This window comes from Nicotiana tabacum, chromosome 7 (genome assembly GCF_000715075.1).
Source record: "Nicotiana tabacum cultivar K326 chromosome 7, ASM71507v2, whole genome shotgun sequence".
NCBI classification, from domain to species: Eukaryota; Viridiplantae; Streptophyta; class Magnoliopsida; order Solanales; family Solanaceae; genus Nicotiana; species Nicotiana tabacum.
The window spans coordinates 150,949,157-151,021,245 of NC_134086.1; the positions used below are offsets into that span (position 1 = coordinate 150,949,157).

At 36.5% G+C, this 72,089-nt stretch overlaps 2 protein-coding genes across 5 annotated transcripts; one reads left to right on the forward strand and one right to left on the reverse strand.

Moving 5' to 3' along the window:
* Positions 1 to 23,478: 23,478 nt before the first annotated feature.
* On the reverse strand, positions 23,479 to 31,368 carry LOC107822250 (U-box domain-containing protein 33). Of its 4 annotated transcripts, none has more exons than XM_016648772.2 (9): positions 30,694 to 31,368; positions 29,402 to 29,523; positions 28,901 to 29,022; positions 27,764 to 27,868; positions 27,105 to 27,510; positions 26,784 to 26,948; positions 26,001 to 26,531; positions 24,444 to 25,205; positions 23,479 to 23,885 (listed from the first exon to the last, which is right to left on the reverse strand). In XM_016648772.2, exons 1-9 carry the CDS (start codon positions 30,953 to 30,955, stop codon positions 23,703 to 23,705), a joined length of 2,658 nt encoding a protein of 885 aa, XP_016504258.2. In that variant the 5' UTR covers positions 30,956 to 31,368; the 3' UTR covers positions 23,479 to 23,702. The 4 variants fall into 4 exon arrangements, with proteins under 4 accessions (XP_016504258.2, XP_016504259.2, XP_075073965.1 ...); XM_016648773.2 differs by having other exon boundaries at positions 26,784 to 26,945; positions 30,694 to 31,367; XM_075217864.1 differs by having other exon boundaries at positions 26,784 to 26,945; positions 29,402 to 29,546; positions 30,694 to 31,321.
* Positions 31,369 to 34,062: 2,694 nt separating this feature from the next.
* Positions 34,063 to 35,002, forward strand: LOC142162358 (uncharacterized). The gene is made up of 2 exons (XM_075218705.1): positions 34,063 to 34,546; positions 34,770 to 35,002. Exons 1-2 carry the CDS (start codon positions 34,063 to 34,065, stop codon positions 35,000 to 35,002), a joined length of 717 nt encoding a protein of 238 aa, XP_075074806.1.
* The last annotated feature ends 37,087 nt before the right edge of the window (positions 35,003 to 72,089 follow it).

Consider the following 72,089-nt stretch of genomic DNA (forward strand, 5'->3'; position numbering starts at 1 on the left):
GTGCCTACGTATCATTTTGGAATCAAGTCGAACGTAGTTCAGGGAACTTTGTTTTTGATTTTCTTTTGTTTTTCTGTTTTGTTTTGTTTTGTTTTCTCTTTCTTTTTCCTTTCCCTTTTTCTCTCTTTTTCATTTTTTCATTTCATTTTCTTTGCGTTTCTTCCCCCCTTTTTTGCATCTTTCTTTTCTTCTCCTTTTCATTTCTTTTTCTTTTTGCCCCTTTTCTTCCTTTTCTTTGTATTATTTTTTCTCTTTTTCTTCTCTTTTCATCATTTTTTTTTCATTTTTCATCACTTTTTTCAATAACACTTTCAAGTTCCAAAGAGGGTAATCAAAGAAAAGTAACCAGCTCAAAGGGTTTGCAGGGGATTGATAGTGTATGGGTAGCGAGAATAAAAGTATTCTTCATCCCAACCGGAGAACATTATTGTTATATAGAGGATCCAACATAGTACCTTTTGACTGCACCTGCGTTGAGGGTTGTTTCAGGATTATTTCCTTTGATGTTTCCCAGGTACGACGCTCTTTTTGGCAGTACCCTTGTTACCATGTATGGATCTTTTCAATCTGGAACCAATTTTCCTTTAGCAGTTCCAACTCTTTGCTTTATTTCCTAAAACTTATCTTCATTGCAATCTAATTCTTGATTCATTATTTCGAAGTCTGACAACGTTTTAGGATCTGGGCAAGAAGTCTGCAAGCATGTCATGTTATTCAAATCTGCATTTAATAGAACTAAAAAGAGAATAAGAAAATGACAAGATTAAGAAAGGATACATTCATGGACAATGAAATACTAATTTCATTTGATTTTTGATTTTTGATTTTTGATTTTTTGATTTTTTTTCAAAATTTGAAGATAGAAGGGTTTACATTGGAAAGTAAGACATTAAAGTAAAACATCCGGATCACACCCTAAGATAATTCGGACGCAGAAAGGATAGCAAGACTGGCTACCGAAACTCCAGTCTAATTGGGAACTTTCAGGCTTGGCGACCATTTTTCAGCTTTTCTTCTGTTTCGGCAATGGATGCAATGTCCTTTAGTACCAGATCAAATTCCTCAGCTTCACAAATCATTCCGACTATTGGCCCGATGTTGTGGGCAGGCAACAGATTATTCATCACATCAGGAGCTTTCTCATCCCAAAAAACGATTCTTTCAACTTCAATCAAATCTTCAACTGCCCTTTTGAGGGTCCAACAGCCCTTTGTATTGTGTCATACTGCTCCAGAGTGGTATTCACATATAGCATCAGCTCGGTGCGAGGGAGACTCGGGGTTCGGCCGGTTCGGGGCCACTGGCTGCAATAGATCTAGCCTGATTAACTTTTGGAACAAGCTTGAATACGATTGACCAATAGGGGTGAACTGATTCTTTCTAAAAGGCTCTCTTGGGCGAGGATTGTATTGGGGAACATCTGGTTGGAGATTATATGAAGCTTGGTAAGGATGGGCATTTATGGAAGGTAGAGCTCGGTTTTATGTATAATGTTGTGGCAATGTGTAAGATTGCCCGCTCATCACCGCATAGGGAGGCGATGCCACGGCATAGGCAGCATCTTGAAGGGGATAATAGTGTGGTGGAACGATATGAGGCACATATGATTGGCTGAATGCCTTGCGGGCCCCCCTCGAGCTTGAAACCATCATGGCTCCCTATTCACTCCCATTTATGTTCATCAAACCCTCTGAACCATTATGAGCAGCCTGTGATGTGGCCTTAAAAGCAGCATGACTCAAGATTCGACCTGTTTTTAAACCATTTTTAACCATCTCCCCAATTTTGATAGCCTTAGCAAATGGCTTTTCCATAGCAGACATCATGTTCTGGAAGTAGTCCGCCTCTTGGGCCTGTAGAAAGACCGTGACCATTTTAATTTCGTCCATTGGAGGCTTTACCTGGCAGCTTGCTCACGCCATTTGATAGCATATTCGCGAAAGCTTTCCGCAGTTTTCTTTTTCAAATTGGACAAAGAGTTTCTGTCAGGAGAGATGTCCACAATATATTGAAACTGGCGGACAAAATCTCGAGCCATATCATCCCAGACATGCCAATGAGTAATTTCTTGATCCGTATACCACTCAGAAGCGATTCCGGTAAATCTTTCCCCAAAATAGGCCATTAGCAGCTCCTCTTTTCCACCAGCACCCCTCAACTAGTTACAATATCGTTTCAGATGAGCGACCGGGTCTCCATGTCCGTCATACTTTTCAAATTTTGGCATCTTGAAGCCAATTGACAAGTGGACATGGGGAAACATACAGAGGTCAGAGTATGAGACACTCTTCTGGCCACTCAGACCTTGCATGTTTTTCAGGCTTTGTTCCAGGCTCTTCATCTTCCGAGTCATTTCCTCTTGCTCGAGATTTTTAACAACCTTTTCTTACTCCATTGAGAGATCATATTGCGGAGGTTGAGTGGAAGAATATGGGGTCACATATGCTATTTCTGACTGAAGTTGTGGACCCTGAAATGTGAACATTGGAGGGGGTGCCCTTGAAGCCGGTACCTGGGGGCGAACCACAGAAGGCATGTTAGGATCATTGGAAGATATTGGAGGATGCCCGCGTGGGATAAGCGGGTTGGGCACAGGGGCATTGGTAACCTCACCTGACCTGAGAATTAACTCAGGGAACCCAGGGATTGCACTTGGCGGTTCCCTACCATTAGACCAGGCGTCCCACATTTTCAATATGCGGAGACGCAACATCTTATTCTCTTCAGTAGCTGCTGATTCTAGCTGCAGAATAGCCGATGCTGGGCTATCCTCAGGACCGATGATTGGTAGATTGCTTGCGGAGACCATCTGTGCCTTTGGATTTTGTGAAGGAGGGGAAGCTAGACTACCAACAAAACCAACCATCAAAACCTGGCTAGTTTGCACATCCAACAACCTTGTTAGTTTTGAAACATTTAACATATAGGAAATCGCACGTTGTGATGCAATGCACCTAACAGTTAAACGCTTCTACTGTAACGGTTGCATGTTTCATCCCGATCTTAACTAGCCCTTTTCACTCTGTACCTCTTTTCTTCATTTTTGTCTCTCTTTAATCACTCTTGATTTTTCTTTCATCTCGCCGCTCTTTTATTTTTGCTCTTTTTTTTTGTCATTCTTTTATTTTTTGTCACTCTCTTTTCTTCTTCTTTTTTTTGTACTCTTTTCTTTATTTTTCACTCAATTTTATTTCAGTTTATTTTATCACTCAACTAATTTTATGGCTATGATTGAATCCGATAGGGATTGCCTACGTATCATGACCCCGCATGAATCAGATCTTGCGTAGTTCGGTAAGATTGAGAATAGAGTAAATAAACTAACTCTTTTTTTGTTTACTTTTATAAAACTCAGACCATGAAAGCTTTAAGAAAAAGAAAAACATATTTTTTTGAATTTTTTGTTTAGTTGTTTTTTTTTGAATTTTCGAAAGAAATGTTTTTAAAAGAAGAAAGGAAAGATATTTTCTTTTGGATTTTTTATTTTGATTTTATTTTTATTTTTGAAAGAAAGACTTCTAAAAATTCCTTTGCTTTTTATTTGAACTTTGGGAATTTTAAAAGTAACAGAAAATATTTTTGTTTGAATTTTCATTTGTTTTCTCTTTTTTTTAAAGAAGAAAGAAAATATTTTTGGATTTTAGATGTTGCCTCTTAATTTCGAAAGAGAGACTTTTAAGAAAATATTTTGAATTTCTGAGTTTTTTTATTTATTTACAAAAAGTACTTCTAAAGAAAAGAAAAATATTTTTGGACTTCAATTTTCAATTTTTTTTTTGACATTTACGAATGAAATACTTTTAAAGAAGGAAAAGAATATATTTTTTTAGATTTTTTTTTTTGGAAAAATACTTCAAAACAAAAAAAAAACTCGTATGAAATACTCCAGAAAGAAGGAAACTACTTTTTTTTGAGTTTTAAAAAACTTCCCTTTTTTTTGAATTTTCTAAGGAAAGATTTCTAAAGGAAAATATATTTGGATTTTTGAAAATTGGGGTCGGAACCGATGAGGTTTGCCTACGTATCTCACATCCGGTGAGAATCAGACCCGCGTAATTCGGTCAGTTTTGATGGAACAAGTGAATCATGGCGCTTGAAAGTTTTGACTTATTTTGAAATGACTTTTCTTTTTTAGAATTTCGGTAGAGTTTCAGAATTTTCTAAATACCTACTTCTCCCCTTCTTCTTTTTTTGATTATTTTTTTTGATTTTCTTTCCCTATTCTAGAAGTCGGTCAACATGCAAGCCAAAACAAACAGATGCTCAAGTAGCACGTAAGATGCATCAGGATAGTCTTTTAATTTGGGTACACCTGTCCTAGATGGATCCAACCCCTGTGTTGAGTCCCCAAAGTCAGATGCACGTGATGCAAACAAACGTTACTACTAGGGATCCGACATGAGGCTATGTTATACTAGGTTTAAAAACCTGGGTGTATTGTTCTAGACCTGGCTTACCCGAGCGGACAGCTCGAGCCGGGTGTCACGACCCCAACTCCGGTCATGATGGCGCCCAACACACTGCTAGGCAAGCCCGACCATTCAACAACATTATCCCAAATTCTTATTCAGATTATAGATAAATATCACAGAGAATTTACTAAGTCATTTCATTCAAGTGTATAATTAATAATAAAATATGCGGAAGTTCAATTAAACTACCACACCATAGCCCAACATAATCCGGTGTCACGAATATGAGCCTTTAATACATAATATCCACCTATTACAAGTCTGTCTAGGAAAAATACGGAATAAAAGATAGAGATACAGGGGAGAGATCAAGGCTACAATCGCCATGCAGCTACCTCAATACTCCCGGATACTGCATGCTCAGTTAAACAATTCCTCACTTAGCCTATGGTGTACCTGGATCTGCACGCAAGGTGCAGGGAGTAATGTGAGTACTCCGACGCAGTGAGTAATAAACATAAATAAAGGCTGAGAATAAGAAATCATGAAAAAATTACAAAGTAAACTATAACTGGCAGTTTAGAACAACAAATAGTGAAGCAACAAGTCAATTAAGTCAGAGTACCAAATACTGAGACAGGTATAACAGATAAAAAAACAAATGAATGAGTGCAATGCAATGCATATGATGGTACACTCTAGTACCCACTGCGGCGTGCAGCCCGAGCCATCCATTATTTATCGTCGACGGCGCTTACTAGGGGTGTGTGCAGACTCCGGAGGGGCTCCTACAGCCCAAGCGCAATATCAAGCCATCTCGTGGCATCAAATTTAGGCCCTCGGCCTCATATCAATCTCAGTATAATCACCAGGCTCTCGGCCTCAATATCAATATAACACTGCTGCGGCGCGCAACCCGATCCATGCTCATTCCAGAAATCATCATAAGCCCCTTGGGCATTTGTAAAACAGTAGTTCTCAGTCCGAAATATCATTTAGAAATATCATTTAAGTTTTCAAATCTTAGAAAGATGGCTGAGTTTGCAAAACAATATTTAAAACCTTGGACTGAGGTCAAATGATATGCAAAATATGCGAAAGCAGTGATATCAATCCCTGAAGGATTCAAATAATTGGCAAGAAGCCCAAATGTAACAAATAAATCTAAGTAAGTATGATTCTTAATTTAGTTCAAGTAGAAAACACGGTACAAACATCTCTCGGGACGGACCAAGTCACAATCCCCAATGGTGCTCTACCCCACGTCCGTTATCCGGCGTGCAAGTCACCTCAATATAGCGTTACGATGTGAAATTCCGGAGTTTTCAAACCCTCAGGACATCATTTACATCAATTACTCACCTCGAACCGGCTAATTCTCTAGCTCGCGATGCCTTTGCCCCTTATTGACCTCTGAATGCCTCGAATCTAGCCATAACGATTCGATTCAGTTAATAAAAATTATAGGAATTAATTCCATATGGAATTCTATATTTTCCATCAAAAATCCGAAATTACACTCAAAATTTGCCCGTGGGGCCCACGTCTCGGAATCCGGCGAAACTCATAAAAATCCGACAACCATTTCGATACGAGTTCAACCATACCAAAATTATCAAATTCCGACAACAACTCGACCTCCAAATCTTAATTTTTCATTTTTGAAAAGTTTTGCAAAAACTCCAATTTCTTCCATTTAAATCTGAATTAAACGATGAATATAACCATGTATTTATGAAATATAATCACTTTCGAATATAGAACACTTACCCAAGTCGAAGTCCTGAAAAACCCCTTTGGAATCGCCTAAATCCGAGACTCAAAACTCAAAAATGAGTAAAAATGACTAACTCTCGTGTTTAAGAATCTGTTCCAGGCAAGTTGCATTTGCCAATTGAGACTTATAAATCGCATTTGACACATGCGATTTATCCTCTGTCCCAGAAAAATAGCATTACCAGCCTTCGGTAAATCAATCATAACTTTCTGTACAAATATCCAAATAATGAACAGTTTAATTTTCTAGAAACTAGACACCAAGGGCTACAACTTTAATGTGCTGCTCATCACCCAGCTCCTTATAGTTGGCGAGATATAAGCTCCCAAATTTAGCCCCGTGAAACAAAAAATTCTAGAGATTTCAAAACAGCTTTACCAACCCTTATTAAATCGATCATAACTTTCTGTATAAATGTCGGAATAATTAATGGTTTAGCTTTATGGAAACTACATGTTTTGTAAATTTATAGATACCTTATGTATTTTGAGATATAAGCTTCCGAAATAGGCTCCACGATTGCACAGTTACTGTCCAAGACAACTTTTGCAGCAGAAAATTCCAGCAATCCTTTTATCTGATTTCCATTCCGTTAACCTTCTGAAATCCACCCGAGGCCCTCGGGACCTTAACCAATTATACCAACATGTCCCAAAATACAATACGAACTTAACCATGCGATCAAATCGCCAAAATAACGTCATATACCACGAATTAAGCTTTAAAATCCAAGAATTCCTTCAAATTTCATAAAACATCAAATTTTCCATTTTGAGTCCGAAACACGTCAAACGACGTCCATTTTCAACCAAACTTTACAGAAAGTGATTAAACCATATATAAGACCTGTACTGGGCGCCGGAACCAAAATACGGGCCCGATACCATCACTTTCTAATCAAATTTCATTTCTATTTTCCTTAAATATTTTCAGAAAGTAATTTTACTCAAAAATTTATTTCTCGGGACTGGGACCTCGGAATTTGATGATTCTTGTTCCTATGAGTCAAAAATAATAATACGAATATAGCCCTTCAGTCGAAACTCAATTCAGAGCTCATTTGCTCAGTTCAATACCCATTTCGCTCGTTAAACAATTAACTAATGTTTCGCGTCAAAAACCCAATCGCGACTTGATGAAATTAGACCAAACTTTCCAGATCACTCCTATAATTCATTATCAAAATTTCAGAAGTAATCAAATTTCAATCTCTAGAACTAAAAATGGACCTTTGGATCATTACATGCTCATAATCAAAACGCCAAAATCTTCCAAAAACTCTTCCAAAACATATCCGAGCCTCATGGGACCCCGACCAAACATGCCAACATAACTCATAACATCATTCAAACCTGTTCCAATCATCAAAACACCTCAAACAATATCAAATTACCCAAAACTCATCGAATTCAAGCCTAAGTTTCCAAAAACTTCCGAAATACACTTTCGATCAAAACCCCGACCAAATGATGTCCGAATAACCTGAAATTTTGCACACACATCAGAAATGATATAACGAAGCTACTGAAATTCTCAGAATTCCATTTTGACTCTCGGATCAAAATCTTATCTATTAACCGGAATTCGCCAAAATACTCACTTCGCCAATTCAAGCCCAATATTACACCGGACCTCCAAAACCACTTTCGATCACACTCCTAAGTCACAAATCACCTCCCGGAGCTAATCAAACTGTTGGAATTCACATCCGTGCCCTCTAACTCATAAGTCAACGTCCGGTTGACTTTTCCAACTTAAGCCTTCTCAAAAGAGACTAAGTATCTCATTTCTTATCAAAACCACTCCAAACTAACTCGGTCACATAAGATACAGATAATAAAGAATAAAGAAGCTGAGAATGGGGAAAACGGAGCGGTAACCCATGAGACGACAGGTCGGGTCATCACATCCTCCCTAACTTAAACAAACGTTCGTCCTCGAATGTGCCTAGAGTTGTCCCAAAAGCCAAACAATCGCTTAGTAACCTCGCCAAGCATATACTCGGGGGTGATCCCACATCACCCTATCTCATATAGGTCCGACAACACATTGTAACTGAAATTTTGCAATCCAATCTAGCCCATAATCCATAGGACCACGTTTCCACTTTTGAAATCTTTCATATGATCAGAATCCCACATTTATACTGTGAATAAGCTCGAACAAGCTGTAATAACCCACACCTGCAACCTCAGGTGCTATTACATGATAGACCACATAACTCAAATGCTTGTAGTGATAAGTCCTAATCACAGCAGCTGCACACAACACCCGAATGCTGATAGAAAAACTCTTATCAACAAAAGTCTTATCTCACACTTTCATATGCTGCCAATGATAACTAAATCACGCGGTAAACCATAACCATTTCCCATATCAACCAAGCGAAATTTGATGTCTAGTACCACAAGCGAATAATCATGCCCATGGAGAAGTACATAATACAATGCCATACCAGTAAACCTCACTATTGCACCATCCGGTTACCCCAGAAAGGGAAAATACCTCAAAGAAGAGAGCCACTTTGCAAGTTCCACAAGTACTACCCCAACGATATGCTATGAGCTCGTCAATCACAGTGGAACCAAGATACATGAATATAATAATAATAACCGGCTCTCCTATAGCTCACATTGACATTAACTTCACGAGCAACTTAGTTGCTAATAACATAATCCACCTGGCACGGTCACAGACCTCCAATCCAAGCATATCATATAGAAGTAATCCAACAAGTACACATGTATATGCTAAGTGAAACAAGATTCTCATGCTCCTGGACTGGCATAAATAACACTCTATATCATAGGCATGAGCAAACTGCATTGTCATAGCTCAAATCAGCAAGTTAACACAGAATTAGTAATTACCAAGTTTGTTCTGGAATTTAGCATCTTGGAAATCTCAAGTATAGTCCAGAGTTACGAATACGAGAAATATTATACCTTTAAGCTCAATATCCCACTCTAGGAATATCATAGCCTACGTATCTTCCGAGCATGAATATTGGCTCGGTGTTTGCACACAGGTTCAAACCTCACATATATCTGCGCTCACAGCGTATAGTTATCACCATCAATTATCTCGACTAGTGCATCCAATGAGTTAGATAAAATACTCTCCTCAACATGCCACAATCCCAAAATAGTATATTTTTTAGAATTCCCCGTCTCCAAATTCATAGATCACATAAATCACTGTAACTGATCACAACCTCAACACCCAATTGACTGACACATCCCTCAAGTACGATCATCCCAAGATAATTATTTTCAAAAATCTTTCTAAATACATAACAAGATCGAAATATTGGTAGTCGATCAACCAAGTGAGCGTTGAAACGCCAATAGACATCTGTTAATCAGAATGTAATGTGCACCCTTCTCAGGCCTTACCGAGCAGTTATAACATTCAATCTAAATATCTGAAACTGACTACTCTATCCAGAATTCATGACCTTTTCTTCAAGAATGAACGGCCACCTCGTACATGAAAATATTAAACATGCACAGCATACCACGTCTATTATGCCATCATTTTGCAAACACAAGAATATCATTAGAATTTCCGGGCTATAGGAAAATTACATTCCGGTAGTTAGAAATCTTTTATTTGTTCCCATTTAGGAGGGGTTCATAATATACAATATGTTTCGCGCACCGGTAGAGGATATCCGGCTCGAACCATGGTAAAAACCATCAAGAAAACTTTCAAATCTGTTCGCACATAACCAAGCTATCAATACGAGGCAAAGGGTACTTGTTCTTCACTATTACTTTATTCAATTGGCTGTAATCAATGCACATTCTCATTGTGCCATCGTCCTTCTTCACAAATAAGACTGGTGCACCCCAAGGTGACACACTAGGCCGAATGAACCCCCTTTTTTTCTAGGAGTTCCTGAAGCTGCTCTTTCAATTCCTTCAGCTCTGCTTGTGCCATATGGTACGGTGGAATAGAAATGGGCTGAGTGCCCGACACCCAGTCGATACCGAAATCAATATCCATGCCCGCCAGGTCTGCGGGAATTACATCATGAAAAATCCCTCACAACTATGACAGAATCAATACTAGGGGTCTCAGCTCCAACATCTCGCACAAAAACTAGATATGACAGACAACCTTTACCAACCATACGCTGGGCTTTCAGGAAAGAAATTACTCTGCTAGGAACATAATCAGTCATACCACGCCACTCGATCCGCGGTACACCCGGCATAACCAAAGTAACTGTCTTAGCATGACAGTCTAGAATAACATGACACAGAGATAACCAATCCATGCCCAATATAACATCAAAATCCACCATGCTCAATAGCAATAGATCAACTCGGGTCTACAAACCCTCAATAATCACAACACATGACCGGTACACACTATCCATAGCAACAGTATCGCCCACCGGGGTAGATACATGAACAAAAAAAGAAAGAAACTCCAGGGGCGTACCCAAATAATGAGCAAAATATGAGGACACATAAGAATAGGTGGAACCGGGATCGAATAATACAAAGGCATCTCTGTGGCAGACTGGAACAATTCCTATAATGACATCATCTGAAGCAATAACATTTGTCCTTCCTGGAATAGCATAAAAACAGGCCCGGCCACCGCCTGATCGACCTTAAATCTCCGTAAGCCATAACTGACTCACCAACACGCCTCAAACTTGAACCAATATAGCACATAATTGTGCAATCAACTTAATTAATAGCAAACTCCCCAACTTGGCTCAAAGCCATAGATCAAAACGCACTCAATAATTCACAACGCATATACTTTATTGCTGCCGTAATACCATAGTGATATTAAACTCACTCCTTCATAAGCTTGTGGAAACACGAATCATCTGGAATTTTAACTCTTCTGCAATTCTTGCATTCACTCACACAACTGTTAAGCCCACTCTTTAAGTGGCCCAATTTAGATTTCAATGCATACTCTTCACTTGTAAATGAGATCTTCTAATAGACAACATAAAGATCACACCACCTTAGAACACTCCTCAGGAGATAACCCATTTGCTTCACCTCCAATTAACATTTTTGTATACCTTCCACGGTCATACACATTACACAATCACTTAATCTTCCTGAGTCTAAGCTCATACCGTAACATGAAATTTACTTCACTCCAAAAAAGAGACATGAAAAGATATTCCACGCGCCCATAACTCGGGGCTACACATCTAATCACAATGAAAATCAAACACTTAATAGTTCATCTATCATCCTGCTGCCCTTCCTCGTCACTTCCAAGTCATATAGATACATCTCGCAGTACTAACATACTCCTTACGTAGCTATCCAACCATCATTCCTACTAATAGGGACAATACCAGACATATAAGTTCAAAACACTTGCTCACACAATTAGCACCTCGGTGCTCAAGCCATAGGCAAAGATCCGTCTTCAAGTCCCTCGAACTAGCCCAACATCAACTCACAGAGGTCACATCTCTCCATTCGATCAGGGAATCACAAGCCATCAAGGCACATCTAATACTGAGAGCTCATGCACGCATACGAACGCGTGGAAGGAATTTCAAAAGTTTCTTTTCAAGATGAATCAAGGACGCACGATAAGAATTCAAGAATGTGAAGTTTTCCTAAAGGTTCTGCAGCCTCTCGAGGATAAATACAGACGTCTCCGTACCGATCCGCGAGACTCTACTAAACCGGCTCATGACTCGCGAGACCAAGTAACCTAGGCTCTGATACCAACTTGTCATGACCCCAACCCCGATTATGATGGCGCCCAACACACTGCTAGGCAAGCCCGACCATTCAACAACATTATCCCAAATTATTATTCAGATTATAGATAAATATCACAGAGAATTTACTAAGTCATTTCATTCAAGTGTATAATTTATAATAAAATCTGCGGAAGTTCAATTAAAATACCACACCATAGCCCAACAGAATCCGGTGTCACGAATATGAGCCTCTAATACAAAATATCCACCTATTACAAGTCTGTCGAGAAAACATACGGAATAAAAGATAGAGATAGAGGGGAGAGATCAAGGCTGCGAATGCCATGCAGCTACCTCAATACTCCTGGATACTGCCTGCTCAACTAAACAATTCCTCACTTAGCCTATGGTGTACCTGGATCTGCACGCAAGGTGCAACGACGCAGTGAGTAATAAACATAAATAAAGGCTGAGAATAAGAAATCATGAAAAAATTACAAAGTAAACTATAACTGGCAGTTTAGAACAACAAATAGTGAAGCAATAAGTCAATTAAGTCAGAGTACCAAATACTGAGACAAGTATAACAGATAAAAAAACAAATGCATGAGTGCAATGCAATGCATATGATGGTACACTCTAGTACCCACTGCGGCGTGCAGCCCGAGCCATCCATTATTTATCGTCGACGGCGCTCACTGGGGGTGTGTGCAGACTCCGGAGGGGCTCCTACAGCCCAAACCCAATATCAAGCCATCTCGTGACATCAAATCTAGGCCCTCGGCCTCATATCAATCTCAGTATAATCACCCAGGCTCTCGACCTCAATATCAATATAACATTGTTACGGCGCGCAGCCCGATCCATGCTCAGTCCAGAAATCATCATAAGCCCCTTGGGCATTTGTAAAACAGTAGTTCTCAGCCCGAAATATCATTTAGAAATACCATTTAAGTTTTCACATCTTAGAAAGATGGCTGAGTTTGCAAAACAGTATTTAAAACCTTGGACTAAGGTCAAATGATATGCAAAATATGTGAAAGCAGTGATATCAATCCCTGAAGGATTCAAATAATTGGCAAGAAGCCCAAATGTAACAATTAAATCTAAGTAAGGATGATTCTCAATTTAGTTCAAGTAGAAAACACGGTACAAACATATCTCGGGACGGACCAAGTGACAATCCCCAATGGTGCTCTACCCCACGCCCGTTATCCGGCGTGCAAGTCACCTCAATATGGCGTTACGATGTGAAATTCCGGGGTTTCAAACCCTCAGGATATCATTTACATCAATTACTCACCTCGAACCGACTAATTCTCTAGCTCGCGATGCCTTTGCCCCTTATTGACCTCTGAATGCCTCGAATCTAGCCATAACGATTCGATTCAGTTAATAAAAATTATAGGAATTAATTCCATACGGAATTCTATATTTTCCATCAAAAATCCGAAATTACACTCAAAATTCGCCCGTGGGGCCCACGTCTCGGAATCCGGCGAAACTCATAAAAATCCGACAACCCATTCCGATACGAGTTCAACCATACCAAAATTATCAAATTCCGACAACAACTCGACCTCCAAATCTTAATTTTTTATTTTTGAAAAGTTTTGCAAAAGCTCCAATTTCTTCCATTTAAATCCGAATTAAACGATGAATATAACCATGTATTTATGAAATATAATCACTTTCGAATATAAAATACTTACCCAAGTCGAAGTCGTGAAAAACTCCTTTGGAATCGCCTATATCCGAGACTCAAAACTCAAAAATGAGTAAAAATGGCTAACTCTCGTGTTTAAGAATCTGTTCCAGGCAAGTTGCGTTTGCCAATTGAGACTTATAAATCACATTTGACACATGCGATTTATCCTGTCCCAGAAAAACAGCATTATCATCCTTCGGTAAATCAACCATAACTTTCTGTACAAATATCCAAATAATGAACAGTTTAATTTTCTAGAAACTAGACACCAAGGGCTACAACTTTCATGTGTTTCTCATCACCCAGTTCCTTATAGATGGCGAGATATAAGCTCCCAAATTTAGCCCCGTGAAACAGAAATTTCTGGAGATTTCAAAACAACATTACCAACCCTTATTCAATCGATCATAACTTTCTGTATAAACGACGGAATAATTAATGGTTTAGCTTTCTGGAAACTAGGATGCAGGGGATACAACTTTCATGTTCTGTAAATTTACAGATTCCTTATGTATTTTGAGATATAAGCTTCCTAAATAGACTCCACGATTGCACAGTTACTGTCCAAGACAGCTTCTGCAACAGAAAATTCCAGCAATCCTTTTATCTGATTTCCATTCCGTTAACCTTCCGAAATCCACTCGAGGCCCTCGGGACCTTAACCAATTATACCAACATGTCCCAAAATACAATAAGAACTTAACCGTGCGATCAAATCGCCAAAATAATGTCATATACCACGAATTAAGCTTTAAAATCCAAGAATTCCTTCAAATTTCATAAAACATCAAATTTTTCATTTTGAGTCCGAAATACGTCAAACGTCGTCCATTTTCAACCAAACTTTACAAAAAGTGATTAAACCATATATAAGACCTGTACTGGGCGTCGGAAACAAAATACGGGCTACCATCACTTTCTAATCAAATTTCATTTCCATTTTCCTTAAATATTTTCAGAAAGCAATTTTACTCAAAAATTCATTTCTCGGGCCTGGGACCTTGGAATTCGATGATTCTTATTCCTGTGAGTCACAAATAATAATACGAATATAGATCTTCAGTCGAAACTCAATTCGGAGCTCATTTACTCAGTTCAATACCCATTTCGCTCGTTAAACAATTAACTAATGTTTCGCGTCAAAAACTCAATCGCGACTCAATGAAATTAGACTAAAATTTTCAGATCACTCCTATAATTCATTATCAAAATTCTGGAAGTCTCAAAATCAAATTTCAATCTCTAGAACTAAAAATCGATCTTTGGATCATTACATGCTCATAATCAAAACGCCAAAATCTTCCAAAAACTCTTCCAAAACATATCCGAGCCTCATGTGACCCCGACCAAATATGGCAACATAACTCATAACATCATTCAAACCTGTTCCAATCATCAAAACACCTCAAACAACATCAGATTACCCAAAACTCATCGAATTCAAGCCTAAGTTTCCAAAAATTTCCGAAATACACTTTCGATCAAAAACCCGACCAAATGATGTCCGAATAACCTAAAATTTTGCACACACATCATAAATGACTAACGAAGCTAGAACAACTCTCGGAATTCCATTCTGACCCTCGGATCAGAATCTCACATATTAGCTGGAATTCGCCAAAATACTGACTTCGCCAATTCAAGCCTAATTCTACACCGGACCTCCAAAACCACTTTCGATCACACTCCTAAGTCACAAATCACCTTATGGAGCTAACCGAACTGTCAGAATTCACATCCGAGCCCTCTAACTTATAAGTCAACGTCCGATTGACTTTTCCAACTTAAGCCTTCTTAAAAGAGACTAAGTGTCTCATTTCTTATCAAAACCACTCCAAACTAACTCGATCACATTAGATACGGATAATAAAGAATAAAGAAGCTGAGAATGGGAAAAACGTAGCGGTAACCCATGAGACGACAGGTCTGGTCGTCACACCGGGAGGGGGCAACATACCGGGAATACAGAAACTTCACCGGCTTTGCAACTTGTCCGAACCTCGTTCTAAAATTGGGATATGACTCTAATAGAAAAGAAGTCACACGAAGTGCACACTTCCCAGATGATTTAGAAGACTCAGAGAGAAGAGGGTCTCGTAACAATTTATATACAATTCAAACAATATCAAAGCGGTAAAAAGCAGCATTTAGCACATTAGGCTCAACCATGTAAAAATCAGATAATAAATAAAGCCAAGTATAACAGTTATTCTAAGCTCGAATTCTGAACCCCGAACCAGAAGTTCTGGGTTCTTTTCCCCAACAGAGTCGTCAGAGCTGTCACACCTCCTTTTTACACACCACGAGAGGGATATAAGGGAGTTTTTCCAAGTAAAGTGATATTATTCGAAATGAGATTATTTATTTAATTTCTTTAGAGTCGCCACTTGGAATATTTTAATTGGTGTCCCAAGTCACCGGTTTATTTTAAATCCCAAATTGAGGAAATTTTGACTTTCCTTTTGAAGTATGCGAACCATAAATTCTAAGTAAGGAATTCTGTTAACCCGGGAGAAGATGATAGGCATTCCGGGGTTCCAGGGTTCTAGCACGGTCGCTTAAACTATTACAATTGGCCTATTATCTGATTTATTACATGTTTTAGCCTATGGTGCATTTTTAACTTATTGACCGCTTTTAACTATTTGAAATGCTTTTAGGAAGATTCAACGTCATTTAAAAAATATTTTGAACCACGCCACATGAAATGCAACCGCGGTTCGCGACACGTTCTATTTAACCTTGTTAAGAAATGAAATTGGGTCACATGAAATGCACACCCGAATTTATTAAAGGAAAATCAATTTAAATGGAGCACCTAAAGCAACTACGAAATTTCAAATTAATAACAAGGTTTGCGAGGGCCACGAAAAATTCAATTGATGACACACCTCAATTTTTAAAGAGTTAGTAATAATTACATGAGGGCCATGAGTTACTTAATAAAAATGACACACCTCAAATTGTCTATAAAAGCTAGCTAACTTTGTGAGGGCCATGGGCTTAGGGGTTTTATTTGTCATGACACGCCTCAAATTATTCCAAAGGATTGCACTCAACTTAAAGTAAACTACGGATGTTCATAATTTGATTTCTCTAAGAAATGTCCCCTTCCGACCACTTTCCAATTACACTAAAACTGGGCATCCTTTTAGCATAATTCTGCTATTTTGTTGGCTATACCACTTGCCAAATGACCAAAACTTAATAACTCAACCAAACATCAAATTCCAGATAATCAAACTTAAACGATTCAAATAACCAAAGCCTTCAACAAATAAATATTTAAATCCAAAAAAAAAAACTAAAGTATTAAGCAGCTAAAGATCTGGACTGTAGCAAATACAAAAAAAGTTGAGAAAAATTGGAATTGGCAAATTATACTTATCTATTTGCTAAATGAAGAATCATCAGTGATGTTCAAATTTAATTTCAATACCCATCTCTCATAACTAGAACAATGAGTCAAATACTTTATGTGATAATCATGCTAATTAATTGTGACCCATAACTAAACACAACAAACTAAAACACTGAAAAAAGTCTATTCATCATCCACAAATACATATGTCAACTGAATTCAATACTCAATTTATAGTCCATGTATGCCTTGTTGCTTCAGAAAATACGTATCAAAGGAATTGTTTCAATAAGGAATCCTTTAATCAATTTTCCAATAACCCACCAACAGAAACGGTCACAAAGAAATATTCATTCAAGTCATGACATTTTACACTAAACCAAGATCTGGAAAAATATATAAGAGAACATACCTAAACAACAAATCAACAAAAAATCTGAACGGAAGAGGAAACTTCAGCAAATAGCAGTCCCCAAATCGGAGGAAGAAAAATTCAACCCAGGCGAATCAATCCGAAATTAGCAGCCAAACAAACACTGCTTCGATTTTAAATTATTCGAATCCAAACTACGAAGCAAGTATCAACTATTAAGTTTCGGTCTATCGATTGAAGTTTGATTTTTGCTATTAAAAATTCAAAATTAGTGCATCATTCGGAATTCTGGTACACTCATTCCATCTCTTTCTCTTATTTGGTGTACACTTATTGTATTATTAGAATTATTAATTTAATTTCTTAATTTAATTTACATAATGAATTTACTTAGAGCGTCCAAAAAAGCGTGCACTAGTAGAGGTGGTAGTAAGAAAACTTTCAAAAGAACAAGAGGTGGTGTTGGTTCTTCTAGTAGCTTTACACATATTTTTGAAATTTCACCTGAAAATTTAAATGTAGATTATGAGCGAATGCAAGAAAATTTTGGTGTAGATGGTGATTTAGATGATATGTTAGATGATATTCAATCACCCGATAATCTTGTAACACCACCACCTACACCTGGTAATGCTAGTCAAACTCAAAATGTTAGGGGTGCAACAAGTAGGCCTCCTCTCCTTATTAAGAAGAAGCGACGATTAAGAAGTAAGTGTTGGATGTTTTTTGAAAGACTAGAAGATCAAAAAAATTATGTAAAATGTAAAATTTGTAGTGAACAGTATAAACATGAGCCCGGTAAAGGAGGGGGAACAGATCAACTTCGTAGGCATATACACCCTCTTGATTGGGGAGTAGATGAGTCATCTGGGCAACAAAAACTTAACTCGAGTACTGGAGGGTTATTTGGGAAATACAATATTAAGAAAGATCGGGAAGAATTATAAATATAGAATGCCTATAACTGAAGTTGCTAATTCTCATTGTACTGATCCTAGGCGTTTGTTAATATCTAAAACTTGGGATATCATCCATGATGTTGTACAATTTTTAAAAAAAATTTATATGGCTACACTTGAGTTTTCTGGAGCTTATTATCCTACTATTGCAAATGGTTTAGTTCATATTGCTAAAATTTCTCTTTTACTACATAATTTGAAGCAGAAAGAAGGATATGTTACTGTTGTTAAATCTATGCTAGATAAGTTTAAAAAGTAGTTCTACCCAATTCCCTATATTTACCTAATTGGTGTTATTTTAAACCATACTGTCAAAATGATAAAGTGTCGCCAATTAATTAGAGTTTTATATACTTATATGGATATTGGACCAACTAAAACTCCTGATATTGACACTTGTATTTCTGAGCTACACACACATTTACAAACTTTATATAATTATTATGCTAACATTATTGATGCTTCTTCGGTTGTAGATGCAAATATTCCTTCAACTAATCCTTCAACATCTAGAACAACTATGGATGATGATGATTGTGTTCAAGATTATCTGATTTGGTCTACACTAGGAAACATCAATAAACAAGTAGCAGGAATATTGATTAACTACAATTCTACTTGCAAAAGTTACCAGAGCCCCTCACAAAGGATTTTCTACCGCTGGGTTGGTGGAAGAGCAACTCAAATCAATTTTCTGTTCTTTCGACCATGGCTCGAGACGTGCTAAATGTGTCAATTTCAACAGTCGCATCAGAGAGTGCATTTAGCCTAACAAGACGGCAGCTAGGAGATACTCGTCATTCATTGGGCAGCAACGCTTTAGAAATTCGAGTGTGCTTCAGAGATTGGATAAGATTACAACGACGAAATCAAGAGCGTGTCGAGGTAGACGAAGAGGAGGATCAAGAAATTGGAGATATAATGGTTTATGGTTCCGATTCAACCAATGACGGAACCTAGAACCTCATGTTGACATGGAAGAACTTACAAAAATGATGCAAAATATGTGATGTACTATTTCTTATTTTTTATAGTTGTTGTAAACTTTTAATTTGCAAGTTCAAAAATCAAAAAAGAACTTGCAAATTAATTTGAAGTATTAAGAATATAAAATGAAAACCTTCGGAGTTTGTTCCTTTGCCTATTGGTCTTATTAAATAATTTTTTGTAGCTACTTACTTTTTAATTTTAATTTATAATTTTAAAATACAAATTTTAAATTTAAAACTTTAAACTATAAACTTCAAAGTTTAATTCTAAGCCTTAAAAGTTTGCAAATACTTAAGTATCAATAACATTGAATAAGAAAAATAAAATTTAATTAAAAAAAATATACATTAGCCTGGCCCGCCTGAACCCGCTTAGCCCGAACTCAAACGAGCCCTAAAAACCCGAAATTTCCTAACCCGCCACCAGCCCGTTACCCCAGCCCACTAAACAGCCTGCCCCCTAACCGAACGGGCTGATTTTTTTCCCGTTCAGCCCGTCCCAACCCACCCGATAAACATGTATAGTCCGAACTACGTAACAAAGAATTAATTTTGTATTTCAAAACTGCACAAAAATAGACTATGAAATTGAAACGTGTTTCTTTCCTAGCACCTAACTAATTGACATGCAACACTCATGATATTGATAATAATCTTTCACGATCTCAAATTCTCAATAATAACTATCAATTTTCATTTAAGTGATACCTCGCATAAAATGAGATTACGACAAATTTCCTCCTCTTATCATAGAGATACATCATAAATATACCAACAAAAAGTTTGAGATACATATCTTCTTCTCTCTACTGTCTGTCTATCTATCTATCTATAAAGTTGGGACAATAGAAGATGACTTGGCACCTCTCTTTGGCCAAGAAATCTATTTATCTTTTTTCTCCTTTTTTTGCTTTTTTTTTTGCTCATTCTTTGCTTCTTTTTCCATTCTATTAATTGTTTATCAATTATTTTATGTGAATATATTGAAGAGTTATGACCACATTGAATAGTTATAATAGTGGAGTAAGGAAGAGTCACACCGTTTATTCAGAAAATTATTAAATAAATAACTCTTATATGTTCAACATTTATGTTTATAATAACTTCCATATATCTTTCCTATTCTGCTATTCGTAACCCTCAAAAATGTATAAATTTATGACTCATTATTGTGTTTTCTTATATTCATTTCATAACTTGATTGATCAGATTGTATGTCATCTTCATAAATTTACAATCCAACAAATGGGTCTCGAAAACTTGGATAGCTGGAGCAAGATGTTGTGTTTGTATTTTGCAATGTAGGAACACAAGAGAAGTTATGCATATACAATAGAATAATTATGTAAAAATAGTTATGCAGGATAATTATTTTATCCTGATACTTTTACAAAAATGCATTGACTATTACGGGTATCATCAAGCCAATCTCTTTAATTTGCTTTTCTTTTCTTTTTATCTAGGCTATCTGTAAGTTTTCTTTAATCTTTATTATTATTAACTATGTAAAGATCTTCATATTGGTTTTTACTTAAATATGAAATTATTAGTGTAATTAGATAATATTTGCATCACATAAGTTTTCTTTTATAAATTGTCTGACAAATTTGTTAATTGTTTATTTTTCTTTTTCTTTTGAAGAATTCAGTTATTGAATTCTAATATGTAGGAAACATCAAATGGATTGACATGCCTATGTTTTCAGTAATATTGTTTTAATCTTCGAGCTATGTTATTCTTGTACTACTTTTTGACGAACAACAAGAAATTACTAGAGTAATTTGGAAAATATTTTCATCACAATTCTTTTTAGAAAAAGTTGTATGAGATAATAATCTATATGATTGTTTGTTAATAGCTTATCTTTTTCTTCTTCTTTTGTAGAATTAACTATTGATTTCTGATATGGAGGAAACTTCAAATGGACACACCTGCATATTTTGCAATGCCGCCGTTGAATTGTATTATTCTTAACTTCGTCAATAATTGCTCTTTTTTTCTCTTCAACTTTTCAAGTTTTTTAGTAAAAACAGAAAATGTGTACTCGTATTTAAGTCATTGGACTGAGTTAAATTTTTACCTTCATTCGTGTGGCTTCTGGTTTTTAATTGTGATTAGTCGAATTGACACACTTTCATCTATTTAATTCACTATTATCAAATCTGAATATAAACACTAGGGATATAAGAATTATTTTTATTGCTTTGCAGCTTTATAATTTTATGACTTTATTGTTAAAGAGAAATAGTAAACCATAATGTGATTTTATTGTCTTAGTAAAATATAATTTGTGAATTTGAAATATTTGGGTTTTTATAACCCCGTGCGCGAGCGCGGACAAATTTACTAGTAATTATAATAATTATGGGTCAAATCCCACCATATTAAATGAGGAAAATTACATTTACACATTTTAGTCTGGATAAGCTAGAAACTTACCCATTGGAAAAACAGGAAAAGGAAATTAAACTCCAGGAATATAAGACAATGAGGAGCTAATTAATTGTTTGGAAGTCAAATTGAAAAAGAAAATACAAAGATATTCAAGTTTCAGCCAAAGGTGTTGCTAGGTAAAGCCTATCTATAATTTGTAACGTATTTTTTAACTTTTGACTATTAAGTAACAACCATTCCTATCTTAACGACCTTTCCTCTTTTATAAGAGGTAATCTATTATTTATTGTAAATAAGTCCAGAAAATATCAATAAGTCTCAGTAAAGAAAGATGATCATATACTTATCATTTCGAGTTGATTAAATATTTTTTAGAAACTTTGCTTGTAATGTTCTGTTTCTCGTACATTGCATATTATTTAATCAACTCTAGACTAGAAAGCTATGGTCTGTCTTTATCATTTTTCCTTCTAGATTGATCATCCAAGTTTTAATCTTTAAATAATTAATATTAGACAAAAATTGATATTGTATAGTAGTTTATTCCAGTGAATCGTTATACACTCTGCATTTTCTGATGAAGATTGTCGATTTTGCATGTTTTTTGTTTATATTCACATTTCTGCTTTAGTTAACTAATTAGAAGCCATTATTTTCTATTTCCAAAGACCAAATAATTATGTTCTTCGTAACGAAAATTAATCAAGTAATCAATTTGTTTCATATTGTTGTATATTAATATCTTTCACTTACAGCTTGTTTGGAAGATTGTTACTTGTTGTATTGTATCGTATTGTTACTTTAAATACAATGTTTGTGATGATTGTTATTTAAATTTTATTGTATCATATTGTTTTAATCCGTCGTTACGTAACGATGGAAAATGTCACTTTATGAAACGATCAATTTGGTGTGTTAGCGTCGTTTCCTTATTTTTTTCTCTTATCTTGCCCTTTTTTGTTATTAAAGATTCTTATTTTATCCTTTACCCTACATTTTTATATAATACTATTACCTCATACCTTACTTTTTCATTATAGTATTGCATGTTTGTTCTTCATATTATTGGTGCATGACATTATGAAACGACGACAAACAATACAATTTATCCAAACATTATATACATCAAAACGATACAATACAATACATTATGAAACGATACTTAACAACCATCCAAACAAGTTGTTAGCAACGTAACACACCCGTTATGCAAAATTGACAATAATCTAAATATATTTCACAGGTTTTACGAGTTGAAATTCAATAAAAATTGCTCTTGGTATTTTACCACTTTAATTAAAAAATGCAATTCAATAATATTTTAAAAATAAAACAAATAGCTCGTTAGCTTGTTAAGGTTTTTCTAGGATTTGTACTACTTAACATACATTTAATATACAATTTGTTATGCATATATCTAGCAATAAAAAAGAACATCAGTAATTCCACGCATGGTTCTTTAGAACCAACAAACTTATAGAAGCTTCAATATCGCGCGACACTATTTCAAAGTTCAAACTTTTGATATAATTCGTCTAGAAAGGCAAATGTGAACATGGTTTTGAGCTAAGATATTTTACCTATTTTATTATACCTTCCTTCTCTTCAAACTTTCATTTGGTACAATCTATATACTTGTAAATAAATTCGAACTACAAGGACACGTGGAATGTAGAAATTAATATACCAACATATAACAATGCATATTTGAGATTTTTATTAGTATGTATTCTTTTAATTAGTAATATTTTAAGTTGCTCAATCCTTTGAATCAGCAGGAGAGAGAGACACACAAGTAGGCAGTAGCTGAGTTGCAAATTCTGTTCCATTTCATATATGTTTATAAAACCATTCAGTCTATACTCAGACTTTTAACTTCCAATTTATGCCATTATGTACAATACCTGTATAGAAGTATATTTTTGTAGTGCTGCTATACAGTAAAACTAGAGCTTAGCATCCATGAAAAACACATAAAAGAGGGGGTGTAATGACTTCTATAGACAATTTCACAAAGCTTGAACACTTTTGTCAATGCTGTTGCAGCCACTCCTGAATTGCAGAACGGAGAGCATGGTTGGGAACAAGATTCGTATTCGACAGTGCAAGGTTTGTCATGGGCGAGGTGTCATGTCCGCTATCCAACCATCCTCTTAACGCTTCTGCTTCGTACGTGAATCCATCAGCTGCTACTACTGGATCTTGCATAGTTTCCTGTTGGTTTTTACAATCAGAAATGAAACATATAACATCAAGAAATGGCTAGAATTTAACTCATTATACTTTCTGAAGGAAAACAAAGAGACTATCTTAACTTCCCAAACTTCATTGAGTAGGATGACAACCACCTCATTGACTGGAGTATCAAAACACAAACTTGCATGGAAACTTTAAAATTACTAGTATAATTTTGCAGAACTGAGAAACAACAGGAAAGGATGCTGATTTCTAGTCAAAAGAGGGGTTTGGGTTCGTGAGAGTGAGGGTATGCTAATTTCTTAACGTGCTAACAACAACAGAAAAAAAAAAAAAAAACAGTGAGGGAGGGTATTGTGTACGCACACATTACCCCTACCTTGAGAAGGTAGAAAGGTTGTTTCTGATAGACCCTCGACGTAAAATAGAAGAATTTGTCAACGTGCTTCAGATGATAATTTGTTATACAACTGGAACACCTACCTCATTTAATCATATATGACGACTGCTCAATTCAAACTATATGGGACTTATAATGCCGTATGATGCTAGATTTAAAACAAGCAGTATACTAACCTGAAATATTGGACAAATAAAATAGGATGGAATTTCACAACGCTCTTCAGAACCCATCCTAAAAGATGATGCCCCACATGAAGCTCTCATTGGTTCAAGCACCTTCCACACCTCTGAAGAAAGTTCAGGGCGGAGCCTCCCATTCTTCTCACAGCAATTCATAGCTAAGTGAGCCAACTGCTTGGCTTGCACAAACGGCCAGTCTCCAGCAGTTGGATCCAGCAGATCTTTCAAATTTCCTTTATCTAATGCATATTGGACTTCATTTTTTATTCCCAATGCAGGCCTCCCAGTCAACAGCCTAAGTAATATAATCCCAAATGAATAGACATCAGACTTTGGAGTAAGCTCTCCTGTATCGAGGAATTCAGGGTCCAAATATGCAAATGTGCCTTTTGGGTCAGTTCTGTAACAAAGTGAAGTACTTTTTTCCGAAAATTCGTCTTCTGAGAGAACTCGACAAATTCCAAAGTCACTAAGCTTGCTCACAAAGTTTGCATCAAGCAAGATATTTGCTGGTTTTAGATCACCATGAATTATGCCCCGAGCGGTGCAGGAATGGAGGAAGATGAGAGCAGAGCAAAGCTCTGATGCAACACGAATTCTAGTTTGCCACGACAGTGGAGGCGTGTTATCCTTGCAGGTAAGACGATCTTCCAGGCTTCCGTTGGGAAGATACTCGTATACAAGAGCCCATGCTTCTGGACACGCTCCAATAAGAGTGACAATATTTGGATGCCTCAACTTGCTTAAAATATTGACCTATATGAGACCAATAAACCCTATCATGAATTGCCAAAAAGCTATCTGCGTTAATGAATTAAAACTTCGTGGGATATTGATTGAGGGATAAGCATAGCATGAAAAAGCAATATAACAAGGTAAGTAGAGCAGAAAACTGATGAAACAACACACTAGAACACATAAAATTTGGTAGGCGTGTAAACCAGGGAGCAGGAAGATATCAGGTGAAGTGACCCTATTGGAGGTTTATGAGTAAACCGAGTCTTACATGGTAATAAATCTAGCGAAACAAACAAGATAACTGGTATTTTGATATTTCAACATGTAGAAGAGCACCAACCCTTCCGAGATAAACCTATTGGCCTAATCAATATACAACCATTTTTAGCAGATAATCAACCATCTTAAAGAAGATGTGGGAAAGAGCTAAATGGCCTAATCAAACCATAAAAAGATAGTTCTCATCTGGTGAGTGGTAAATGGTAATGATCTAAGTGTAGCTACAATATGTTGGACACAAAATAAACAAGAAAATATTTTTACTTTCCACTATATCCATCTGCGCTACCACCATCAACAGATATCAAGCCATTGAGCACTGCTGTTCTTTGGTTCTTTTATTTCCCTATTTAAACTTCTTGCCTTGGGGCTTGGCCACCCAAAACGGGGCTATAAAGTAGAATCTGGCCAAAACAAGGGGCACAATTGAGAGGACAAATACCAAGACAATAAAGAAATAGAAATGAGAGTAGACACAATTTAGGTTCTTCTATGCACAGAGGCAGAAATGCAGCAAAACATAACGAATCTAACCTCCTGTTGGAACTCTGAGGGCCCTTGCGAGCTATGAGGGTGCAGCATCTTTATTGCTACATGAGTGTGGCGAAGGAGGCCTCGGTAAATGCTTCCATAACCGCCTTCTCCAATTTTCAAGGCTGGGTCAAAACGCCGAGTTGCTTCTTCGATTTCATGAAAATAAAATTCAGCAAATAATACAGATGCAGATGTAGTCGAGGACCCGTTTGAGTGCTGTTCCCTCAGCGCCTCAGCTATATTGAGTGCATCGTCACGCTCCACCTGCAGTTCATCTCTCTCCTTCCTGTACTTCTGCAAAAGGTCGACAGCAGAGAACATTTTCTGTTCCAACTCTTGCACCGTTGTGTCAGAATTTAAGAGTTGGTGCTCCAGCGAAGATGTCTGTGCTTGAGCTGCCTGCAGATCTGCCAACATTTTATTTAGCTTTGATTTCATTTGATTAGCTTCTTCCTTGCCTTTTGCAAGTGCTTCCTCTATGTCTCTCCTCTGCCTCAACTCATCGGCATAGATTGTCTCTGATGCTTTTGCCTGAAATGAAACTATTACAATAAGAATTTCCCCCTTAATAGTAGCGCAAATACTTACAAAAACAATCTCCTTTTCAAAAACTGGCAGTTTAGGTCTTACTGTCTTAAATCTCAATCAAACTTAAGCTTCTCATCAATCAACAGATGAGAAATTTGGCGCAAATGAGTAATCGTCGCAAACAACCAAGAGAAAGCCAAACTGTAGTTCCATAACATTCAACTATCCGAAGTAAATTTAAATGAACAAATTTACCCTTCGTCTAGCCTCGATTGCATCCTTCTCTGCTTTCCTACGCTTGATTGATTCTTCAAAAGCTTCTCGCCTTGCATCTTCTGCCTCCGCGACATACTGCTCAAGTCTATCCAATAGTTCATCATTCATGCTTCCAGCTGGCTCATCATTTAAACTCTCAGCCTGCTATTTTCCCCAATCATCAAAAAATTTAAGAAGCATATTAGATCTAATTCTTCAAACAGAAACATTCGCATTACATTAGGAAATAAAAAATGAAGGTATTGCTTATAATTAAGTAATTTAAAGAGACAAGAGAAATAACATGATTTACTAACTTACTATACTTGGAGAAGATGGCTGATGATGACCAGGAATGAAGTGGTGCAGTGTGGATGAGTCAATTGCAGTATCATTCCCTTCAGTTCTTGCAAGGGAAATTGTAGGTGAATCACCAACCATTTCACCATATGAACTTGATGAAAACCGTGAAGCCACTGAGGGACTTCTATCTGAACTCATGCTTGGAAAATTAGCCCGTAAAGTCCCACCAGAGGTAGGTCCAGAGAAGATTATCCTGTGATTGTCAGAAGCAACTCTCCGATATTCGTTGAAAGGGCCCCTGAGCCCTACTTGTTCGTTGTAACCCTCTGTAACAGATCTTGATCTTAGAACGGTATCATTTTCGGGACTTACTGGAATTGACGGTGACACACTGTCCGTATTAGGTCTCTCTGACTTACTTTCTCTGCATGACATAATATAGTTACCATTTAGCGTTCCACATGTTTTTTAAGTGACATAAGAGATGAACTTTACCCTACCCCCACGTCTCACGCATCCCAATCCCAAGGAAAGTCAACCTTAGGGAAGAAACGGTAGAAATAAAAATCCATAGCAAAATGATATTTATAAGAAAACACAGAATTAATCCGCATGTGCCACCACATTTCATCCAAAACAAAGCTTCAAGATAGTAACAGGAATGACAGGATGCATACCTTGTATAAACGAGGTTCCCTTTGCATACAAACCAGATGCAACAGAATGTGGGTGCTTGTAACCGCACATAGATGGCTTTCTTCGACCTAAGGTCAGTCATTTTCCTGAAATTTCATCATAAGAGTTCAATTCCCAGATTGGTGTGTTACGCAATAAATTGACGTAGATTCCCCCACCCCACCCCACCCCCTCCCCTGGAGGAAAAAGAAAAAAAAGAAAGAGGCACTAAATTCCCCAACTTTATTTATTTGATAACGTAAAAACATTGAGTTGTGCTTCTAGGACTTCTTTTCCTTGCTTCATTGGTTTTAAGTTCTCCTTTTTCCTTTGGAATTTATGTGTTTGGGTGATAGAGGTCGGAGGAAACAGGGCAGAAGGACATTATCCTATTTCTCCTGAAAACATCAGTGCTGGTAAGTGTTTAGATGCACAGAGGAAGTCTGACTTGCAATAATGATGGGCCAAGAAGTAAATGAAAGTCAATTCTATTTGCCGTTGCTCAAGAATAGGAAAGTAATTGAAAAAAGAAAGGCAAAAACAAGCAAAAGATCAGCATGGTAAACAAATTAAATGAACTATGGCACCGCAGACCATAAGACTCTAGCGGAAGAGGCTACATAATGACACGTTTGGTATGCATGAGAAGAATATTTCCTGTTTCAACTTTCTTGCATTAAATATTAACCCCCATGCACTGAAAAACTTAAACACAGAGAACTACCAGAAACCTTAGGTTGACCACCAAGTATGTTACCATCACGTTTCAGAGATCTTTCTCAGACAATACAGCCATCAAATGAAGTTTGTCAAAGAAGAAAGAGATCAGTATTTTCCTTGATGTGAGTGACTTAAGTGGCCTTTTTCCAAATATTCAACCATCAACTTTATTAAGGCTAGTATTTCTGTATTTGATGTGAGAATTAGAAGTTGTAGGATGAACTTAGGAGTCAATTAATGGACTAGACACACATGATGGAGGAGGGGAGGAGATGGGAGACGGATCCAGTAAGTCAATTCTTGTTTCTTCTGTTGCTTGAAGACTTAACCCAAACAAGACTACCAAGATATCCAGCAGCCCACCCAATATTTATTGTTAGTGACATTCAAGTAACTGAAAAAGTATATCTTGTTTTTACTTTGAATAGCACTTGTTTGCGGCAGCTCCCATAACAAGCTTCCCTATACCACGCTGCGATACAAGCTCGACTATGCCCTTCTCAATTGAATCCATTTCAACAACTAATTTATCAGCTCGAACCTGAAATAAGATAGAGACGTAATAGAGGAAGTACAAAGCATCAGTTCAATCGAGAGTATAATAAAGGAATATGGAAGTGTAGACTTTCTTATGATAATTAACGGTGTGCAGAATGAAGCTCTGAGTTGAACATCTGGTGCATTTATTATTATACCTGAAAAAGGGAATCTAGATTATAACTTTTACTTATTACTCATCCATGCACAATATGGAGAACATGGGGTAAGGGAGAACTTCCATAATGGTTTCCCCTTGCCAGCCAAAAAGATATTTAATGTTTTTAATATTCTTCCAAAGAAGCTCTCAAATTACATGCAAACAAAAGCTTTCAGCTTGCATAATCACCACTATCACGTTCTGCAAAAGACAAAAACCATACCCCAGCTCGTCCACAGATCAGAACGTATTTTTCCAAAATCTTGTGCATGTCTTGCCTTTCCTTCTCATGGTATGTTCTGACTTGATGCACATCCAACTGATCTATGTTAAACTTTGTACCCACTGCAAAAACCATCCAAGAGAAACTGGACACACTTTTAAACGATAATTTTGATGAGACCAACCATCATTACTATTTAAAAGAAGTTTGATGAAGTTACGGAGAAAAATGACATCTCAAGCAGCACAGTGAAGAAAAGCTTTCCTTCTATTTCTTTTGTACAGAAAATGGGGTGCTGGTACTTAAATTCTGGGATCATTATGGAAGCAGAAAAAACATCTCATAGTTAAGTAAAGAATTAATTCCCATTCATGAACAATTTGTCTGAAAACTCAACACTAATAGCATTTTCGAAATTTCCAAATGAATGAGTGAGAAAAGTTAACGAAAGCTGTAATTGCAAAAGTAATTTTGTTTTATTCTTTTCTGTTTCTTTGAGAGGTGGGGTGGGGTTGGTTTCATGGAGCTATAAGTGTAAGCGCATTAACTACCAAGAGGAATAAAATTTTTTGATAAGTTGCGACCAAATATCCCATTTCCTCTTACTTCTCTTTAAATTAATAAGCAAACAAGAAACTAACTTACACTCCCTCTACCCAAACCCCCACCCCACCTCCTCCTCCCCTCAAATGGAAAAAAAGAAAGAAAGTATGTGAGTGAAATTATTCAACACCACATCATTAGTCTTGAGCCTCATTAGGGAAATAAAAGGGATTGATAAGCTTAATTCCAGGAACAACTGCAGAAGAAATAGTAGCATCCTCAAGTTTGAAAGCTTTAAAGAACTGTAAATTAAGAACTAACCTTCCCTTAGCTGAATTTTGGGCATAAAAAATTGTTCAAAAATAGTTCATTAGGTAGGTATGTTCACTAAAGAATAAAAAAACAGACCTATCATAAAACTCAAGAGTCAAACCAGAGAATAACAATCAACTTTCTCCAGCACAACTAGGAGCTGATGCTAATCAAGTATACAAGTCCAATTAATTTATGCCTCAACAATCAGTAAAATACCAATAATGAAATAAACCACCATCTGACTTTATAAGTCTAAAACATCAGAAAGCCAGAAAAAAAGAAGCAAGTCAGTTCAACAAATCAAACTAACTCAACAAACCACCTTTTCCAAAACACCTTATAGCAAGCCAAGATTAAAAAAAAAATCAAAACTTGAGCACCAAGAATCATATCAATTTGGAAAAAAAAAGGAAAAAAAAAAAAGAGTTAATTACTCATGGGTATCTTCTGAGCTGGAGTATGAACATGAAGAATGCAAATTCTACTTCCACCAGATTTGTGCAAAGCCCACTTCAGAGTAGGTTCACTCTCCTTCAAGTCTTTCCCGACGGCGACATATATCATATCGCCGGCCACTCTCGCCGGCGGCGTTAATGGACTTTCAATTTCCTCATTCAAATTCAGACCCGACAAATCAACTTCCGGGTACCTTACCGGACTCTGTCGGATTTCGGGAACTGGACTCTCCAATGCCATGGGGCAATTCAACTGTATAACAATCTAATTCTCTCTGTATACACACAATTACACGTACAACACAAAACGATTTTGAGTTAATGTAATGAATGAAAAAAACCCTTGTTTTTACTGGAATTTTATAGGAGTTGGATTGGTCATTTGCTGTAAGAGGCGATGAAATTGAGGAGGACACAAAATGGAGTGGCAATGAAAGTCTACGGACTTGAGATTATAGTGAAAAGAGATTGCTTGTGCGGAGTATTTAGCAGTATATGGACTACGGTGTTAAAATTAATCTGATAATTAATTTTTACAACTAATTTACCAACTTATGATTATTGGTCAACTTTTCTCTCTCTCCATTTTTGTACAGTTGTTTATCGTACTCTTTGTCTGTATCCTCTCTTCTTCCTTAAAACCGAAGCTTCTCTGTGCATTTTGTTGAACAATTTTATTTTATTTCGAACTGATTTAATTAATTAATTAATAATATGTGCGCTGTTAATTTGTCATCACCTCATTGGTTGGGGTCCTAAAAGTCCAGAGAATGAAAGAATAGACATTTGCTTCTTTCTTTTTTTCTTTTTCTTTTTTAGTTGTTTTAAACTAGCGTTTGGCCATAGATTCCTAAATTTGTTTTGAAAAATCTGATTTGGGTGAAGTATGGTTTGAAGATGAAAATGCGTTTGGACATACGTTTTCAAAACATATTTTTCAATTTTATTTTGGAAAAACATGTATATAATTCTCAAGTTTTGAGATTTTGGCCCAAAATTAGCGATTGGGGTGATTTTGGGATTTGGGATTTTGCCAAAATGTGGGCAAAATTTATGGCCAAACATGAGTTTGCCAAATAAATCCCAAATTTATTTTGGAAAAGCTCATGGTCAAGCGGGTCCTAAGTTTGCGAATAGAAAAGGAACATAGATTAGAGAAGGTCTCTCATGAATTTGCTCGGAGTTTTTATTTTTCTTGTATATTTTTATGGGATTTTACCTATCTATACCATACATCAAACATTATTACCAAAAATATTCATAATTTGTTATTTACCCATGTAGTCCACACTTTTACTACAAATTATATACCAATCCAAAAATAGGTAGATTTTGCCCATTAAAAAGCCCTAAAATGAAGGCACCAAATCTGATGTGATTCTGTCAAGGATTTTATTCGAAACTGAAGGAGATCTCTCTTCCTGATGAAGGCACCAGTTGCGTAATTCTCTCCTTCCTCAACAGAAAGAGATCTCTGTTGATATCAGCTACAACAAAAAACGCAATCAAATTGTACAATTACTGAAGAGAGACTATATCTGTTCTTCGTCTCAAATTGTACAAAATTGCTCTTCGTCGATATCAGTATTCAAATTGTAGAAACTATATCTGTTCTTCGTCTTTTTTCCTATCAACTACACGAAATCATGTCAAAAATCCTAATAATGCTGAAATCGAATGGTAATTGGGATAACTATGGCAGATTTAGAGATTTTGAAGTTGATGCCATTGTGATAGATGATAATGCAAACTACGAAATTCTCAGTTCTACAATTGCAGAACAATTATCGATTGATACATCGGATAAAATTATAGAAATCAAATACATTGTGAACGAGAATTGTCCTCCAATGGAGATTAGGAATGATATGAGGGTTCGTGCTTACATGGAAACCAAAAAGGAGAATAAAAACTTAGGTTTGTATCCTTTATGTATAAGCGTAAGAGATTTCAATATGGAATTGACAATCAACAATGAAAGCACCAGTGCAGGTATGTTTGATTCGACATTGCAGAGAGTTATGGTGTTACTATGTTATCTACAATATTACTACAATTACCTACAATTAAACTACAAAGCTCACATAGTACTGAAAAGGATAAAGCAATGTTGCTTTCAAAATTATCTACATAGAAACTACATTTATGAATTTATTGTTTGCAGGTTCGTCTGGATCCCTAAACTTACTTGAATTTCCATCCTCACCAGCTATAGAGGAATATCAAAGTGAAATAATAACTGAATCTACGCAAACATATATTGAAGAAGGACAAGTTTATCAGGACAAGCAAACAGTAGCTGCTGCAATGAAGAATTATTCAGTGATGCACAAGTTCCAGTTCAGAGTAAAAAGATCTAGTCATAGAAGGTATGTAGTTATTCGTGGATAATATATCAGCAAAATCAGTGTATGATTGAAGATAGGTGGGTTTTATAAATTGTAGTTAAATTGTAGTCAGTTTGTAGTTAATTGTAATTTTTTCATAAATTTGTGTAAATATTGTATTTCTTTTGTAGCTACTGGCTTATATGTGTTGCTGAAAGCTGTAAATGGCATTTCAAGGCAACGTCAATTAATGATTCGGTAATGTTCAAGATAAGAAGTTTCAGCCGTCAACACACATGCTGCCTAATGGACGAAACATTCATACAGTGCAAACGTACTGCAGCAGTACTTGGTAGCATGGTCGTTCCTAAGTATTGTGATCCTAAGATTGTTTACACACCAAAGGACATACAAACTGACATGTTATCCGAACATGGACTGAACCTAAGCTACATGCAAGTATGGAGAGCAAAGGAAAAAGCTTTACAGTTTTTGAGAGGGAATCCGTGTGACTCCTACAACAAATTACCCAAATATTTTTATATTCTTGAGAAGAATTATCCTTGTTCTGTTGTTAAATTGAAGAAGGCAGCAGATGATTGCTTCTTATACGCATTTGTTGCTCTTTGTACATCAATAAATGGTTGGCAACATTGTAGGCCGGTAGTAGTGGTTGATGGGACATTCTTAAAGTCAGCCTACAGGGGGATTATGCTGACAGCAAGCACCATGGATGCAGCAGGTAAATAATGGAATAATTTTGTACTTATTTTGTAGACAGTCTTTAAAATGCAGTTAAATTGTAGTTATGTTGTAGTTATTTTGTAGTTATATAAAAGAATGTAGTTAACATGTCTATATTTCTCAATATATATTGTAGTTGTTATTTAATCATATTTTATGTCTTAAAAATGTAGGTACTATTTTTCCCTTGGCATATGCTGTGGTTGATTCTGAAAACGACGCGTCTTGGAAGTGGTTCTTTGAGCAATTAAAGGAGGCATATGGTGAAAGACCTTCAATGTGTGTTGTTTCAGATAGGCATGAGAGTATACTGAAGGCAACATCAGTTGTCTATCCGGGATTGGCACACTACTCTTGCATGTGGCATATATGGACAAATATAAGGTCAAAATTCAAGAAGGGACATCTACAATTACATGAATTGTACTTTGCTACAGCACGGTCATACACTATGGATGAATTTAATGAAAGGATGTTGAAGATTGAAGAGGTAGACCTGCGTGTAAAGTCTTACCTATATGATATTGGCTATCATAGATGGTCAAGAGTACATGCAACGGTGAATAGAACTTTTACTATGATGTCAAACATTGCCGAGTCGTTGAATGCTGTAACAAAAGATGCAAGAGAGCTTCCAATATTTGATCTATTTGAGTATATGAGGACTCTTCTTGAACGTTGGACAAAAGAAAAGTTATCGAAGGCAAAGGGTACTTTCACATACCTTGGTCACAAATACAACAAAGAATTGGAAGACAACAGTACATTATCTCAGAAACTAAGGGTAAGATATTTTTTTTGGTGCAGTAGAATCAAAAAAGTACTAGCTGCAGTTTTTCCAGATTGTAGTTAAACTGTAGTCAAATTGTCGGTAATAATAGTTTGTAGATGAGCTGTAATATATTTGTTGATGATTTGTAGGTAAATTGTTGATAATCCATTTTAATGATTGATGTATTATTATTTCTGTTTGGTCTTCAACAGATCATATACATACTGTGTTAGATGGTGTGAAGCGGTACATTGTGTGTCTAGAAAACAAGAAATGTAGCTGTGGACAATTCCAACTTAATGAACTTCCATGTGCGCATGCTTTGGCAGCATTAAGGCATAGGAATGAAACATACGAAAACTATTGCTCTCCGTATTACACAAGGAAGAGCCTTCTGCTTACCTATGAAATGCCAGTAAATCCTCTTCCTGATGAAGGCAAATAGGATGTGCCACAACATATTTTGGATGAAGTAGTAAAGCCACCGGTGGGAGATAAAAGGCAGCCAGGGAGACCTCACAAGGAAAGATATAAAACATTTGATGAAATAAAGTCAAAGAAATACAAGGTGTCATGTGGCAATTGTGGAGGTGAAGGGCATAACAAAAGAACTTGCAAGAATGCGCCGAAAAAGAAATGAATATCATGTAGTTAGAATAGTTATTCAAAATAAATGTTAGTGAGCTCAAATTATCGGATTTTCTTGTGTAATTGTTTAAGTTTTTGAAGATGAATAAGAAGTATAAACATCAATTTGTGTATCTGCACTATTTATGTTTTTATGTATTCTGTCAAGCATCTAAAGTTGTCTTTTTTTTATAGAATAGTTAAACTTTAATATTTACTGTATACAAAAAAACTGATATTAATAAAGAATGCATTCAACGTAAATTGTATCCAGATTGTAGTGAATATGTAGTTTAACTGTGTTAGAACTGTAGTCCTGTTATTCATATGTAGAGGAGTTGTAGTTAAAATGTAGTTTGACGTAGTTTAAATGTAGATAAATTGAATTTTTTGATAAACCTTGTTGATAAAAGATGGCTAAATTATTTATATGATTCCTGTATTTATTTTATCTTTCTGCTGTGTAACAAATGACAGTTATATACAGATATTACTTGGCACTTGAAGGTATTTATAAAAATAACTTGAAGATTAAAGTCAAATTGTAAGACAAAGTTGTTGCTGTAAAAATGTAATCAGAGTACTCGAGTATAATGTAATCAACAAAAAGTGTTGTAGAAAACCAAAACGACATATTTCCTACATTGTTTTCCAATTCAACTACCAAATTTCACAGACCAAACTAGGAACACAATAGTCTATTTCTTCTTTCGTTGCACTCTAGTCCTCTCGTTTTTTGCCGGAGCACCCTTCCTCCTTGCTAGCCTGTCAGTAACCTCACTCTCACTGATTGACCCATCTTCTTTCTTCTTTGTTGCATAGTCCCACAGTAGAGCTCCATAGCGTCTACGGTGTTGGTCAATATCAGAAAGATCTTCCTTTGGGATTGCCAAATCTCCAAGGCTAACATACTCCGCAAATGCAGCCACAAATACACCACAATCGCTGCATAAGATGAGAATTTTTCATTATATAACAAATGATTAAAATAAAAAAATTAAACATATAGAAAGGGAGATTATTTTTTTACACTGAGCCTTCCTTTTGTTGTGGAATCTCAGCAACCATCCATTGTATGTCGAGAGGGTCCGTAACTGGTTTCTCGATGTATGCCTTTGTGCTCTTGAAGTTAATGTCTTTACGTTTATCATAGAAACCAGTGCATGACAAATACAGAGAGATAATGATTGAAAACTTGTCAACCAATGTCTCAACTGTTTTATGATGGTTTGCTCTCACCATGGAATCATAAACATAAAGTTGCCTGTCCTTTATGTCAAAAACTAGCAACAACCAATGGAAGTTCTCTACAAGGTTCACAGGCATGAGCACATAGTCAACAAGATCCCAGACAACATTAGCAAGAATTCTGTACCCGAGAATATATTCTCCAACATCATCCTCGGGTTTAACAACCGAATACCTTTGTTCCGGTGGAGAACTTATGAATTTGTCATAGATTCTTTCAATCTTTGTCTTGAACAAGCAATCCGTGGTTGTGAACCTAGTATTATTGTTGGGGCCATATTTGCCTTTTTTCGCAGATAATACATAATAACATCAATGTGCTGCCAAAATAGAATAAACATATACAATAAGGTACGGTGTAACCACACTTGTCTACAAGACAGCTACAGATTAACTACAATTTGAATTTATTAAAAACTCTAACAGATTGCTGCAAATTAGCTACACTATAACTACAGAAATATAACAGTTAGTCCAAGTACCTCACAAAATGTAATTTAATTGTAGTTTGTATGAACCATAGTGAACAAGTACTATATGTACAATTGACCCATCAGACTACAAAACAACTACACATTAACTATATTTATGCACTGTCTACATTTATTCACTATACAGAGGAACAAATGAAACATACCACCTAACTTAAGGTCCCAATAATCAGCAAGTTCAACCTACAGTTAATATTAATAGGCACAATCACAAGCTCTACAATATTACTACAAGGTAACTACAGTTGTGGTACACGGAGATTCCAAGTCAGTCAAAAGTACCAAAATTCCAGTTTGTACATACAATCATCATCACATATGATACATAAGGTCCATAAAAAGCAAAATTTCACAGCTGAGACATAAATATAGTAACATATATATGTTGTCTACAATATTACTACAATTACACATCATAGCTGAAAAATAAACTACAATTACACTACACAGCTGAAGACAAAACAGATATTGTGAATGATTATGTTCTTTATACTTACTGTGTTATTGATGACTTGTCCGGGGTGAGCAAGGTCATAAAACCAGTCCTTCTTATCAATCTTTTCACAACCAAAATCCAACCAAGGCTTGATTTGGTTATCCTTCTTGGAAAAGTAATATTTTCTCCTGTAATAACAAAAAAAAGATGATTAAATACAAAAAATTGACAAAATGAATTACAATTTTAAAGTATAAAAATGGTGAACAGACAGTGTAAAATGAAGCATTCATACCTCCTAGATACTTTATCACTACGAACGTATAACTAGTTAGTGAACCTTTCTGTCAATTCAGGATCTACATTTTCACCTATGACACTTGTGAAGGGGTGCTTGAGGTAAAAAAATTTAGGTCCAATAGATGTGCTGCCTCCAGAACTATACAAAGATGTGAAAGGTGATCGTGCATGTTTTCCCGGTTGCCTGGTTCTACCGGGATGAACTGGGGTTGATTCATCTCGTATGGGCTCGCCATACATGACCAACTGTGATAAGTTTTCTGGCAGCTCAAAGTCATCCAATGTCAAACCTTTGTTTTCAATGCCTTCAGGAACAACGTTTTTATCAATGCCTTCAGGAACAACTTCAGTCACAGTCACACCGTGAATTGGCGACTGTGGAACTTCACCTTCTGTAGATAAGTGTAGATCTATGTAGATATGAACAGTATTATGGAGTTATAGAGAATATAGAGAATATATTACCTGCTTGTTGTGCCTCAGCTACTTCATCAATTACTAGTTCTTCCTCAATATTTCCTTGTAGATGTTCTGCTGAAACTTCAGCTTGAATGAATAAGTGGGAATGAGAATTGTAGATATATGTAGGAATATGTAGTTAAGGTGTAAATTATTAAAATTTTGCATAAAAACCTTATTGTAATGAAGGAATGGTTTTGTACCTGCTTTATATGCCTCAACTGCTTCTTGGAAGTCAGGATATAAGTCAACATGTGGTCGAAAATGTTCTGGAAAAATTGTAGCTGCAACACATAGTAAAAAAATGATTAGTATAATTAAATAATGCTGTCTTGAAATCAGTAGATATGTATGTAGGAATTTTGTAGATACCTGTTGTAAGCACGTGATTTTTGACCCTCCCCGAGAATTTTCACATTTTAGTGTGAATATGTGAAATTGGGTCTAGTATAGCTATTTTAACTATTTTTACTTTATTTCGTTGCAAAAAGAAAAATTACAAAAAAAAAGTATATATATAAATTTTAGTTTATGTATCCCTCATAAACTTGAAAAAATCAAAAATTGCACTTTATTTTGGTACTTTATATAAATTCGAAAATTAACAAAAAAAATATATAATTCTATTAATGTTTTGAAGTCATTTTAATACAAAAAATATTATTTCATATTTTTGTCTTTATTAAAAAACGAAAATTACAAAAAATAGTTTTATTAATATTTTATAGTTATTTTAACTTTGAAAAATACAAAAAATATTACTTCATATTTTATCTTAATATTTACGAAAATTACAAAAAATAGTTTTATTAATATTTTTGTAGCTATTTTAAATCTTGAAAAATATTTAAAAAATATATAGTTTTGTTTAAATACTAGTCTTATTTTTGGTAGTTATTTGGCTTACATAGGACTAGTTAAGCAACGTGTTCCTATTTCTCGGGTCCGGGCAAAAGAATAATATTCGGGTTTAAACTACCCGGTTTTAGGCCTAATTTTCGGACCTAGCCCATAATAAACAGTGTCCAGGACACATGGGGAACCCCACCACGCGTGGGGGACATAAACCTTGAACCCCACCACGCGTGAGGCTCATTTTTCTGGGCAAAACCCAGTACAAAACACGGACAAGGGCCAAAAAGCAGAGGGACGGAAAAAGGATTTTGAAAATTTTTGAGAGAGGGTACTGTACCCTCGTCTTCTTCCTAAAGAAGAGAGGGCAAACCCTACTGGAGATCCCGACCTCCCCCCCCCCCCCCCAACGAAAAAACCAGGGGGACGACTACTGTGCAATCTTCTTCTTCAAGAAGAAGAAGAAGAAGAAAACCCTACGAGCCCAACCCGGTCTCCTCCCAAACTGCCTCACGTCCACCCTCCTCCTCCATCACCCCCGTCCAAACACCATCGCCCAAACACCATAACCACCATACAAACGAAACCACCTCCCTCCGTCACTACCCAGACACCATGTCCGACCAACGACCCCAAAATCCTCGCGTCCAAAACCACCGGTAAACCCCCCACGTACCAGCTCCACCAAAACAAAAACCATCGCTGCTGCATCGTCCAGTCCTCGACGATAACCCTCACCCCAAACCATTGTCTAAACAGCCCCAAGCTCCATCAACGACCTCCACTGTCCGAACGCCACCCCACGTCAAAAGGAGCAGTCGACAAAAACCAGTCCACAAAAACCTCCGACCACCCATAATCATAGTCACTCCTCCACCTCTGTCAACAACCAAACAGACCTCCATAGCTGCTCCTTTCATCACCTCCAACGACCCCTTTGTTGCAGTTTCTCGCAACAGTTGCTGCGTCGAAAAATACAGCAGCTGTTGCTGCGTCGCTGCGTTGCTGAGTAGCTCAGCCGTTGCTTCAGTTCGGTGAGGTCGTTTTGTTCGTCGAGGTTCGGTACGTCGAGGCGCTGTCCGAGGTTCCGTCGTTGTTCTTCGTGCAGAAAGGTCCGACTTAAGTTCCGTCGGAATCGTGTTTGTCGCTCTGAGTTTGTCGAGGTGCTAAGGTTAGTAAACCTCGATGTATTAGATAAATAAACTTACGTTGAATGTTTGAGATGCAATATAAAAATTGGTATGGAAATTTTCTGCCTATGTTTCATTGTCTGCATTTTGGTTCATTCTCATATTATGTTATTCTTGTTTATTTGATGTCGTTTAATTAAGTTGGACTAGTCGTTCTATGACACAAGTTTGACGTTAATCTGTTCGTCCTTTCCTTCAGTTGGACATTCGAAAAAAAATTATTAGTATTAGTGCATGCTGTTACTACTACCGAAACAATCATTCACTAAACTCCTTTTATTAAACTTTTAACAAGTCATGGGATTTTAGTTGTAAAGAAGCTGTAAGGTTTAGTATGGTTAAAAGCGTAAAGATGGCATCCCTTTAAAAAATATAAAAAATAAATAAAAATAAATAATAAATAATAAAAAAAAAAAAAAAAAGACGAGCTTCGCTAAATAAAAATGTACAAATTGCGGAGCCCTCGCAAAATATATGTATTAAATACTTAGATTCCGGGACGGGCCGTTTAGTAAATTTCACGGCCCTACCCCAAAATAATAATGCGCTAGTTGCTTTAGGCGCGCCTTTAATAATGTTATCTCCCTAAACTCGGGTGCACATTTATGTGACCCAAATCCAAATCTCAACGGAGTCGAAATATGTCTCTAGTCACGGGCGCATTGATTGTGGCGTGGCCCGAGATGCATTTCCATGACGTTGCAAATTCTTTAAAAAATAAGAATGAGATGAGCCTCGCCGAATAAAAATACAAATTGCGGGGCCCTCAGTAAATACTTGTTTAAAATTACTTAGAATTCAGGAGGGTCGTTTAGCGAATTTCACGGCCTCCGCAAAATAATAACGCGATAGTCTCTTTAGGCGCGCGTTTAATAATTTATTTTTCTTAAACTCGGGTGTGCATTTCATGCGACCCAAATCCAAATCTCAAAACATCAAATAAAATGCGTTCCGGATTGTGGGTGCATTTCATGTGACGCAGTCCAAAGACGTGTTTTAAGCGATGTTCACATTCTTGTAAAAAACAATAATAATAAAGCGGTTAAAAGTTAAAATTTGCACATAAGTTCATACTTGTATAAAATCAGATAATCAAGCCGAATATAACAGTTGAGCGACCGTGCTAGAACCACGGAACTCGGGAATGCCTAACACCTTCTCCCGGGTTAACAGAATTCCTTATCCGGATTTCTGGTACGCAGACTATAATATAAAGTCATTATTTTCCTCGATTCGGGATTAAAATTGGTGACTTGGGACACCCTAAATCTCCCAAGTGGCGACTCTGAAACAAATAAACCAATCCCGTTTCGATTGTCCTTTAATTGGAAAAAATCCCCTTGCGCCCGCTCGGGCGCGGAAAAAGGAGGTGTGACAGCTCTGGCGACTCCACTGGGGAAGATAGGACCCTGAATCACTGGTTCAGGGTTCAAGAATTCGAGCTTAAAATAATTGTTATAGTTGGCTTTATTTATTATCTGATTTTTACATGATATATGCCTAATGTGCTAAATGATGCTTTTACCGCTTTAATATTATTTGAATTGTGAATATATACAACTGTTACGAAACCCCCTTCCTTCTGAGTCTTCTGAATTTATGGTGTACACGTGCGCGTGACCCACCTTTCTGTTAAAGTCATACCAAATAAGACGGAGTTGGGACAAGTAACTAGGCCGGGCAGACTTTCGTGCTCCCGGTACGTTGCCCCCGCTTCGGCTCAAACTGTCCGTTTGGGTAAGCCAGGTCTAGAACAAATACCCAGGTTATGAACTTAGTATAACAAAGCCACATGCCGGATCCCTAGTAGGAACGTTTATTTGCATCATGTGCATTTGACTTAGGGGACTCAACACAGGGGTTGGGTCCGTCTAGGACAAGCAAGCTGAAAACAATAGACCATCTTATTGCATCCTATGTGCTACATGTTATATTCAGTCAAGGGCGAATGAGTAATTTGGTCATTTCCAGCATGATGTTATTTTAATCAAAGCATGGGGAACATTTGTGGAGTCTAAGAAGCCTTGGAATTCCCTATGTCCCCCACGCTTGCTTTTTGGGAAAGCACATGGGGAACATTTGTGGAATCCAAGAAGTCTTGGAATTCCCATATGTCCCCCACGCTTCATATGTTGGAAAAAGCGCATGGGAAACATTTGCGAAATCCAAGATGTCTTGGAAATCCTTATGTTTCCCATGCCACATTTTGAAAATAACAATAAATATAAAAAAAAAATGAATGAAAATACATATAAAAACAAGGCATGAAAATTCAAAAGATTTTGTATGTTGTCATCATTTTCCACAAATTAGAAAATCGTGAAAAGATGAGGAAATGGTAGTGTAGAGATATAACTACTTATTTTAGAGAAAAAAAATAAATGTCCAAGTAGTGTCGAAACTCTGCCGAAATTTTGAGAATATAAAATAAAAAAATATATGTCTTATTAGTTTGTTTTATAAAAAAAAAAAGCATTAATAGAAAAGAAAATTATTTGTCTTGTCATAAAAACGAAAAAAAAGAGTCTTGTTTTTAATAAGTGTTATTTATTTGTTTATGAAAATGACAAAATTAAAATAATCCAAAAATATTTTCTCCATTATTGACTTCTTTAGGAAGTCTTTCTAATTGTTTTCAAAAATAATATAATATAAAAAAAAAGCAGATCCGAAAATATTTTGATTCTTGTTCAAAATTGAAAAGAAATTTCAAAATTCAAAATACATTTTTGAGAAGCATTTCTTTTATTAAAGGTAAAATTCCGAAAAATATTTTCTTCTTTTCTTTAGAAAAAAACGAAAATTCAAAAAATGTCTTAGAAGTCTTTGTTTTAAAAAGTAAATCAATCAAAATAATAATAATACTTCCTTTCTTATTTGGAAGTAGTTCTTTCACAAATCTCAATTAAAAAAAATGTGTTAGTTAATTTTCTTATTCATTATTGGACCGAACTACGCGGGTTTGATTCTCACCGGATGTGAGATACGTAGGCAACCCTCATCGGGTCCAACCCCACCTTTTGCTAAAATAACTAAAAATCAAAAATTTTAATCTTGTCATGAATAAGTCGGGTGATGTCCAACCCACCTTTTGCTAAAATAAAAATAAAAAAAAATAATAATAATAATAAAAAAATATGTGTCAAATTTTAATTTTGTCATAAAGAAGTCAGGTGACGCTGTTTTATCAAGACATAGCCGAATGTTCCCGAAAGGGACGCCGGAAGGCTGACTTTGCATTAACAGCCACCTTTGGGTCATTTTGAGATATGGACCTACACAGCCTAAAAATCTTCGTCCCCGAGACATTGAAAGGCCGTGTTTGTAATATTGAGTTTTCTAATTTGAAAAACAATAAAAAGAGTCATAAAGAAGTCGGGTGATGCTATTTTGTCATAAATAGCCGAATGTTCCCAAAAGGGACGCCGGAAGGCTGACTTTGCATAAATAGCCACCTTCGGTTCATGTTTAGAATTTCTTGGTCCAAGTTGACCCACACAGCCTTATAAATCTTCGTCCCCGAGGCGCTGAAGGCCGTGTTTACAACGCCAAGTCTTTTATTGTAATTTGAAAAGAAAAAAAAAATCAAAGAGTCAGCGGTCATGTGAATACCGTCTTTTGTCATAATAAGCCGAGCCAGCTTCAGCCGCGTCTTAAACCGTTCTTGCCGAAATAGCCTTAGAGTATCTTTCAGTTGTCGAAAGGTTATTTTCGTAAAAGAATGGACAAGTTTTAAAGTGTCAAAATAATCCTCCCCGGCCTCAAACTTCATGTGAAAATTGGAAGGGGCCACATTTGCAAAAAATAACCATTTGGTTGCATTTGTCGAACAGAGAAGGGAGCTGGAATTTTGTTTTTGAGTCTACCAATCTTTTGATTAGAACATGCGGGTTGTTTAATTTTCAAGTTTGTGAGTAATCTTTAAATCCTTTAAACCCAGTTTGTTTTAAATTTTACAAAAAAAAAATGTGTGTTTAGTATTGTTTATCTTTTATTGGTCCGAACTACGCAAGGTCTGATTCATGCGGGGTCATGATACGTAGGCAATCTCCATAAGATTCGACCACACACACAAAAAAAATGATAAAAAAGAGAAAAAAAAGAAAAAGAAAAACAAAGGTAAAAAAATATATATATATATATATATATATTGATAATAATAAGGACCGACTGAGTCCATTCTAACATATTTGGTTTTGAATTGTGAAGAAAGTTGAGGTGGTTGGTTTGTGCCTCAAAGAAAATGACAACTAACGTCGAAGCTGTTACAAGTGCTCCAGAGACTCAGAGTGGGAAGGTTCCTCGTCATGAGTCACAATTTGCGACACAACAAGAGCAGTACCACTCTCCTGAGTACCACTCGTACTCGTTTGATCTTGCTGCAAAAACTGAGAAGCCTGCCCGAAAGATGGTACAGGAAGAAATGACCCGAAGAGTGAAAAGCTTAGAACAATGGTTGGAAAACATGCAAGGGTTGGCAGGCCAAAAGAGTGTTGCCTTCAAAGATCTATGTATATTCCCCGATGTCCACTTGCCGCCTGGTTTCAAGACTCCAAAATTTGAAAAGTACGATGGACATGGAGATCCCATAGCCCACCTGAAAAGATATTGCAATCAACTGAGAGGGGCAGGAAGAAATGAAAAATTGTTGATGGCTTATTTTGTGGAAAGCCTTACGGGAGTAGCCTCTGAATGGTTTATGGATCAAGACACGTCTCGCTGGTATGTCTGGGATGACATGGCGCAGGCCTTTGTCAGACAGTTCCAATACAATATCGACATTCCCCCAGACCGCATTTCCCTTTCAAACCTGAAGAAGAAACCAAGTGAAAGTTTCAGGGAATATGCCATAAAATGGAGAGAGCAAGCAGCTCGAGTTAAGCCACCCATGGATGACCACGAGCTAATTACTGTCTTCCTTCAAGCGCAAGAGCCAGATTACTTTCAAAACATGGTGTCCGCAGTTGGCAAAACCTTCTCGGAAGCAATCAAAATTGGAGAAATGGTAGAGAATGGTCTTAAGACAGGCAAAATTATAAGTCAAGCTGTTCTTAAAGCCGCAACTCAGGATGTCCGGGTTGAGTCAGATAATCTTAGCGACACAAATGAGGAGATTGAAGAAATCATGATGACATCAGGGTCTAGAAGAGGTCCCAGGAGAACATCTCGAAGGTATGAGCAGCCTCCTCAGGTTTTCTATGGCTCCCCTGAGCAGTATTATCCACCTCAGGACGCTCAATACTCTGTCGCTCCACCTCAGTATGTTGTCCAGCCACCAAAGCACCCCAAGAGGCGAGCACGAGCATCACAAAATCTCCAGAAGTCTCCACAAAATTTTCAGGTGCCCTATAACCCACAGCCAAGCCAGTGGTATAAAGGTGAACAAAGGCTGAAAGATAATTTTACACCAATAGGAGAGTCCTATGAAAGCTTATTTGAGAAATTAAAGAATCATGACATGATTGCACCTATTCCTCCAAATCATGTGGACCCACGTGCAAGAAGCTTTGACCCTTCTAAAAGGTGTGAATACCATTCCAATGTCCAGGGGCACAATGTTGAAAGCTGTCGGGATTTGAAAAGAGAAATAGAAAGAATGATCCAAGAAGGGCGGATTGTGATTAATAACAGTGACATGGAGCACTCGAACCTCCTCGAGAACTTGCCTGCGGAGGTTGATGAGGTTGAAGCTGGTAATATTGATGCAAAGCTCAGTGGCTAAAATGCCAATTTTGATAAAGTGGGAGGACGTTTTGTTCCTTGGTCAGCAAGAGAGAAGCTTGTGGTGGCTTATTTTGTTGTCATTTCTGTTGTCCGGATTATTAAGGTTGTAATTTGGATTTTGTCCTGTGTCAAACCTTCTTATCTTTCCATTTTGTCATAGCAATTTGTTTAAATTTTGTCCAGTTCGTGTTAGGATTTTATTCTGGTTGTTTTGTTTGTTTTTTTATTCAAACCATTTCGCCGGTAGTCTAATGCAAAATCCGGTCTTTGATTATTCCCAGTCATCTTTTTGTTTAGTCGTGTTATCATTTCGTTCAATGCCGATTCTAGGGACATGACATGCGCACACACTTTGGGCCTCGTCTTTAAAGTTAATCATAAAACCCTGGAAAGGCGACCAGACCATTTAAAGAAAATAAGGACGGTTTGAGATTATTCAGAGCTCGAGTCATGTGGAACTGGGGCAAGTAAAATATGAAGAAAAACCGTTAAAACCAAGATTCGCCAAATTGGCATGAAGGGTGTTCATGATAATGAGAGTATCGCCCAGCGGTGTTTAGAAGTGACAAATGAACAAACAGATGTTGAATATAATTGTCAAGTCTAGCACCATCGGAAGAGACTATAAATCTATTGTTTAATTGTGTTGTTTGCACTTGGCATGTCTTGAAGACTGGAATGACGAAGGCATTTTGTTCTGCTACCAAAACACTTTATCCTTCGTTACCCCTTTTGAGCCTTACTTGTTTTTCTTTCACACCCCTCGTTCGGAATCAGTAAAAACGACTAGAAAATGCAAGCATGGCATGAAAAAAAAAGGAAAAAAAAAAGAAGAAAAGAAAACAACAAAACGAAAAAGAGGGAAAAATGAAAGAAGGAAAAGAAAGAAAGAAAAATGATAAAAAAAAAGAATCAAATGAAAAAGAGGAATTGGGAACTACGTTTGACCTGATTCCTCAAAGAGGATACGTAGGCGCTTCACGGCTCGGTCATAGTTTTGAAAAATGAAAAAAAAACAATTAAAATATCCCCAAGCAAGAAACTGGGGCAGATGTTGCGTTTGATGTAAATAAATCTAATTCCGAAGGTTGTAATTAATAACCCAAAATGAATGACTTTTTGAGCCTTTAATACCCTTTCTTTCTAGCCCAATCCAAAAACCCACATTACGGTCCAAAGAAAGACCTTCCGATCAGTCTTCAAAAGATGTCAAGTCAGACAAATGAAGAATCTTACCGGCGAACATAACATTCTGTTCCACAGCATAAAGGACTCTAATCTCCAGCAGAAAGAGTCGTACCGACGACACTCCAAATCCCCAGCTGGAAAGTGATACAAATGAGAGAGTCTTATCGGTGAAAACCTTCACAGGCACCATAAGGCGATGAAAGCTGAGAGAAAACCAAAATGAGAGAGACTTGATAGTGAAAACCCTTCGGGCACTACAAGTCGAATAAGATTGAGAATCAGAGGGGGAATCGCCAATGGAAGATCTTGAAAGATGATTGACGGTAGAGGATAGGCCACATACGCATGTCATGGCCATTAGAGTCGGTATCTGCGTTTGATAGGTTTTTATTTATAGTTTCTTTTGTAAAAGAGTCATCGTGTCCTTTGTCTTTTATTTTGTTTCTGTTGTTTTTCTCCTTTCACAAAAAATTTCCCTAATAGAGTCTGTCCGGTCAGAACAAGTATGAAATGACTTCAAAAATATGCCATCAGCTTTCCAAGATGAGATCTGACTAGTATATCCAAATGGTATAGTCAACGAGGAACAAGCGCGAGGCCAGTGTCAAAAAAGATATCCCCAGCAAAGGGAATTGACAAAGGATTGACGAGCGTCAAGAGAGATATCCTTGCCAAAACCAAGGTTATAAACCTCAAAGGCCAAGGCCCTTGAACAGAGGAAGGAGAGCAGCGAGCATGATTTGGCGAAATCCATACTAGACTGAAAGGTCGAGGAAAATGTCAGTTTCCAAGCTATGCCACAAAAGAAGAGGGATATCCCCCAGCAAGAAGGGATTATCCCCAATATCATCCCCAACAAGTTGTTGAATGCAGAGCAAGGAAGGAGAAAGGGAAAGCCATCCCAGCAGGAGTATCACAACCAACCACCATGTTTTAAACTAACAAATTTTGTTTGATTTGAAACAGGTAAAAGGAATGGCATTGATGCAGAACTGCATGCCACAAGGGATATTATCAAACTGGGGCAGAAAATTTTCCTTCCATTTAGAAAAATTTTCTGGAAGTCAGGTACCCCCAGCTGATAACATTTTACCCCCCAACAGGTAAGTAAATCAAGGGAGGTATTCTTTGAAGGGAGAAGCTATGCAAAAACAAAACAAAAATAAAAAAGGAATAAAAAAAAGAATAATAATAAAAATGGGGAAGGTAGAAAAGGAAAATTCATCCCAATCCCCAGCAAGTATTCAAGGTAAGACATTTTCAAGTCTTAAGGATATTTTGGGTTCATCCGCCCTCAAATAGGATACTTCGGGTCCATCCGCCCTCAAATAGAATATGTCGGGTTCATCCGCCCTCGAATAGGATCTGTTGGGTTCATCCGCCCTCAAATAGGATATGTTGGGTTCATCCGCCCTCGAATAGGATATTTTGGGTTCATCCGCCCTCAAATAGGATCTGTCGGGTTCATCCGCCCTCAAATAGGATATGTCGGGTTCATCCGCCCTCAAATAGGATCTGTTGGGTCCATCCGCCCTCAAATAGGATCTGTCGGGTTCATCCGCCCTCAAATAGGATATGTCGGGTTCATCCGCCCTCAAATAGGATCTGTTGGGTTCATCCGCCCTCAAATAGGATATGTTGGTTTCAGTCTTTTTATTTCAAGTTTTAAAACCAGGCGCCCACCTGTATAACGAGAGGAATACTTTTATGTCTTAGTTTAGACAGGCGCCCACCTGAATAACGAGAGGAATACATTTCTGTCTTTTCATTTCTGTTCTAGGTCACCCACCAGTATAATGCGGGCATATCATTTTTCATGTCTTTACCAGGCGCCCACCTGTATAACGAGAGGAATACTTTCAGTCTTTAAAATTCTCAACAGGCACCCACCTGAATAACGAGAGGAATACTTTTGTCTGTGCATTTCATATTTTAGGCGCCCACCTATATAACAAGGGAACACATTTTGTGTCTTTACCCATAGGAGACGCATTTCCTAACGAGAGGAATACTTTTATCTGTGCATTTCATATTTTAGGCGCCCACCTATATAACAAGGGAATACATTTTGTGTCTTTACCCATAGGAGATGCATTTCCTCCTAAGTTTTAGTTTACCCATAGGAGATGCATTTCCTCCTAGGTTTGTTTAGTTTCACCCATAGGAGATGCATTTCCTCCTAAGTTTGAGTTTTACCCATAGGAGACGCATTTCCTCCTAAGTTTAAGTGTTACCCATAGGAGACGCATTTCCTCCTAAGTTTAAGTTTTACCCATAGGAGACGCATTTCCTCCTAAGTTTAAGTTTTAAAAGAAAAAAAAAAAAACAACAACAACAAAAACAAAAATGACCTAGTCTGATGAACCTTCTCCTAGGATCAAAATCTTAGTCTGACGAATTTTTCTCCTAAGATAGAGACCTAGTCTGACGAACCTTCTCCTAGGATCAAAATCTCAGTCTGATGAATCTTTCTCCTGAGATACCAAAAAACAAAAAATCTTAGTCTGATGAATCTTTCTCCTAAGATACAAATAAAAATGACCTAGTCTGATGAACTTTCTCCTAGGATCAAAATCTTAGTCCGATGAATTTTTCTCCTAAGATAGAGACCTAGTCTGACGAACCTTCTCCTAGGATCCAAATCTTAGTCTGATGAATCTTTCTCCTAAGATAACCAAAAACAAAAAAAAATGATGACCTAGTCTGATGAACCTTCTCCTAGGATCAAAATCTTAGTCCGATGAATTTTTCTCCTAAGATAGAGACCTAGTCTGACGAACCTTCTCCTAGGATCCAAATCTTAGTCTGATGAATCTTTCTCCTAAGATAACCAAAAACAAAAAAAAATGACCTAGTCTGATGAACCTTCTCCTAGGATCAAAATCTTAGTCCGACGAATTTTTCTCCTAAGATAGAGACCTAGTCTGACGAACCTTCTCCTAGGATCAAAATCTTAGTCTGATGAATCTTTCTCCTAAGATAACCAAAAATCCAAATCTTAGTCTGATGAATCTTTCTCCTAAGATAACCAAAAACAAAAAAAAAATGATGACCTAGTCTGATGAACCTTCTCCTAGGATCAAAATCTTAGTCCGATGAATTTTTCTCCTAAGATAGAGACCTAGTCTGACGAACCTTCTCCTAGGATCCAAATCTTAGTCTGATGAATCTTTCTCCTAAGATAACCAAAAACAAAAAAAAATGACCTAGTCTGATGAACCTTCTCCTAGGATCAAAATCTTAGTCCGACGAATTTTTCTCCTAAGATAGAGACCTAGTCTGACGAACCTTCTCCTAGGATCAAAATCTTAGTCTGATGAATATTTCTCCTAAGATAACCAAAAATCAAAATCTTAGTCCGATGAATCTTTCTCCTAAGATGCTAAAAAAAACATTTTTGAAAAAAAAAAGAAGAAAAAAAAAGAAAGAAAAAAGAGTCATTTTCCTAAATCCAGACGCCCACCTGTATAACGAGAGGCATACATTTCAGTTCTTACTTTCAAGTGTTGAAATTGGGAACCCGCCCATAGAACAGAGGAATACATTTCAGTCCTTACATTTCAAGCATTGAAGTTAGGTGCCCACCTGTATAACAAGGGAATACATCCTAATCTAGTATTTAGTTCACTCTCAGCACTGCATCAGTAGTATCAGTGGGCTACGATTTTGCTAACGACTCACAAACCTTCCCAGTGCAAACTGGGTTAGGAAATTTTGTTTGTTTTGTTTGTTTTTATTGTCAGGGGCCTGCCTGTAGAGCAGAAGATTGTTATATGTCAAAGATTGAAGAAGTTAGGGGCCCGCCTGTAGAACAGCGGGATCGTTCAAAGTCAAGCCGTAACCCATTGGAAGTCAGAAAGCCACAACAAAAATCCCCAGCACTCAATCCAAGATAGAAGCAACAAGAATCTCGCCCCAAGAATGTGAGTCAACAGTCTGAGAGGGTCAACAAAAACTAGTCACAAAAACAAAAAGAAAAAAAGAAGAAAAGAAAAAGAGAAAAATGAATGAATCCGAAGCACGGACGTGGAGAACAAATGTGATCTGCTCAAGAACTAGCGCCTACAACTAGCAAGTATCAAGGTTCAAATCCAAAGTCTGTACGAAGCACCATTCAAGACTCAAGACCAAGTTTCAGAAGACTTATGAGATAGGAATCCTTGTAACTAGCAGCTGATAGGCTTAGTTAGTCTTTTTTCAGTTTTCATTTTTGTTGTAACGACAGGACTGCGGACCGGAACCTCAACGGAACGGCACCTTGATCGGCTCTTCACCTCGGTACACTTCACTATCTCTCTCATTTCCGAACTACACGTGGCCTGATTCCTGTATAACCAAGGATATGTAGGCAGCTCGGATACCAGGGCTCGGTCACATTCCCTCCCTTTCCTGAAGTGTAGTCCGTCCAAGTAATGGTCGGGTCAAAAACACGGCTAGTCGTTCTTTGTCGGAAAACTCTTCGTGTTTCCAGTCAAAGAGGGGCAGCTGTAAGCACGTGATTTTTGACCCTCCCCGAGAATTTTCACATTTTAGTGTGAATATGTGAAATTGGGTCTAGTATAGCTATTTTAACTATTTTTACTTTATTTCGTTGCAAAAAGAAAAATTACAAAAAAAAAGTATATATATAAATTTTAGTTTATGTATCCCTCATAAACTTGAAAAAATACAAAAATTGTACTTTATTTTGGTACTTTATATAAATTCGAAAATTAACAAAAAATATATATATAATTCTATTAATGTTTTGAAGTCATTTTAATACAAAAAATATTATTTCATATTTTTGTCTTTATTAAAAAACGAAAATTACAAAAAATAGTTTTATTAATATTTTATAGTTATTTTAACTTTGAAAAATACAAAAAATATTACTTCATATTTTATCTTAATATTTACGAAAATTACAAAAAAATAGTTTTATTAATATTTTTGTAGCTATTTTAAATCTTGAAAAATATTTAAAAAATATATAGTTTTGTTTAAATACTAGTCTTATTTTTGGTAGTTATTTGGCTTACATAGGACTAGTTAAGCAACGTGTTCCTATTTCTCGGGTCCGGGCAAAAGAATAATATTCGGGTTTAAACTACCCGGTTTTAGGCCTAATTTTCGGACCTAGCCCATAATAAACAGTGTCCAGGACACATGGGGAACCCCACCACGCGTGGGGGACATAAACCTTGAACCCCACCACGCGTGAGGCTCATTTTTCTGGGCAAAACCCAGTACAAAACACGGACAAGGGCCAAAAAGCAGAGGGACGGAAAAAGGATTTTGAAAATTTTTGAGAGAGGGTACTGTACCCTCGTCTTCTTCCTAAAGAAGAGAGGGCAAACCCTACTGGAGATCCCGACCTCCCCCCCCCCCAACGAAAAAACCAGGGGGACGACTACTGTGCAATCTTCTTCTTCAAGAAGAAGAAGAAGAAGAAAACCCTACGAGCCCAACCCGGTCTCCTCCCAAACTGCCTCACGTCCACCCTCCTCCTCCATCACCCCCGTCCAAACACCATCGCCCAAACACCATAACCACCATCCAAACGAAACCACCTCCCTCCGTCACTACCCAGACACCATGTCCGACCAACGACCCCAAAATCCTCGCGTCCAAAACCACCGGTAAACCCCCCACGTACCAGCTCCACCAAAACAAAAACCATCGCTGCTGCATCGTCCAGTCCTCGACGATAACCCTCACCCCAAACCATTGTCTAAACAGCCCCAAGCTCCATCAACGACCTCCACTGTCCGAACGCCACCCCACGTCAAAAGGAGCAGTCGACAAAAACCAGTCCACAAAAACCTCCGACCACCCATAATCATAGTCACTCCTCCACCTCCGTCAACAACCAAACAGACCTCCATAGCTGCTCCTTTCATCACCTCCAACGACCCCTTTGTTGCAGTTTCTCGCAACAGTTGCTGCGTCGAAAAATACAGCAGCTGTTGCTGCGTCGCTGCGTTGCTGAGTAGCTCAGCCGTTGCTTCAGTTCGGTGAGGTCGTTTTGTTCGTCGAGGTTCGGTACGTCGAGGCGCTGTCCGAGGTTCCGTCGTTGTTCTTCGTGCAGAAAGGTCCGACTTAAGTTCCGTCGGAATCGTGTTTGTCGCTCTGAGTTTGTCGAGGTGCTAAGGTTAGTAAACCTCGATGTATTAGATAAATAAACTTACGTTGAATGTTTGAGATGCAATATAAAAATTGGTATGGAAATTTTCTGCCTATGTTTCATTGTCTGCATTTTGGTTCATTCTCATGTTATGTTATTCTTGTTTATTTGATGTCGTTTAATTAAGTTGGACTAGTCGTTCTATGACACAAGTTTGACGTTAATCTGTTCGTCCTTTCCTTCAGTTGGACATTCGAAAAAAAAATTATTAGTATTAGTGCATGCTGTTACTACTACCGAAACAATCATTCACTAAACTCCTTTTATTAAACTTTTAACAAGTCATGGGATTTTAGTTGTAAAGAAGCTGTAAGGTTTAGTATGGTTAAAAGCGTAAAGATGGCATCCCTTTAAAAAATATAAAAAATAAATAAAAATAAATAATAAATAATAAAAAAAAAAAAAAAAAGACGAGCTTCGCTAAATAAAAATGTACAAATTGCGGAGCCCTCGCAAAATATATGTATTAAATACTTAGATTCCGGGACGGGCCGTTTAGTAAATTTCACGGCCCTACCCCAAAATAATAATGCGCTAGTTGCTTTAGGCGCGCCTTTAATAATGTTATCTCCCTAAACTCGGGTGCACATTTATGTGACCCAAATCCAAATCTCAACGGAGTCGAAATATGTCTCTAGTCACGGGCGCATTGATTGTGGCGTGGCCCGAGATGCATTTCCATGACGTTGCAAATTCTTTAAAAAATAAGAATGAGATGAGCCTCGCCGAATAAAAATAAAAATTGCGGGGCCCTCAGTAAATACTTGTTTAAAATTACTTAGAATTCAGGAGGGTCGTTTAGCGAATTTCACGGCCTCCGCAAAATAATAACGCGATAATCTCTTTAGGCGCGCGTTTAATAATTTATTTTTCTTAAACTCGGGTGTGCATTACATGCGACCCAAATCCAAATCTTAAAACATCAAATAAAATGCGTTCCGGATTGTGGGTGCATTTCATGTGACGCAGTCCAAAGACGTGTTTTAAGCGATGTTCACATTCTTGTAAAAAACAATAATAATAAAGCGGTTAAAAGTTAAAATTTGCACATAAGTTCATACTTGTATAAAATCAGATAATCAAGCCGAATATAACAGTTGAGCGGCCGTGCTAGAACCACGGAACTCGGGAATGCCTAACACCTTCTCCCGGGTTAACAGAATTCCTTATCCGGATTTCTGGTACGCAGACTATAATATAGAGTCATTATTTTCCTCGATTCGGGATTAAAATTGGTGACTTGGGACACCCTAAATCTCCCAAGTGGCGACTCTGAAACAAATAAACCAATCCCGTTTCGATTGTCCTTTAATTGGAAAAAACTCCCTTGCGCCCGCTCGGGCGCGGAAAAAGGAGGTGTGACACCTGTATTGCTTGTGCTTCCATGCAGTTGATCACCAGCATTGAACTGGAATTGCTGGTTGTTCTCTCCTTGATGTTGGTAATTATTTTTTGTTGAACTACCAGCAAACTACAATTTTGGGGAATATTTGAGACTACTTTATTCATATGTCTTAATTAGTCTTAGTACAAAATTATATGTAAATTCTTACCTTTGACTCGTCCAAATCAAACCTCTTGTTTATCACATTCATAACACCCTTCAAAGATTGATCTATGAACTCTCGAAGGCTTGAGAGTTCCTCAAAAACATCCTTCCTATAGGCATCTAACTTTCCATCAACCTAAAAATTAAATATATAATTAGTTGGTAATCTTATTCTAACTGCTACAGTTACACTACAATTCAACAAACTATAATTATTATAGATTTATACCACAAATTAACTACAATGTATAACATACTATAATTGTTATGTAATGAAGTCAAAATGTAGCAAATTATGTCAATATATTGTAGTTATTCATAATACCTGCACAATCCCCTTTTCCAACTTCATGAGCTTGCTACTGACAGATTCAATGTCCTCTTGACAATCTGTATATTTGGGTTCAAATGATGGAGAAGCAGCAGTTGGAACATGTGATGGTTGAGCACCATGTTCATCTTCATATTGAATCTTGTCTGGCAGATTAAGCACTCCAAGCTCTTCTCCAGATTCAATCATGTTTGTGAACTGAATGATGAAAATAACAGTTAATTCAAGTGACAAAAAAAATGTAGATTCAATGTAGTTATTATGAATGTAATTGTAGCATCATACAAAAGTTGGAAAAAAATACCTTGATCCACTCAGGCTTGATCATCTTCTCTTCAATTGCAGTTAACCAAATCTGCCCCTTTGTAGCTGACCATCTTAAAATGCGAGGTATAGATTCAGAACATCTCATAGCAAGCTCGGTGCTGACGGACGAGCAACACTCATATAGCCACACTTGCAAGGCTAATGAGCATCCCCGTATCAGATAAGAATGTACATGGGGATTAAGACGATGTCAGACAGATTCAATAACCTGCTTGAAGGATTTGATACCCCATGGGTATGACTCAAAATTACCAGACTCTATTAGAAAGAACATAAACTTGTATATGAAAGTCACATGGTCTTTATCAGAAGGACAAACAAAAAATTCCAACATATAAAGAATGCACAACTTCACTACATCCACATCGTTTGCCCATGCTTTATTAGTCACTACATTTTTCAAATGCCATTTCTCAACCCTTTCTTTATTCGGAAAATATGTATTCATTAAAGGGCTAACATAGGTGGAAGTGTAACCATAGTCTGAAAACTTATTCATACAATTAAGACCAGTTATCAACCCAAATTCTCTCAAGGAAAAATTCAATTTTTCACCCTTAAATAGTACTGAAAAATATGAGTCAGTAGACTTTATCAATTCATACTTCATCAAAAGATGAAGTGATTGGTTTTGCATACAGATTGTGGGGAGACCTAATAAGTAACCAAAACAAGTTTTTCTGAAAACTCTTAAAGCATTCGGAGAGAGTAAAGCTTGTATCTGGCTAGGTATGCTAGGATCACACAAACTGTGGAATCTAAGCACACCATAATCAACATTTTGTTGTGCAAAGTAAGGTCCATTCTGTAGAAAATATAAAATTAATGAACATTAGTAGTTTGCATAAAAAGGAAGCAGTAATCTACATATAACTACATGACAAATACAAAATATAACTAGAAGAAGAATAGCCTACCCACACCTATAACTACAAAACAATAACAGAAGAACAATGCACGTGTAAACATTATCTACAGGATGTAACAGTTACTTCAAGTATGTCACATAAATGTAGATTAATTGTAGTTAGAATGAAGTTAAATATATGAGCTATACAGGCTACAATAAAAAATAACATATCTACAATTTAACCATCAGACTACACATCAACTACAAACTAACTACATTTATACACTGTCTAAGAGTCACAGTTCCAATTAAACTACAAAATTGAGACAAAGAATCTACAAAACAGTTACTTCAAGTATCTCACATAAATGTAGATTAACTGTAGTTAGAATGAAGTTAAATATATGAGCTATACAGGCTACAATAAAAAAATATCATATCTACAATTTAACCATCAGACTACACATCAACTACAAACTAACTACATTTATACACTGTCTAAGAGTCACAGTTCCAATTAAACTACAAAATTGAGACAAAGAATCTACAAAATTAGGACAACACCACATTTTACCAAAATACACTTGAACAATCAAAGAAGAACAATGCACGTGTAAACATTATCTACAGAATGTAACAGTTACTTCAAGTAACTCACAAAATGTAGATTAATTGTATTTAGAATGAAGTTAAATGTAGCAGCAATACAGGTTGCAATGAAAAATACCATCTCTACAATTTAACGATCAGACTACAAATCAACTACAAACTAACTACAGTTATACACTGTCTAATAATCACAGTTCCATTAAACCTACAAAATTGCGAAAAATAATCTACAAAATTAGGACAATACCACATTTGGCCAAAACACACTTGAACACTAAATTAACACTTGAACAACAGATTTTTACAACCAAAATCAAACTACAAAACAGTGAGGAAACATAAATAGTATTTACCTTTATTGAAATTTTTTCCTTAACCAATTTTGGTACTTTTTTTGAGGGTTTCTTCTTCTTTGGTTTTGATGAAGAAGGAGAGACCTTGTGTTTTTTCACAGATGGAACTTTGGGAGAATCATCTACAAAATCGTCATCTACACTCAACTCTTTCCCCTTGCGTTTCAGTTGATTCTCGACTAGTTTATCAACTCCACCAACATCAACATCGTGCAAATGCTTGCTTCTCATTTCCGCACGAATTTGTCTAGGAAATAAAATACCAGTAGTTTGTTCACTTGCATGCGTCGATTGTGAGTTTTTTGGTGGTGATTTTGGTGTTAAAACACCCAAATCAAAGGTTGGAATATCAGCTAATATAGCTTTTGATGATTTGTTTTGGGGAGTGTTGGTTTTTTTCATGATTTAGGAGTTGAAGACAAAGATGGAAGTGAATTCAAATCGTGGGGGATACTATCAACTGAAGGTAATTAAGTGGAGAAGAAAGTGATGGTAATTGTGGGTGAGAAGAGATTGTACGAGAATGGAGGAAAAACTGAAGGTAAATCGTGGGGGTGGGGAACTTAACTAAAGGTAAATCGTAGGGGGTGTGGGGGGGTGGGAGGAGAGAGAGGCGGGTAAACCAAATAACGTGAAAATACAGTCCTAAAATCACGCCTAAAATAAATGAAGGAATAATTATACCCTTAATTTGAATTATGGTATAGAAATGGTAATTTGGTATGCTTAAATGTAATAAACACAAACCTTAAATATTGAGGGTAATAAGTTTTGATATATGGTATAGATAGGTAAAAATCCCTATTTTTATTATGGTTTGGTTTGTATAGTATCTTTGTTTAATGAAAGGCGCTCATTCTAAAAAAAATTGAAGTATTTCTCCTCTTATATAGTTATTTGTTTACTCAACGCGAAATCATAAATAGAATAATTGGTACTGAATTTTCTTCTCCTTTTTTCAGTAGAACAAAATAAACCAAAGGTAAATGTTTGAAAGCAAATTTCAATATTTGAAATCTAATAGTAATATATAGTATTTCAAGAAATTTCTCGTATAGTACTAAAAGACCTAGTTTAATTTATTTATTTTTATTTTTGTACCAAAATATATTTATTAGTCTGATCATTAATAAAGCCCTCCATTTAAAAAGGAAAAAAATGGGCGCGTCGCCTAGTTAAAAGGGACATGTCGCCTAGTTTCATGATGTGTCACGTGCATGTAAAGGTTATATTTATCCGCAAGAAAGGATTCTTCGTCAAGTAAATTTAGGAAATACAGAAACACTTACATGAACCTGGGTTAGGAAAAGGAAAATCTTGATACTCTTTTCATATATTTCAATTCTAAAAATATCTTCGTGTAAATTTATGAAATACCTATATAATAACTCACTCAAACAAAACCCAAATGGTCAACAAGAGAAGGAAGGAGTAGCATTTATTTTGAGATAAAATATGGATAGATTTTCGTAATCATATAATCTAGTCACAACTCAATTTAATATATTTTTTTCTTTTTTGGTTGTTTTAAATTTGCGAATAGAAAAGGAGCATAGATTACAGAAGGTTTCTCCTATATTTGCTTGGAGTTTTTATTTTTCTTGTATATTTTTATTATGGTTTGATTTGTATAATATCTTTTTTAATGAAAGGCGTTGATTCTAAATAAAAAAAAATATTTATCCTTCTATATAGTTATGTGTTTTTTGAGCTCAACACGAAATCATAAATAGAATAAATTGGTACTAATTTTTCTTCTCCTTTTTTAGTAAAACAAAATAAAATTAGAGGTAAATGTTCGAAAGTAAGTTTCAATATTTGGAATCTAATAGTAATAATTAAGGAGTAATATATACTATTTCAAGAAATTTCTCGTATAGTACTCAAAGACCTAATTTAATTAATTTATTTTTATTTTTGTACCAAAATATATTTATTAGTCTGATCATTAATAAAGCCCTCCATTTAAAAAGGAAAAAAATGGGCGCGTCGCCTAGTTTCATGATGTGTTACGTGCATGTAAAGATTGTATTTATCCGCAAGAAAGGATTCTTCGTCAATTAAATTTAGAAAATACGGAAATGCTTACATGAACACAGGTTAGGGCAAGGAAAATCTTGATACACTTTTCATATATTTCAATTTTATAAATATTTACGTGTAAATTTATGAAAGACCTATGTAATAACTCCCTAGAACAAAACCCAAATGGACAACAAGAGAAGAAAGGAGTAGAATTTATCCTAAGATAACATATTGATAGGTTTTTCATAATCAATTAATCTATTTATAGCTCAATTTAGTGTTTATTTTTTTCTTTTTTGATTATTAAGGTTGCGAATAGAAAAGGAGCATATATTAGAGAAGGTTTCTCCTATATTTGCTCGGAGTTTTTATTTTTCTTGTATATTTTTATTATGGTTTGGTTTGTATAGTATCTTTATTTAATGAAAGGCGTTGATTCTAAAAAAAAAAAAATGAATTATTTATCCTTCTATATAGTTATTTGTTTACTAAGCTCAACGCAAAATCATAAATAGAATAAATTGATACTGAATTTTCTTCTCCTTTTTAGTAAAATAAAATAAAACTAGAGGTAAATGTTTGAAAGCAAATTTTAATATTCAGAATCTAATAGTAATAATTAAGGAGTAATATATAGTATTTCAAGAAATTTCTCGTATAGTATTGAAAGACCTAGTTTAATTAATCTATTTTTATTTTTTATTCAAAAATATATTTATTAGTCTGATCATTAATAAAGCCCTCCATTTAAAAAAGGGGCACGTCGCCTAGTTTCATGATATGTTACGTGCATGTAAAGATTGTATTTATCCGCAAGAAAGGATTCTTCGTCAAGTAAATGTACAAAATACGAAAATACTTACATAAACCCGGGTTAGGGCAAGGAAATCTTGATACTCTTTTCATATATTTCAATTAAAATAAATATCTACGTATAAATTTATGAAAGACCAATGTAATAACTCACTCAAACAAAAACCAAATGGTCAAAAAGAGAAGGAAAGAGTAGCATTTATTATGAGATAAAATATTAATAAATTCTTCATAATAAGATAATCTAGTTACAACTTAATTTAATGTTTATTTTTTTTCTTTTTTGGTTGTGTTTAAGTTTGCGAATAAAAACGGAGCATAGTTTAGAGAAGGTCTGTCACGACCCGGATTTTTCACCCTCGGAAATTATGATGGTGCCTAGTCGTGAAAGCTAGGTAAGCCGACAATTACAGTTCTACCACCATTTTTATTAATCAAACAGGAACAATTATTAGCTAAACAAAATAATTAAGAAATACGAAAATGATATAACAGTGCCAAAATTCAAGTGCATAACTACCCCATAGATCTGGTGTCACAATCCACGAACGACTAAGATTTACTACAAATATGAGTCTGAAAGAAGTACATGTGACGACCCAGCCAGTCGTCTCATGAGTTACCGCTTTGTTTCCCCCATTTCTATTTCTTTATGCTTTGTTTATCCGTATTATGTGATATCGGGTTGGTCGAATCGAATCCGGAATGATTTTGGTAAGGTTTGACACACTTAGTCTCTTTTGAGGAAGCTTAATTTGGAAAAACTCAACCGGATATTGATTTATATGTTAGAAGGCTCGGATGTGAGTTCCGATGGTTCGGATAGCTTCGGGAGGTGATTTATGACTTAGGAGCGTAATCAGAATGAGTTTTGGAGGTTCAGAGTAGATTTAGGCTTGAATTGGCGAAGTTAATATTTTGGCGATTTCCGTTTGGTAGGCGAGATTTTGATATAGGGGTCGGAATGGAATTCCGAGAGTGGTAATATCTCCGTTGGTTCATTTGGGATGTGTGTGCAAAACTTCAGGTCATTCGGACGTGGTCTGGTTGGGGTTTTGATCAAAAGCGGAATTCGGAAGATTTTAGAAAAGTTTGGCTTGAATCCGATATGTTTTGGGTGATTTGATGATTGGAATAAGTTTGAATAAGGTATTAGGATGCGTTTGTGCCTTTGGTTGAGGTCTCGGGGGCCTCGGATGAGTTTCGGGTGGTCAATCGGATCATTTTGAAGTTGAGAAAGTTGCAGAAATTGCAGGTTCAGCAGTTGCAGGTATTTACTCCTCGCGTTCGCGAGTGTAGACATGTGATTTTTGACCCTTCCCAAAAAAATTTATACTTTAGCATGTAAATATTTAATTTAGGTCTAATATCGCTATTTCAACTAAATTTGACTCTTTTACTTTATTTTATTAGAAAATGAAAATTACAAAAAATAATATATATTTCAGTATGTATCTTTCATAATTTTTTTTTAAGAAATAATACAAAAATAGTACTTTATTTTTATCTTTATATAATTTTGAAAATACAAAAATATATAATAGTTTCATGTTAGCTTTTGCATTATGTAGTATTTTTATCTTATTTTAAAATGAGTCAATTAAGGTGTTGGATCACAATTTTAAGAATTTTAGAGCCCAATTCTTGGCCCAATTCGGATTAGTCCATTAAGCCTAGGGACCTTTCTAGACTCTTCTTTGGAACAAAACAAATAAAAAAGACCCTAAGGACTTAACACAAAAAGACCTAGGGACTAATTAGCAAAATACACAAAATAATAACCTAAACCTAGACTCTACATATAGGAAGGCCTAAAAAAGGAGGGGGACGGAAAAAGAAAGCTGGATTCGCCGTTTCAGTAGAAAAAATCGACCCCCCGCCACCCCTAGAAGATCGTCTTCTTCACACCCCCATCTAGAACTTTTCTTTTTTCGCTAACCATTTCAGCCGTTGTTTCTTCATCACCTCCCTTCACAAAAATCAACCACTCTTCTCTTCCAGGACCTTCACATGGCAGCTGTCCAAAGTCAAATAGCAAGAACTTAGTGGTCCGAAGTCAAATAGCAAGAACTCAGAAGCAAAATCGTTGCACCATCAGGCGTAACTCCAAATGTTTGTTAAGTTGAATATTGTCAATTGACCCAAGTCTAATAAGAACGTGACCACTTTTAATTGAAACGGCAGTAGTAAAAGTCTTGATATTCTAATCTTGAAGTCAGAAAGTAATTAATGACATTGGAGGAGAGGAGGTCGGCGGCAAATGACATTGCTGGACGAAGTGGTAACGTTATTTAAAGAATTACCATCATAGATTGGCTTTGAACAATTCGGTCCGTGTTCGAGTTTCCGGTGCCGATTCGAGGTTTCGGTTTGCAATTTCGGTATTTCGGTCCAAGGATTGTGGCTTTGTTTAACCCAATTGATTTACAATTTTCGGCTTGGTTCATCAATAAAAGGTCCATTTCTCAATTTCCGTTCTTATTTTATTGTGTTATGATAGCTCGATGCGCGTGTTGATTGATTTGTGATTCCACGTTGTTTGAGTAGCATGTCTTAGTTTTCATTTAAATTGTTTTAATTAGTTTTATTTCGATTGTGATGCATATAGTCTTGGGTTCTTGAATAAATGCTTTTAATTGGGTAGATAAAAAAATTGGAGTTGTTTTTTTCCGCAAAGAATAAGCATGGGCCATAAGGTGGATTTTGGACCATAGGGAATCCAGCCAAATAATAGATCATGTTGGCTAGCCTATTTGCCCCAAATATCTTGTTCATAAATTTGGCCTTATACCAATCTCAAAGATTAGGAAAATAATTCGAATGTGTAGCTTGCTTTAGGCGTGCTAGTTAATAATTTACCTCCCTAAACTCGGATGCGCATTTATATGATCTAAATCCAATTCTCAACAATGTTAGATAAAATATGTCGGGGACCGTGGGTACATTTATGTGACGTGGTTCAAGACGTGTTTTAAATAACGTGGAAATCTTCCTAAAAAAATAATTAATAAAAGCGGTTATAAAGATAAAATTGCACCATAGGCTAAAACATGTACTAAAATCAAGTAAATAGGCCAATTATAACAGTTGAGCGACCGTGCTAGAACCACGGAACTCGGGAATGCCTAACACCTTCTTCCGGGTTAACAGAATTCCTTACCCGGATTTCTGTGTTCGCGGACTATAATACAGAGTCAATCTTTTCCTCGATTCGGGATTTGAAACGGTGAATTGGGACATTATAAAATTATCCCAAGTGGCGACTCTGAATTTTAATTGAAATAAATCTCGTTTCGATTGTCACTTTAATTGGAAAAAACTCTCTTATACTCCCTTCTCGGGGGGTGTAGTAAAAAGGAGGTGTGACAGCTCTGGCGACTCTGCTGGGGATTGCAAACCCAGAACTTCGGTTCAAGGTTTAAGAATTCGAGCTTAGAATTGCTGTTATGATTGGCTTTATTTATTATCTGATTTTTGTACATGTTTGAGCATAATATGCTAAATGTTGCGTTTACCGCTTTAATATTAAACTGCTACGAAATCCCTTTATTCTCTCTTCTGGGGAGTGCACGCTGGTGTGACTCCTCTTCTGTTAGTGTCATATCCCAAATTAGAACGAGGTTCGGACAAGTTGCAAAGCCGGATGATCTTTTGGTTACCGGTACGCAGCCCCCCCTCGGCTAGAGTTGTCCGCTCGGTTAAGCCAGGTCTAGAACAATAAACCCAGGTTTTAAACCTAGTATAACAAAGCCTCATGCAAGATCCCTAGTAGGAACGCTTGTTTGCATCATATGCATTTGATTTTGGGGATTCAACACAAGGGTTGGGTCCGTCTAGGACAGGTGTACCCAAAAATCAAAAGATCATCTTGATGCATCTTACGTGCTACTTCTGTATCTGTCTGTTTCAACTTGCATGTTGACTGGCTTCTAGAATAGGGAAAGAAAATGAAGAAAAAAAAGAGAATAAAGAAAATCAAAAAAGAGGAGAAAGAAGAAAAAGAAACAAAAAGTGAGAGGTAAGTATTTAGAAAATTCTAAAAATCTGCCAAATTTCTAAAAAAAAAAAATTATTTCAAAACGAGCCAAAGTTTTCAAGTATTATGTTTTCCTGTTCCGTCAAAACTGGGCGAACTACGCGGGTTTGATTCTCACCGGATGTGAGATACGTAGGCAAACCTCATCGGTCCCGGCCCATAATTTTCAAAAAAATTCAAAAAATATTTTCCTTTACTTCCTCTCTAGAAAAGACTTTTTTTAGACCCCACTTTTCAAGAAATTAAAAGAAAAGCCTTTCTTTAAGACCCTAATTGTTTTTTTTTAAAAAAAAATATAAAAAAATATTTTCTTTTAATATCTTCCAAAAATCCAAAACTATTTTCATTCTTCTTTCAAAATGAAAAGAAAATTCAAAATTCAAAAATATTTTCTTTTTTTAGAAGCATTTCTTTCATAAATTCAAAATAAAATTCCAAAAATATTTTCTTTCTTCTTTAGAAGTTTTTCTTTCGAAATTTCAGAAAAAAAATTCAAAAAAAAAATCTTTCTTCTTTAGAATAATAATGTTGAAGAAAAATGAAAATCCAAAAATATTCCATTTCTTCTTTATAAGTTTTTCTTTCGAAAAAATAAAATAAAAAAATTCAAAAAAAAAGAGTTAGTTTATTTCCTTTATTCTTGATCTTCTCGAACTACGCAAAATCTGATTCATGTTCCCACATGATACGTAGGCAACCCACATCAGGTTCGATCACCATTAAAAAGAAATGAAGAAATGAAAAATATTGATAATAATAAGGACCGACTGAGTCCATTCTAACATGTTTTGTTTTGAATTGTGAAGAAAGTTGAGGTGGTCGGTTTGTGGTAAGCTGGAAACACAAGATCCAAGGAAAAATGATAACTGACATCGAAGCTGTTACAAGTGCTCAAGAGACTCAGGGTTAGAGGGTTCAACAAGAGTCTACTGTGTTTGAGAAAAATAGAATGTTGAAACAGCAAATGACCGAAATGTGTCAAGCATGGGCCAGTGGGCAAGGACAGCCTCGTCATGAGTCACAATTTGCTACACAACAAGAGCAGTACCACTCTCTTGAGTACCACTCGTACTCGTTTGATCTTCCTGCAAACATTGAGAAGCATGTCCGAAAGATGGTACAGAAAGAAATGACCTAAAGAGTGAAAAGCTTAGAACAACGGTTGAAAAACATTCAAGGCTTGGCAGGTCAAAAGAGTGTTGCCTTCAAAGATCTATGCATGTTCCTCGATGTCCACTTGCCACCTGGTTTCAAGACTCCCAAATTTGATAAGTATGATGGACATGGAGACCCCATAGCCCACCTGAAAAGGTATTGCAATCAACTGAGAGGTGCGGAAAGAAACAAAGAATTGTTGATGGCTTATTTTGGGGAAAGCCTTACGGGAGTAGCATCCGAATGGTTTTTGGATCAAGACACATCTCGCTGGTACGTCTGGAATGACACTGCACATGCCTTTGTCAATCAGTTCCAATACAACATCGACATTGCCCCAGACCGCATTTCCCTTTCAAACCTGAAGAAGAAACCAAGTGAAAGTTTGAGGGAATATGCCATTAAATGGAGAGAGAGCAAACAGCTCGAGTTAAGCCATCCATGGATGACCACGAGCTAATCACTGTCTTCCTTCAAGCACAAGAGCCAGATTACTTTCAAAACATGATGTCCACAGTTGGCAAATCCTTCTCGGAAGCAATCAAAATGGGAGAAATGGTAGAGAATGGTCTTAAGATAGGAAAAATTATAAGTCAAGCAGTTTTTAAAGCCGCAACTCAGGCTGTCCGGGTTGAATCTGATAATTTTAGCGACACAAATGAGAAGGTTGAAGAAATCATGATGACATCAGGGTCGAGAAGAGGTCACAGGAGAATATCTCGAAGGTATGAGCAGCCTCCTCAAGTTTTCCATGACTCTCCTGAGCAGTATTATCCACCTCAGAACCCTCAATACTCTGTCGGTCCACCTCAGTATGTTGTCCAACCACCAAGACACCCCAGAAGGCGAGCACGAGCATCACGAAATCTCCAACAGTCTCCACAATATTTTCAGGTGCCCTATAACCCACATCCAAGCTAGAGGTATAAAGGGGAACAAAGGTTGAAAGATAATTTTACACCAATAGGAGAGTCTTATGCAAGCTTATTTGAGAAGTTAAAGCATTATGACATGATTGCACCTATTCCTCTAAATCATGTGGACCCACGTGCAAGAAGCTTTGACCCTTCTAAAAGGTGTGAATACCATTCCAATGCTTAGGGGCACAATGTTGAAAGCCGTCGGGATTTGAAAAAAAAAATAGAAAGGATGATCCAGGAAAACCTGATTGTGATCCAAGACAATGACACCCAAAATGTCGCGCAGAATCCTTTACCTGCACATCATGATACACACTTTGTGCGGATGATGCTTGGTGACATGGAGTATGAGAATCCTCTCGGGAACTTGCTAACTGAAGTTAATGATGTTGAAATTGGAGAAGGCTCTGCTGATTCTGATGAGCAAATTTGTGGCTAAATGTCAAGCCTAGCAATTGAAAAGTCATTCCCTCCTCACTAGGAAGGAATCTTGGTAGCTTGTTTTGATGTTTTTTTATTATCTGGGTTATTTCAAGGTTGTGATCCATATTTTATTTATTTTATTGAGTCAAACCCTTCTATCCCTCCATTCTGTTTGTGTGAGTCATGTCTGTCTGTTCTGTTGCTATTTTCATTATTCGGGTTATTTTAGGGTTGTAACTCGTATTTTAGGTTGCTTGTTTAGTTGTAAAACCCTTTCATCCTTTACTCAATAAAATACAGTTTGTCCTTTTGTGTCATTCTGTTCCTAGTTCTTTTCTCGCTAGTTCTAATGACATGACATGCATGCGGAAATTTTGGCCAGATCTTAGGAACTTATTTAATCTGGAATTCGATAACTAAAAAAATACTTTTGAGGATGAATAAAGAGTTGGAATACTTTGGAACTAAGGTCGAGTAAAATTCACCTTCAAATCATTGTGAAGATCGGGCTTGAGGATGTTTAATCAATTGAAGTGTGTTGGAAAGTTTGTCACTAAGGGATGAAAAAATGTCTTGTGACCACGACACACCAAGAAGACAAACATGTTCGTCAATGCTGTGATCGCGAAAAAATACCATGTTTGACGTTCTTGAGGTTGAGAGACTCTTTTTCTGCTACCCAAACACTTTATATCCTTTGCTACCCCGTTTGAGCCTGTGTTATTTTTCTTTGACTACCCTCTTTTGGAATCAAGTTTAGAGTAAAAAAAAAATCCATGTCCCAAGAGTACAAACTGGGGCAATTCTTAGAAAGTTCAGGAAAAAAAAGAATTATCAAAGGTCCATGCCCTAAAAAATAGAAGTTGGGGCAAACAAAAAAAAGAAGGAAAAAAAGAAAAGGAAAAAAAAAAAGAAAAAAGAAAAAGAGAAATAGAAAGAAAGATGAAAAATAGTTTAGGTCAGATGTTCGAACTACGTTCGACATGATTCCTTAAAAATTAAGGATACATAGGCAGCCTCACGGTTCGGTCCAACCAAATAAGAATTTAGAAGAAAAAGAAAAAAAATAGAAAAAATAGAAAAATCCAAAAAATCCCCAGTATCTGAAACTGGGGCAAAAATTTTATTTCATTTTTGAAAGAGTCGATTCCAAGAGTTGTAAGTCTACAACCCCTCATTTTGAGTTTATTTTGAGTCTTCATGCCGACCTTTCCTTCCAACCCTATCCAAAAACCTTCCAAATAAAGACCTCCCAATATGCCTTCAAGAATGCCAAGAGACGCATGCAATGAGCAACAGTTGTCACACGACATATAACACTGTCAAGTTACTCACAAAAAGTAAGAAAAAGAAAAAGAAAAATGAGAGAGTCTTACTGGTGAAAACCTTCACGGGCACAGTAAGGCGACGGTAGGTAGAGATGAATAAATGAGAGAGGCTTGTTGGTGAAAACTCCTCGGGGCACCACTAGTCGAAAGTGAGTCATAAAGCTGGTATGAAGAATTGGCATAAACAAGCCCGACTTCAAAGGTCATAAGAATAGTAAAAGGGAAGAGTGAATTAGTTTGATAGATCGGCCACTAAGTCCAAAATGCATATCATGACCATTAAGGCTAGTTATTGAGAAAAAAAAAAAGAAAGAAAGAGAAAACTCTTCCTTCTGTCCTTCTGACAGGGGCATTTTCTTGTTAATATTGGTTTCTTTGTATCATTTGTGTCCTTCACTCTGAGTCAGTCATTGTCAAAACAAGCAAGAAAAGATTTCAAAATCTGCTACCAGCTTTTCAGTTGCATAAAGTAAATTTGGTCTGCACTCAGTTGTTATTGTCAATATACTTTGAGAATTCATGCAAAGGCTCCCCAAAAAGGCTCTTGTCAGTCTACTTGGCGCAAGGAAGATAACTAGTGATTCTCTCTGACAGACAAATCGCTCAAAAGCGGGGAGTCATCCAAAATATCAGAAAAGGTCATCTAAGAAAAGGTCTCCAGTGGGATAATGCTGATTGAGCCAGAAATACAAAGGTACTGGGTGTGAAACAATTAGGGTTGATGCAGAGCAAAAGTCTCTTGAAGCCGACTCAAGCTGATTGAGCAGAAGTCAAGCTGCCCAAGACTCAAGACCACAAACCGACCACCATTTTCAAAACTGACCAATTTTTCTTTGTGTGAAACAGGAACAAAGCAGTGCAAGGAAAATGGTTCAAAAAAAGAGAAGAAAAAGGAAAGACGAGAGGAGCCGACAAAGGGAAGTTTCTCAAATCTTTGCCTTTATTTGTCTTGCTACTGTGCATAAAATCTTGCCATTAATCTTTACATTTTTCCTCCTAGGATAAAAAGTCCTAGTCTGATGGATCTTCTCCCAATAAAATCTTAGTCTGATAAATTTTTCTCCTAAGATAGAGAACCTAGTCTGATGAACTTTCTCCTAGGATCAGAATCTTAGTGTGATGAATTTTTCTCCTAAGATAGAAGACCTAGTCTGACGAACTTTCTCCTATGATTGAAATCTTAGTCTGATGAATTTTTCTCCTAAGATAGAAAACCTAGTCTGATGAACTTTCTCCTAGGATAGAAAACCTAGTCTGATGAATTTTCTCCTAGGATCAAAATCTTAGTCTGATGAGTCTTTCTCCTAAGATAGAAGACCTAGTCTGATGAACTTTCTCCTAGGATCAAAATCTTAGTCTGATGAATTTTTCTCCTAAGATAAGAAAAGAGACCTAGTCTGATGAACTTTTCTCCTAGGATCGAAATCTTAGTCTGATAGAATCTTTCTCCTAAGATAGAAAACCTAGTCTGATGAATCTTTCTCCTAGGGTAAACATCTTAGTCTGATGAATCTTTCTCCTAAGATACCAAAAAAGAAAAGAGACCTAGTCTGATGAACTTTTTCCTAGGATCAAAATCTTAGTCTGATGAATTTTTCTCCTAAGATAGAAATCTTAGTTTGATGAACTTTTCTCCTAAGATACCAAAAAGAAGTAGAAAATGGCCTAGTCTGGTGAATTTCCTCCTAGGATTAATGTCTTAGTCTGATGAATCTTTCTCCTAAGATATAAAACCTAGTCGGACGAATTTTCTCCTAGGATATTTTGAAGAAAAAAGAAGAAGTCTGGATTTGAAAAAAATGGGCCAATTTTTAGTTTTCTTAAGTTATCAATGTTTAGTTTTCTTGAAATCAAGGGCCCCGCTTGGAGAATAGGGTAAGTTTTTACTTTAGTCAAGCTTAGTCTAAAGTTTTCCTAGTCTATTCTTTAGTTTACTCTCATCGTTGCATCAATAGTAAAAGTGGTTTACAATTTTGCTAACAACTCACAAATTTTCCTAGTGCAAACTGGGGCAGAAAATTTCTTTTGTTTTGTCTGTTTTGTTGTAATCAGGCGTCCACCTAGAGAACAAAGAAAGACAACTCAAGTTTCAAGGGAAAGCAGTTTCGAAGGAAGACAACTCGAGTTTCAAGGGAAAGCAGTTTCGAAGGAAGACAGTTCAACTTTCAAGGGAAAATGGTTCAAGGTGCAAGGGAAAACAATGTCAAGTAACAAGAGAAGACGATTCAAGTTCAGCAATCAGGCACTCGCCTGGAAAATAAGAAAATTCAATTCAGAATGCAATACAGGTCAGCAACAAAAGAAGCTCGCGTCAAGAATGCGAGTCAGCAGTCCTGGATGATCAACAGAAGTTAGTCACAATCCAGAATAAAAAGAAAAGAGAAGAAGAAGAAAGACAAGAAGTGAATCCAAATGCAGAAGTTAATGAAAAATGTGAGCTGCTCAAAATAGGGATGAGGTCACAAGCTCTGCATGTCCCGTCTTGGTTTGAAAAGCTCAAGAAGATTGAACCAACAGCTGCGGCTAACAAGTATCAAGATTCAGATCAGAGTCCGCGTGAAGAACCAACCAAGACTCAAGATCAATCTTCAGAAGACTCATAGATAGGAATCTTGTAACTCGTAGCTGATAGGCTTAGTTAGTCTTTTTTATTTTTGATTTTGATGTAATAACGGGACCACAGACCGGAACCTCAACGGAACGACACGTCATTCGGCTCTCAACCTCGGCATACTCCATCATCTCACTCACTTCTGAACTACATGTGGCCTGATTCCTTTATAGCCAAGGATATGTAGGCAGCTCAGATACCAGGGCTCGGTCACATTTTCCTTTTCTCTTAGTTTTAGTCTCTCCAAATAAGGGTCAGGTCAAAAAACCTGTCTAGTCGTTCTCTGTCTGAAAATACTTCGTCTTTCCAGTCAAAGAGGGGCAGCTGTAGACATGTGATTTTTTACCCTTCCCAAAATTTTTTATACTTTAGCATGTAAATATTTAATTTAGGTCTAATATCGCTATTTCAACTAATTTTGACTCTTTTACTTTATTTTATTAAAAAAATGAAAATTACAAAAAATAATATATATTTCAGTATGTATCTTTCATAATTTTTTTTTAAAAAAATAATACAAAAATAATACTTTATTTTTATCTTTATATAATTTTGAAAATACAAAAAATATATAATAGTTTCATGTTAGTTTTTGCATTATGTAGTATTTTTATCTTTTTTTTAAAATGAGTCAATTAAGGTGTTGGATCACAATTTTAAGAGTTTTAGAGCCCAATTCTTGGCCAAATTCGGATTAGTCCATTAAGCCTAGGGACCTTTCTAGACTCTTCTTTGGAACAAAACAAATAAAAAAGACCCTAAGGACTTAACACAAAAAGACCTAGGGACTAATTAGCAAAATACACAAAATAATAACCTAAACCTAGACTCTACATATAGGAAGGCCTAAAACAAGGAGGGGGACGGAAAAAGAAAGCTAGATCCGCCGTTTCAGTAGAAAAAATCGACCCCCCTACCCCAGGAAGATCGTCTTCTTCACACCCCCATCTAGAACTTTTCTTTTTTCGCTAACCATTCCAGCCACTGTTTCTTCATCACCTCCCTTCACAAAAATCGACCACTCTTCTCTGCCAGGACCTTCACATGGCAGCTGTCCAAAGTCAAATAGCAAGAACTCAGTAGTCCGAAGTCAAATAGCAAGAACTCAGAAGCAAAATCGTTGGACCATCAGGCGTAACTCCAAATGTTTGTTAAGTTGAATATTGTCAATTGACCCTAGTCTAATAAGAACGTGACCACTCTTAATTGAAACGACAGTTGTAAAAGTCTTGATATTCTAATCTTGAAGTCAGAAAGTAATTAATGACATTGGAGGAGAGGAGATCGGCGACTAATGACATTGCTGGACGAAGTGGTAACGTTATTTAAAGAATTACCATCATAGATTGGCTTGATTTTAGGCTATTCTGATAGACCCAAGTTTGATTACAATGTTGATGTCATGGAAAAATTCTTGGTTGACTTCATTAATATTTCTAATAGTCTAGTCAACAATTTGGTCCGTGTTCGAGTTTCCGGTGCCGATTCGAGGTTTCGGTTTGCAATTTCGGTATTTCGGTC

Excerpts from the sequence above, each read along its gene's own strand:
- LOC107822250 (XM_016648772.2), bottom strand. The coding sequence starts at position 30,955 with ATGGCATTGGAGAGTCCAGTTCCCGAAATCCGACAGAGTCCGGTAAGG. Across the intron at positions 29,023-29,401 it reads TGATCTGTGGACGAGCTGGG|GTTCGAGCTGATAAATTAGT; the intron begins GTATGGTTTTTG and ends ATCTTATTTCAG. Across the intron at positions 27,869-28,900 it reads GCAAACAAGTGCTATTCAAA|GAAAATGACTGACCTTAGGT; the intron begins GTAAAAACAAGA and ends ATGAAATTTCAG.
- LOC142162358 (XM_075218705.1), top strand. The coding sequence starts at position 34,063 with ATGTGTGTTGTTTCAGATAGGCATGAGAGTATACTGAAGGCAACATCA. Across the intron at positions 34,547-34,769 it reads CAAAGAATTGGAAGACAACA|ATCATATACATACTGTGTTA; the intron begins GTACATTATCTC and ends GGTCTTCAACAG.